This window comes from Salmo trutta, chromosome 17, assembly GCF_901001165.1.
Source record: "Salmo trutta chromosome 17, fSalTru1.1, whole genome shotgun sequence".
In the NCBI taxonomy this organism is placed as follows: Eukaryota; Metazoa; Chordata; class Actinopteri; order Salmoniformes; family Salmonidae; genus Salmo; species Salmo trutta.
This window is the reverse complement of record NC_042973.1, coordinates 7069819-7141080: the sequence shown is the minus strand read 5'-3', so window position 1 is coordinate 7141080 and position 71262 is coordinate 7069819. Positions and strand designations below refer to the sequence as shown.

General features: G+C 44.1%; 5 protein-coding genes across 12 annotated transcripts in view; all 5 read right to left on the bottom strand.

The window, feature by feature from the left end:
• The window catches only part of LOC115151501 (5-hydroxytryptamine receptor 3A), a 31669-nt gene extending 10230 nt beyond the window's left edge, over positions 1–21439 (bottom strand). For 2 of the 3 annotated variants that reach the window (XM_029695487.1, XM_029695489.1), the window contains exons 1-3: positions 1104–2129; positions 764–827; positions 77–246 (exon numbers count right to left, since the gene is read on the bottom strand). In XM_029695487.1, coding sequence (XP_029551347.1) covers positions 77–246; positions 764–827; positions 1104–1133 — 264 coding nt within the window. In that variant the 5' untranslated portion in view covers positions 1134–2129. Of the gene's footprint in view, positions 1–76; positions 247–763; positions 828–1103; positions 2130–21254 lie in introns of those variants that run through there. The other variant, XM_029695488.1, reaches the window with a different exon arrangement.
• Positions 11145–20533, bottom strand: LOC115152513 (5-hydroxytryptamine receptor 3A-like). The gene is made up of 10 exons (XM_029697374.1): positions 20491–20533; positions 19859–20028; positions 19284–19328; positions 18882–18988; positions 15798–15967; positions 15324–15496; positions 14877–15087; positions 14483–14686; positions 13965–14216; positions 11145–11329 (listed from the first exon to the last, which is right to left on the bottom strand). The coding sequence occupies exons 1-10, from the start codon at positions 20501–20503 to the stop codon at positions 11145–11147; spliced, it is 1530 nt and encodes a 509-aa protein (XP_029553234.1). The 5' UTR covers positions 20504–20533.
• A 10767-nt stretch (positions 21440–32206) lies between the features above and the next one.
• Positions 32207–37812, bottom strand: LOC115151502 (5-hydroxytryptamine receptor 3A-like). Its single transcript, XM_029695490.1, has 10 exons — positions 37710–37812; positions 37344–37407; positions 36666–36835; positions 36432–36476; positions 36024–36130; positions 34436–34605; positions 33957–34129; positions 33510–33720; positions 33109–33312; positions 32207–32854 (listed from the first exon to the last, which is right to left on the bottom strand). The coding sequence occupies exons 1-10, from the start codon at positions 37737–37739 to the stop codon at positions 32556–32558; spliced, it is 1473 nt and encodes a 490-aa protein (XP_029551350.1). The 5' UTR covers positions 37740–37812; the 3' UTR covers positions 32207–32555.
• Positions 37813–39112: 1300 nt separating this feature from the next.
• Positions 39113–42229, bottom strand: LOC115151500 (receptor-transporting protein 2). Of its 6 annotated transcripts, none has more exons than XR_003867305.1 (3): positions 41970–42229; positions 39660–40807; positions 39113–39623 (listed from the first exon to the last, which is right to left on the bottom strand). XR_003867305.1 is itself a non-coding variant. In XM_029695485.1 (2 exons), the coding sequence occupies exons 1-2, from the start codon at positions 42122–42124 to the stop codon at positions 40459–40461; spliced, it is 504 nt and encodes a 167-aa protein (XP_029551345.1). In that variant the 5' UTR covers positions 42125–42229; the 3' UTR covers positions 39113–40458. The 6 variants fall into 6 exon arrangements, 1 of the variants encoding a protein (XP_029551345.1); XR_003867307.1 differs by having other exon boundaries at positions 39732–40807; XR_003867309.1 differs by having other exon boundaries at positions 39876–40807.
• Positions 42230–62850: 20621 nt separating this feature from the next.
• LOC115151499 (receptor-transporting protein 3) lies at positions 62851–67956 on the bottom strand. Its single transcript, XM_029695484.1, has 2 exons — positions 67619–67956; positions 62851–63874 (listed from the first exon to the last, which is right to left on the bottom strand). Exons 1-2 carry the CDS (start codon positions 67765–67767, stop codon positions 63526–63528), a joined length of 498 nt encoding a protein of 165 aa, XP_029551344.1. The 5' UTR covers positions 67768–67956; the 3' UTR covers positions 62851–63525.
• Positions 67957–71262: the final 3306 nt, after the last annotated feature.

The window sequence follows — 71262 nt, the reverse complement described above, 5'->3', positions numbered from 1 at the left end:
CATTGATGGATTTAATGGTATGTCTCTTCAGGTGAACTAGTTGAAAGAGATACCATGCTGTCCTACTACTCCTTACCACACCCAGGATGCCGTAGAGAGTGAAGTACATGCTGATGTTGGTGGGGGTTGAGAGGTTCATGACAGGTCGTATGGAGTACAACTTCATGACGTTCTCCAGGGCGGCCAGAAGGGATATGGTGTTGGGGTTGGTGCAGTTCACCACTATCTTACATCTCAGGCATGGTGCTGGGGAAACAATGGTAACCATGGTACTTTATATTGTGGTTTTGATATGGTCCTGTGTTCCTCAGTTAGTAGAACATGGTGGATGCAACATCAGGGTTGGTGGTTCAATTTCCACTGGGGATCAGGATGGAAATGTATTCAATCACTACTGTATTTTGCTCTGGATACGAGAATCTGATAAATGAGGTCAAATATCTGAACATCTTCAGTGAAAAGGCTTTACTTTTGCCAACTAATGGGGATCTAGCATATTGTAGATATAATTATTAGAGTCTTGTTTGAATTATGAAGACCTTGCTACTTTTTCATATGATAGTGAAATGAATTGACTGCAAACTACAAATAAATTATGTTATGAACTTGATTGTTAAGGTATCAGCTACCCCAAGTAATATCAAAAAGTAAACATAAAACTAAAGAATAAATGAAATAAAACGATTACTCAAATATAATATTTTAAGTTGACTTAAATTAGTTGACTTTACTCCTTTTTTCCCCGTGTACAAGCTGTACCTACCCTGTACCATCATGCAGCAGATGATGAACAGAACCTGGTGGGAACTGACCGACCATCGTTGAGACTGAAATAGTAATTTAAAAAAATCACTGTTAGGGTCAAAGGTCAAATGGTATATTAGATGTACAGTCCATTGTTAACTTTATGTTTGATAATTAACACAATGTGTATAACACCATGAATTACTTTATGAATTCACAACTTAATTTACCTCAAATGACACTTAACAAACGTTTTGAGAAATTACAGTAATGCAATGAAGCACATCAGACAGGCACAAAGCATGTGTTAGGTACATCCCCCAAATGTAACAAAAGGCATTAGAATGAACGATATTTACCTCCATTTTGGAAAAATCCTTGGCTGCCATCAAACAGCAAGCTGCAAGTTTTTGCAAACTACTGTTGACCGTTTCAATCCTACAGTATGGCTGAAGAACTGTCTAAAGCAAAGCTTTGTTACCTCACTCCCATAACGATGGCATCTCTTCACCAGCTGGAACAAATTTTATATATACAGACAAATTTGCATAGTTAACCACTTATGTTGATGTTTTGTCATGTCATATCATAAGTTGCTGTTGGAGAATCCCCCGAAAATCTTACAGCTCCAGACAATTTTCAACTTTGAACACAATTCTCCTGACACAAAGATTTAGTGATTTCTTGATTCTACAATAAACTAAACATAGGACTTGTAAAAACCAAAAAAAACAATATTCCTACCAATATTCCTAGCAACAGAGAAGACCATGAGTGAGATTCATAAACCTTGGGGCAAATGAGGTGGTCAGTAGAGCAGGTGAACTCTTGTGGTGCAGAGCTACTTTACCTGCAGGTGGTTGGATACAAAACAGGCGTGAGCCACAGTAAATGGCTGTGGTGAAGGGTGAAGTTGCCCATTGATGCTGATCCTGAGTCAGTCTATAATTTTCCACTAATGATTAGGTTTAGGATTGGGGGAGGAGAAGCTGATCCTAGATCTTTACCTAGGGGACATTTCACCCCAGAGCTGTGGTGTACCAACCTATGCAACAAGTGCAACCAGTGGGCATCGGACGATAGTGTACCACAGCTCTGCAGACTACACACGTACTGGGCTATGGAAATGAGCTGGGGGTTCACCTCAGCACACAAAGGAACAGGTGTCCCAATGTCCCCCCATTCAGCTCTCCCACCCAAATCATTTGTTACATAACTTGTGTTATGAAATGTTTGAAAATGTTTATTCTTTCTCTCGTGTCTGATACAACATAGAGGGTGATAATTTAATTCTAGACGGGCGATAATATGAGCCCTGGAATTAGTTCATGACCTAAGGAAAGATTGATGAGAGAGAGAGAAAGAGAGAGACAGACAGAGAGAGAGAGAGAGAGAGAGAGAGAGTATGGAGAGCAAAGGAAGAGTGGAGATAAAGAAATAATGAGAGATAAAGAGAGAAAGAAAGAGAGATGGTAGGAAAGACAAGGGTAAGAAGAGCACACACACAGGATTACATGGTTTAGTATCAATGGAATCTAATCAATAAGCAGTGTTGGAAAAAGTACTCCATTTTCATACGGAGTAAAAGTAAAGATTCCGACTCAAGTAAAATGGGGTCACCCAGTAAAATTCTACTTGAGTAAAAGTTTAAAAGTATTTGTTTTTTTAAATATGTTTCAGAATCAAAGTACATGGAATTGCTAAAATCTAAAACTATAAATCATTTCAAATTCCTCATAATAAGCAAACCAGATGGCACAATTTTCTTGTTTTTATTTATTTACGGATAGCCAGGGGCACAATCCAACACGCAGACCTAATTTACACATTTTGTATATGTGTTTATTGAGTCCGCCAGATCAAAGGCAGTAGGGATGACCAAGGATGTTGTCTTGACAAGTGTGTGAGTTGGACCATTTTCCTGTCAAAATTTACTTTTGGGTGTCAGGGAAAATATATGAAGAAAAAGTACATGATTTTCTTTAGTAATGTAGTTAAGTAAATGTAAAAGTTGGCAAAAATATAAATAGCAAAATGTAGAATATATAACCAAAAACCTCTTAAGTAGTACTTTAAAGTATTTTTACACAAGTACTTTACACCACTGTCAATAAGGCTAAGGTTATTCATTAGGGACATTGGCAACATCCAAAAATGACAAAACTCGTATCATGCAACATGGTATACTATATTGTGTCAAGTTGATCAAACCTCACTACTCAGCTAAGGCTATAGGCTACGCACCCATTTCTCAAAATGGATCATTCTCAGTAATATAATAACATTAAAGTTCTCTAAATGTCGCCATTCACGCTTGTAATAAGGTATTTTTAGAGGGACATTTAAAAAAAACATTGGCAGATTAACACCTTTCTGTTTACACTGAACAAAACTTTATACCATGTTCTTACTGCAGTACGACTGCAGACATGGAGGAGATCTCCTTGTTCTTACTGCAGTACCACTGTAGACATCAAATCAAATTTTATTTGTCACATGCGCCGAATACAACAGCCGACATTTGGAAGATTAGTCCAAATGAGGACTAAAAGACTTCCGAACAAAATCAAATCCACATCGAAGGGACAGCAGTGGAGAAAGTGGAAAGTTTTAAGTTCCTCTGCGTACACATCATCGACAAATTGAAATGGTCCACCCACACAGACAATGTGGTGAAGAAGGCGCAACAGTGCCTCTTCAACATAAGGAGGCTGAAGAAATTTGGCTTGTCACCCAAAACCCTGACTAACTTCTATAGATCCACAATCGATAACATCCTGTCGGGCTGTTTCACAGCCAGGTACGGCAACTGCTCCACCCTCAACCGCAAGGCTCTCCAGAGGGTGGTGCGGTCTGCACAACTCATCACTCGGGGCAAACTACCTGCCCTCCATGACACCTACACCAATCGATATCACAGGAAGGCCAAAAAGATCCTCAAGGACAACAACCACCCGAGCCACTGCCTGTTCACCTCGCTACCATCCAGAAGGCGAGGTCAGTCCAGGTGCATCAAAGCTGGGACCGAGAGACTGAAGAACAGCTTCTATCTCAAGGCCATCAGACTGCTAAACAGCAGTCACTAACTCAAAGAGGCTGCTGCCTACATGGAGACCCAATCGCTGGCCACTTAAACAAATGGATCACTAGTCACTTTAAACAATGCCACTTTAAATAATGCCACTTTAATAATGTTTACATTTCTTACATTACTCATGTCATATGTACAGTCGTGGCCAAAAGTTTTGAGAATGACACAAATATACATTTTCACAAAGTCTGCTGCCTCAGTTTGTATGATGGCAATTTGCACATACTCCAGAATGTTATGAAGAGTGATCAGATGAATTGCAATTAATTGCAAAGTCCCTTTTGCCATGCAAATTAACTGAATCCCCCAAAAACATTTCCACTGCATTTCAGCCCTGCCACAAAAGGACCAGCTGACATCATGTCAGTGATTATCTCGTTAACACAGGTGTGAGTGTTGACGAGGACAAGGCTGGAGATCACTCTGTCATGCTGACTGAGTTCGAGTAACAGACTTGAAGCTTCAAAAGGAGGATGGTGCTTGGAATCATTGTTCTTCCTCTGTCATCCATGGTTACCTGCAAGGATACACGTGCCGTCATCATTGCTTTGCACAAAAAGGGCTTCACAGTCAAGGATATTGCTGCCATTAAGATTGTACCTCAATCAATTTATCAGATCATCAAAAACTTCAAGGAGAGCGGTTCAATTGATTTGAAGAAGGCTTCAGGGCGCCCAAGAAAGTCCAGCAAGCGCCAGGACCATCTCTTAAAGTTGATTCAGCTGCGGGATTGGGGCACCACCAGTACAGAGCTTACTCAGGAATGGCAGCAGGCAGGTGTGAGTGCATCTGCACGCACAGTGAGGCGAAGACTTTTGGAGGATGGCCTGTTGTCAAGAAGGGCAGCAAAGAAGCCACTTCCCTCCAGGAAAAACATCCCTGATATTCTGCAAAAGGTACAGGGATTGGACTGCTGAGGACTAGGGTAAAGTCATTTTCTCTGATGAATCCCCTTTCCGATTATTTGGGGCATCCGGAAAAAAACTTGTCTGGAGAAGACAAGGTGAGCGCTACCATCAGTCCTGTGTCATGCCAATAGTAAAGCATCCTGAGACCTTTCATGTGTGGGGTTGCTTCTCAGCCAAGGGAGTGGGCTCACTCACAATTTTGCCTAAGAACACAGCCATGAATAAAGAATGGTACCAACACATCCTCCGAGCGCAACTTCTCCCAACCATTCAGGAACAGTTAGGTGACGAACAATGCCTTTTCCAGCATGATGGAGCACCCCAGACCTTAATCCCATTGAGAACTTGTGGTCAATCCTCAAGAGGCGGGTGGACAAACAAAAACCTACAAATTCTGACAAACTCCAAGCATTGATTATGCAAGAATGGGCTGCCATCAGTCAGGATGTGGCCCAGAAGTTAATTGACAGCATGCCAGGGCGGATTGCAGAGGTCTTGAAAAAGAAGGGTCAACACTGCAAATATTGACTCTTTGCATCAACTTCATGTAATTGTCAATAAAAGCCTTTGACACTCATGAAATGCTTGTAACTATACTTCAGTATTCCATAGTAACATCTGACAAAAATATCTAAAGACACTGAAGCAGCAAACTTTGTGAAAATTAATTTTTGTGTCATTCTCAAACCTTTTGGCCACGACTGTATAAATCGTAATTTTATACCATCTAGTGCACCTTGCCTATGCTGCTCGGCCATCGCGCATCCATATATTTATATGTACATATTCTCATTCACCCCTTTTAGATTTGTGTGTATTAGGTAGTTGTTGTGGAATTGTTAGATTACTTTTTAGATATTATTGCACTGTTGGAACTAGATGCACAAGCATTTTGCTTCACTTTCATTAACATCTGCTAACCATGTGTATGTGACCAAAACAATTTGATTTGATTTGATTTGTGTAGACCTTATTGTGAAATGCTTTCTTACAAGCCCTGAACCAGCAATGCTTTAAGAAGTGAATCATTTTTTAAAAAATTATTAAAATAAGTGTTAAGTAAAAAATAGAAAATAGAAAATAAAAGTAACAAATAATTAAACAGCAGCAGAAAAACAACAAGCAAGACTATATACAGGGGGTACCGGTACAGAGTCAATGTGCGGGGGCATCGGTTAGTTGAGGTAATATGTACATGTAGGTAGAGTTAAAGTGACTATACATAGATTATAAACAGAGAGTAGCAGCAGCGTAAAAGAGGGGTCTGGGTAGCCCTTTGATTAGCTGTTCAGGAGACTTATAGCTTGGGGGTAGAAGCTGTTAAGATTCCTTTTCGTCCTCTACTTGGTGATCCGGTACTGCTTGCCATGTGGTAGCAGAGAGAACAGTCTATGACTAGGGTGGCTGGAGTCTTTGACAATTTTTAGGGCCTTCCTCTGACACCGTCTGGTATAGAGGTCCTGGATGGCAGGAAGCTTGGTCCCAGTAATGTACTGGGCCGTACGCACTACTCTCTGTAGTGCCTTGCGATCGGAGGCCAAGCAGCTGCCATACCAGGCAGTGATGCAACCAGTCAGGATGCTCTCGATGGTGCAGCAGTAGAACCTTTTGAGGATCTGAGGACCCATGCCAAATCTTTTTAGTCTCTTGAAAGGGATTAGGCTTTGTCGTGCCTCTTCATGACTGTCTCAGTGTGTTTGGACCATGTTAGTTTGTTGGTGATGTGGACACCAAAAAACTTGAAGCTCTCAAACTCTTCTACTACAGCCCTTTCGATGAGAAGGGGAGTACTCGGTCCTCCTCTTCCTGTAGTCCACAATCATCTCCTTTGTCTTGATCACATTGAGGGAGAGGTTCTTGTCCTGGCACCACAAGACCAGGTCTCTGACCTCCTCCTTATAGTCTGTCTCATTATTGTCGGTGATCAGGCCTACAATTGTTGTGTCATTGGCAAACTTGATGATGGTGTTGGAGTCGTGCCTGGCCATGCAGTCATGAGTGAACAGGGAGTACAGGAGGGGATAGAGCACGCACCCCTGAGGGGCCACGTGTTGAGGATCAGAGTGGCGGATATGTTGTTCCCGTCAGGAAGTCTAGGATCCAGTTGCACAGGGAGGTGTTTATTCCCAGGGTCCTTAGCTTAGTGATGAGCTTTGAGGGCAACATGGTGTTGATTGCTCAGCTGTAGTCAGTGATTAGCATTCTCACATAGATGTTCCTTTTATCCAGGTGGGAAAGTGCAGTCTTGAGTGCAATAGAGATTGATAGAGACCTGTGGATCTGTTGGGGCAGTATGCAAATTGGAGTGGGTCTAGAAACATGTTGGTATTACAGATATCAGTCAGGGAGAGGTTGAAAATGTCAGTGAAGACACTTGCCAGTTGGTCAGCGCATGCCCGGAGTACACGTCCTGGTAGTGCTTCTGGAGCAGCTGGTGAACTCATGCATGTTTTAGTGTTACTTGCCTCGAAGTGAGCATAGATGTAATTTAGCTCATCTGATAGGTTCATGTCACTGGACAACTTGTGAATGTGCTTCTCTTTGTAGTCTGTAATAGTTTGCAAGCTCTGCCACATCCGACGAGCGTTGGAGCCGGTGTAAGTATGATTCAATCTTAATGCTGTATTGACAGTTTGCCTGTTTGATGGTTTGTCGGAGGGCTTAGCGGGATATCTTATAAGCTTCCAGGTTAGAGTCCCGCTCCTTGAAAGTGGCAGCTCTATCCTTTAGCTCAGTGTGGATGTTGCCTGTAATCCATGGATTCTGGTTGGGGTATGTAGATACTGTCATTGTGGAAACGACATCATCTATGCATTTATTGATGAAGCCAGTGACTGATGAGGTGTACTCCTCAATGCCATCGGAAGAATCCCGGAACATATTCCAGTCTGTGCTAATAAAACAGTCCTGTAGCCTAATAGGACCGATGGTAAAGGTAGATTACCCTCTCGGTGACAGATCCTTACAAGGCTCCTGGACCGTTGTCCACAATATCTCAGTCTTTTCCTCCTGTGAATGACGGGGTGAGGGCCTTGTCGGGTGTCTGGAGTAAATCCTTCCCGTCCTACTTGTTGAAAAAGAATTCCTCCAGTATGGGGTGAGAAATTGCTGCCCTAATATCAAGAAGCTCTTTTCGGTCATAAGACCCGGTCGCAGAAATATTATGTACGATAAAACATACACAATTGCACTGTAGACATAGAGGAGAAGATCTCCTTGTTCTTACTGCAGTACCACTGTAGACATTGAGGGAACTGTACTGTTAGATTTCAGTGCAGCCATTGATATTATTGACCATAACCTGTTTTTATGAAAACGTACAGAACCAGTCAAAAGTTTGGACATACCTACTCTTTCAAGGGTTTGTCTTTATTTTCACTATTTTCTACATTGTAGCAATATGTCAGAGGTTGACTCACATTAAGCATCTCCAATCCACAATGAAATCTAGAATCGGCTTCCTATTTCGCAACAAAGCCTCGTTCACTCATGCTGCCAAACATACCCTTGTAAAACTGATTATCCTGCCGATCTTTGACTTCAGCGATGTCATTTACAAAATAGCCTCCAACACTCTACTCAGCAAATTGGATGCAGTATATCACAGTGCCACCCGTTTTGTAACTAAAGCCCCATATTCTACCCACCACTGCAACCTGTATGCTCTCGTTGGCTGGCCCTCGCTACATATTCGTCGCCAAACCCACTGGCTCCAGGTCATCTATAAGTCTTTGCTAGTTAACGCCCCACTTTATCTCAGCGCACTGGTCACCATAGCAACACCCACCCATAGCATGCGCTCCAGCAGGTATATTTCACTGGTCATCCCCAAAGCGAACAACTCATTTGGCCACCTTTCCTTCCAGTGCTCTGTTGCCAATGACTGGAACGAATTTCACTGAAGCTGGAGACTTCTATCTCCCTCTCTAACTTTAAGCATCAGCTGTCAGAGCAGCTTACTGATTACTGCACCTGTTCACAGCCCATCTGTAAATAGCCCACCCAACTAAGCATTTATTTGGGCTGCAATTTCTGAGGCTGGTAACTCTAATGAATGTATCCTCTACTGCAGAAGTAACTCTGCGTTCTCCTTTCCTGTGGCGGTCTCCATGAGAGCCAATTTCATCATAGCGCTTGATGGTTTTTGCGACTGCACTTGAAGAAACTTTCAAAGTTCTTGACATTTTCCATATTGCCTAAGCTTCATGTCTTAAAGTAACGATGGACTGTCATTTCTCTTTGCTTGTTTGAGCTGTTCTTGCCATAATATGAACTTGGTCTTTTACCAAATATACCAACCCTACCTGTATACCAACCCTACCTTCTCACAACACAACTGATTGGATTAAACACATTAAGAAGGAAATAAATACCACAAATGAACTTTTAACAAGGCACACCTGTTAATTGAAATGCATTCCAGGTGACTACCTCATGAAGCTTGTTGAGAGAATGCCAAGAGTGTGCAAAGCTGTCATCAAGGAAAAGGGTGGCTATTTCAAATAACCTCAAATATAACATATATTTCGATTTGTTTAACACTTTTTTGCTTACTACATGATTCTTTATGTGTTATTTCATAGTTTTGATGTCTTCACTATTATTCTACAATGTAGAAAATACTAAAAATAAAGAAAACCCCTTGAATGAGTAGGTGTGTCCAAACTTTTGACTGGTACTGTATGTTTTATGGATTTTCAACCTCTGACATATTGTGGATTCAGAGCTATCAATCTAATATAACTGAGAGGGTTTTTCTTTAATGGAAGCCTCTCTAATGTCAAACATGTAGGGTGTGGTGTACCACAGGGCAGCTCTCTACTCTTCTATTTTTACCAATGACCTGCCACTGGCATTAAACAAAGTGTCACGTCCTGACCATAGAGAGCTCTTATTTTCTATGGTAGAGAAGGTCAGGGCGTGACTGTTTTTTTTTCTAGTTATTATTTTCTATGTGGAGTTCTAGTTTAGTTTTTCTATGTTTGGGTGTTTGGTATGATTCCCAATTAGAGGCAGCTGGCTTTCGTTGTCTCTAATTGGGGATCATACTTAAGTAGCATTTGTTTCACCTGTGTGTGATGGGATATTGTTTTGAGTTAGTGCACATAGCATTCTCTGTAGTCACGGTTCGTTATTAGTGTCACGCTTGTGTGTAGTGGGTGAGGAATCAAATGCAGGAAGCTGCGATGCAGGGTAGTGGCTTTAATAAGCACAACGGAAAAAATACAAGCCTTCCCAAACACAGCGATCAAAGCGCACAACAAAACAAGGTGCCCCAAACACAGGGGACAAAACACTGTTGGTGCAAACACACGCACTACTGAAAATTACAAAATCAGAGTGTCACCAAGCAAGCAAACAGAGAAACACAATCACGTACAAAAAACCATACATCCTACGCTAACCTAAATAACCCCCCCACTAATGACTAACCCAAAACAGGTGCGTGCCTACCTAGACCTAACCAAACGAAAGTGAAACAAAACAAGGATCGATGGCAGCTAGTAGTTCGGCGACGACGACCGCCGAGCCCCGCCCGGCCGAGGAGGGGCGCCACCATCCGTCACAGTCGTGACAATTAGTTTATTGTGTGTTTGTCTTTGCTAAGTTTCACTTTCTTTAATAAATTATGTGGAACTCAACGTACGCTGCGCCTTGGTTCTATCATTACGATGAACGTGACAGAATATCCCATCACCCTAGGACCAAGCAGCGGGTTCACCAGGTGAAGGATTTATGGACATGGGAAGGAGATAATGGAGGACAGCGACGACGACAGGGTTCACGGCTACAGAAAGCCCAAGGGCAACCCCAAGTTTTTTGGGGGCGGGGGCACATGGAGCTGGCGACTGAGCAGAGGAAGGAGCCAGAGACTGTTAGGGAGGCAATGGCGAAGTTGGGAGAGAGTGAGATGAGAGAGATGTTGTGCAAGTGTGTTCTGCTCAACATCCGACCAGAGGATCCGGTTAGCAGTCTGGTGCAACCTGTGCCGGTTCCACGTTTCTGGCCTCAAGGGCGCCTCTCCAGTCCGGTATGTCATGTGCCTGCTCCTCGCACTCTCCCTCAATTGCGCCTTCCCAGTCCGGTGCATCCTGTGCCTGCTCCTCGCACTCTCCCTCAAGTGCACCTCCACAGCCCAGTACGTCCTGTGCCTGCTCCTCGCACTCTCCCTCAAGTGCGCCTTCCTAATCCGGTACGTCCTGAGACGGTCAATGGTTCGGGACCTCCAGCTTCAAGGCCAGAGTCTTCTTCTGCATTGGTGCCCAGTCCAGGCATAGCGTCCAGTCCCGCTCCATGGCCGGAGCCTTCCCCTGGGCCGATGCCGAGTCTAAGCACGGCGTCCAATCCAGCTCCAAGGCCAGAGTCTTCTTCTGTGCTGGTGCCCAGTCCAGGCACAGTGTTCAGCCTGGGTACATGGCTGGACCCGCAGGATGAGTGGGTTCTTCGGCCCGCACCAGAGCCGCCACCAAAGCTCGTGGATCCGTGGGATGAGAGGGTTCTTCGTCCCGCACCAGAGCCGCCCCCGATGCTGATGGATCTGCGGGATGAGCGGGTTTTTTATCCCGCACCAGAGCCGCCACCGATGCTGGCGGATGAGCGGGTATTTCGCCCCACACCAGAGCTGCCACTGACACTAGACACCCCCCCCCCAACCCTCCCTTTTTGTTCCAGGTTTTGCGGTCGGAGTCCGCACCTTTGGGGGGGGGGGGGGGTACTGTCACTGTCTGACCATAGAGAGCTCTTATTTTCTATGGTAGAGTAGGTCAGGGTGTGACTGGGGGTTTTTCTAGTTATTATTTTCTATGTGGGGTTCCAGTTTAGTTTTTCTATGTTTGGGTGTTTGGTATGATTCCCAATTACAGGCAGCTGGCTATCGTTGTCTCTAATTGGAGATCATACTTAAGTAGCATTTGTTTCACCTGTGTGAAGGGATATTATTTTGAGTTAGTGCACGTAGCATTCTCTGTAGTCACAGTTCGTTATTAGTTTATTGTTTATTTGTTTTTGTCTTTGCTAAGTTACACTTTCTTTAATAAATGATGTGGAACTCAACATACGCTGCGCCTTGGTCCAATCATTACAACGAACGTGACGCAAAGCCTGTGTGTCGATGTATGCTGATGATTCAACCATGTGCGTTTCAGCAAACACAGCTAATGAAGTGACTGAAATCCTTAACAAGGAGTTGTAGTCAGATTTGGAATGGGCTGCCAGTAACAAACGAACTGAACATCTTTAAAACTAAGAGCATTGTATTTGGTACAAATCCTTACCTAAGTGCTAGACCTCAGCTGAATCTGGTAATGAATGGTGTGGCTGTTGAACAAGTTGAGGAGACTAAATAACTTGGTGTTACCTTAGATTGTAAACTGGTATGGTCAAAACACAAAGATTCAATGGTTATAAAGATTTTTTACTATTTTTATTTCACCTTTATTTAACCAGGTAGGTAAGCTAGTTGAGAACAAGTTCTCATTTACAACTGCGACCTGGCCAAGATAAAGCAAAGCAGTGCGACACAAACAACACAGAGTTACACATGGAATAAACAAGCGTACAGTCAATAACACAATAGAAACAAAGAAAGTCTATATACAGTGTGTGCAAATGGCGTGAGCAGGTAAGGCAATAAATACGCCATGGTAGCGAAGTAATTACAATTTAGAAAATTAACACTGGAGAGATAAATGTGCAGATGATGATGTGCAAGTAGAAATACTGGTGTGCAAAAGAGCAGAAAAGTAAATAAAAACAATTTGGGGATGAGGTAGGTAGATTGGATGGGCTATATACAGATGGGCTATGTACAGCTGCAGCGATCACTAAGCTGCTCAGAGAGCTGATGTGTAAAGTTAGTGAGGGAAATATAAGATGGGGAGAGGTATGTCCATAATAAAGAGATGCTCTGCTTTTCGACACCACACTCCAAACAGTCCTGCAGACTCTAGTTTTGTCTTGATTATTGTCCAATCATGTGGTCAAGTGCTGCAAAGAAAGACCTAGTTAAGCTGCAGCTGGCCCAGAACAGAGCGGCACGTCTTGCTCTTCATTGTAATCAGAGGGCTAATATAAATGCTATGCATGCCAGTCTCTCTTGGCTAAGAGTTGAGGAGAGTCTGACTGCATCACTTCTTCATTTTAGAAGAAACATTCATATGTTGCAAATTCTAAGTGGTTTCCATAGTCAACTTACACAGCTTTGACGCACACACTTACCCTACCAGACATGCCACCAGGGGTCTTTTCACAGTCCCCAAATCCAAAACAAAATCAAGAAAGCGTACAGTATTATATAGTGCCATTATTGCATGAAACTCACTTCCATCTCATTTTGCTCAAATGAACAGCAAACCTGTTTTCAAAAACAAGTAAAGCAACGCCTCGCCCCTATCTTGACCTAGATTTTTTTGTGCAACATGTAGGCTATGTGTGACGTTTTTAAATTAATTAGTTCTGTCCTTGAGCTGTTCTTGTCTATTAATGTTCTGTATTATGTAATGTTACATGTTTTGTGTGGACCACAGGAAGAGTAGCTGCTGCTTTTGTTAACAGCAAATGGGGATCCTAATAAAATACAAAAAAGACACTCTAATCAAAAAAAGGATGTGGTTTTTGGATGATCCCCTACTTTTCATGTCATTGATCCATGTCTTGCGTGACAGATCTTCATCATCATCATCAATCCACCATCAACACTACAATTCAGAAAACATCTCAGATAACCCCTAGGGATTGTTGTTAGTACTGAAACAGTGGTTTTTGTGAAAGTATGTTTATTTGACAAATAAAAAGATATTTCCTCTAATATAGTAATATTTAAGTAAACATTTTTTACATTTTAGTCATTTAGCAGACGCTCTTATCCAGAGCGACTTACAGTAGTGATTGCATACATTTCATACATTTCATGCATTTTTTTTTTTTTTTTGTACTAGTCAACACACCTACTCAGTGCAGCCAGAAGATCAAACAAACGATCGTTGAAGTTATGGTAATTTTAAGGTAATTGTTTTTAAATCTAAACAGCAGTCAACAACATGGTAGATTCCTAAGTCTTGTGGAGGGTAAGCACTATTTCCTCACATTTTGTATTTTTCACAAAAATTTAGCCACCTATCATGGGAAAATTGCTAAGAAAATATAGGGAGCGTTACTTTTTTCACAACGAAGGGCGTTTAACCACCTATTTTTTTTATTACATCACTGGTTGTACGAATTACTCCAGATAATGAGGATGACGATGAAGCTGAAGGTGATGAAGATGCAGTAGACGCAAAAAAGCAGCCGGTCGAGGATGTAGCCCACTTGCATCCAGTCCTGGGAGATCTGGTTCCCGTCCACATGCTGGGCCACATGGAGGCGGATGGACTGCAGGTCATTGCCCAGATTCCTCAGCTCCGCCAGGGCTGGATCGCCTGCCTCTGCCCACATCTTACCTGGTTCTCCTGTTTGAACCTGTCTCTCCACCGACACTAGAGGGCAGAAAGGGAGAAAGGAGAAATTTTTAATCTACCTACCAAAGACGGAAATTATTAATCTACCTGGATAGTACAATACTGTCTTATCAAATGGCTGCAAACATTTCTCAAGGTGATACCTGCATTTATGTTACTGTTCAGGCCTGTGATTGAATGCTTTCCCTATATTGCTTTGGGTTGGACAAGACAAGACAAGGTTCTGCTAATTGCATGAAAGTCTGTGTAATTGTAACTCCCTGGAGGGATCAGATCAGGGGTACCTCCTGCAACTGGATTGCGGATGATCTTGTCCTCTCTGGATTTCTGAGGCAGCCCAACGAGGTTGCCCATGAAGCGCAGGACGAGCACTCGGACCCAGCCAGGCACTGGGTGGAAGTTACTGGAGCCAACCAGAAGGTTGGTGATGAGAATAGTCTCCAGCAGGCTGGCCACCATCAGAGCCAAGCAGATGGCGAAGAACACATCTGCATGGGTGGGAGGAGGAGGAGGGAGGTGAAGAGAGGAACATATTCAGCCACTCTTAGGAGGACAAAGGAAGTGGACTTCAAAAAAGACACTTCCCCCTAACCAGCTAATCCAATAACACAAGTAAACATCTACCTCTACATTTATGACTTACGACAAAAATGGTGCTTCCAGGACACGTTTTCATACTTATCAATGGTATGGTTCTTCCTGTAACGGGCAGCAGGTCATTCACGATGAGCAGGAAGACGGAGTAGCCAAAAATAAGACTCATCTTGAAGGAGGAGCGGTCCACGTTCTGGGGAGGCAGCAGGAAGCTGAAGAGATCCACAGTGATGAGGAAGAAGCTGGGGATCAGGAGGTTCACCACGTAGAGGGTTGCTCTGCGCCTCAGGACAATCTACAGTTCAGAGACACAACAGTCAATGACAATCTTCAAGGGTGATCTGGAGTTTTGCAATATATTCCCATTTCAGACAAGACAAAGCCATAATTAGCTGGGTTAGCATCCTATGTGTGAAACATGAAGTACTCTCTGAAACAATAGTTATGCTAGAAATATGGAGAACTCAACGTTCGGTGGTAGTAGAGCCAAATTAATGGCATCTGACAAATTGCGGTGCTTTGGGTTCATACGTAGAAGTAGAGCTCATCAAAGGGGTTGCTTTCTCCCTGATCGAGTGCTGATAAATTGAACTTGCTGGATTTGATGTCCATCAGCTCCCACTCCCCTTCAGTGGACAACACACTAATGGAGCGTTTCAGGATGTCCTCCACCTTCTTCCCTAAGATAATCCTTATGTCCGACACTGCAGGGGAGATAAAGGAATGGGACATCCTGGGATGAATGGGCTGAACCTATATGGAAGCAGAACATGATCTGTACTGAGGGATTGGTAAACTTGGGCCTAATAGCAAACAGGTACTTGGTTGACACTGAGTAATATATCAAAAACTTCAATGGACTCGGTGGGCAACCCTGTTTCATACCTATCATTAAGATTTCAAGAGAGAGTCAGGATGTTTTTTTGGGAGAGAAGGAGCGATGGGTTTGGCATAGGATCATTATGTTCAAGTAAGTCCTAAAGCGTGGTGGCATTGACGTCTTACTCTGATGGATGTAGGAGTTGAAGGTGAAGGTGCAGTTCTGGACGTCAAAGGGGAAGGTGTAGATATCCAAGTTACAGGAGCTAACCACTCTGACAGGTTCGGCGTCTCGCACTTTACCAGTGTGCTTAATGTACACATAAGGGACGATGGGAGCTCTGTTTTCATCCATACTGTAAGACAGGGTGAAATAGGGGGACAATTTCAAACCATGGGCCTGATATAAATCATATGTTTTATATTTTTTAATAGTGACTGAATCAGTTACAAGTGCAATAAAAAGGGACAGAATTAATGTTTGTAAGGATATCCTTCCCCCCCACAATTATAATAAGCATAATACAAACATCCCTATCAAAACTTGTCTGTTTTAGATATAGAGATATATATATATATGATTTTTTGCAAGGGCTATTTTATATCCTATGCGTAAAACATGAAGTACTCTCTGAAACAATAGTAATGCTAGAAATATAGAGATCTCAACGTTCGGTAGTAGTAGAGCCAAATGAATGGCGTCTGAGTAATTGCAGTGCTTTGTTTCATGCATGTTAACATTAGAAGCCTCCTCCCTAAGTTTGTTTTATTCGCTGCCTTAGCACACTCTGCCAACCCGGATGTCCAAGCCGTGTCTGAATCCTGGCTTAGGAAGACCACCAAAAACCCTGAAATTTCCATCCCTAACTATAACATTTTCTGACAAGATAGAACTGCCAAAGGGGACGGAGTTGCAATCTACTGCAGAGCTAGCCTGCAGAGTTCTGTCTTACTATCCAGGTCTGTGCCCAAACAATTTGAGCTTCTACTTTTAAAAATCCACCTTTCCAGAAATAAGTCTCTCAACGTTGCCACTTGCTATAGACCACCTTCTGCTCCCAGCTGTGCCATGGACACCATATGTGAATTTATTGCCCCGCAACTATCTTCAGAGCTTGTGCTGTTAGGTGACCTAAACTGGGACATGCTTAAAACCCCGGCCATCCTACAATCTATGCTCGATGCCCTAAATCTCACACAAATTATCAATGAACCTACTAGGTACAACCCCAAATCCGTAAACACGGGCACCCTCATAGATATCATCCTAACCAACCTGCCCTCCAAATACACCTCTGCTGTCTTCAACCAGGATCTCAGCGATTGCTTGCGTCTGTAATGGGTCTGCGGTCAAATGACCTGTCAAACGCTCCCTAAAACACTTCAGCAAGCTTCCTATTTCGCAACAAAGCCTCATTCACTCATGCTGCCAAACATACCCTCGTAAAACTGATTTGGCGATTTCATTTACAAAATAGCCTCCAACACTCTACTCAGCAAATTGGATGCAGTCTATCACAGTGCCATCCGTTTTGTCACCAAAGCCCCATACACTACCCACCACTGCGACCTATATGCTCTCGTTGGCTGGCCCTCGCTTCATATTCGTCGCCAAACCCACTGGCTCCAGGTCATCTATAAGTCTTTGCTAGGTAAAGCCCCGCCTTATCTCAGCTCACTGGTCGCCATAGCAGCACCCACCCGTAGCACACTCTCCAGCAGGTATATTTCACTGGTCATCCCCAAAGCCAATTCCTACTTTGGCCGCCTTTCCTTCCAGTTCTCTGCTGCCAATGACTGGAACAAACTGCAAAAATCAAATCTCCCTCACTAGCTTTCAGCACCAGCTGTCAGAGCAGCTCACAGATCACTGCACATAGCTCATCTGTAAATAGCCCATCCAACTACCTCATCCCCATATTGCTATTTTTTTTGTTGCTCTTTTGCACCCCAGTATCTCTACTTGCACATCATCATCTGCACATCTATCACTCCTGTGTTTAATTGCTATATTATAATTATTTTGCCACTACGGCCTATTTATTGCCTTACCTCCCATATCCTACCTAATTTGCACACATTGAATATATACTTTTTCTGTTGTATTATTGACTGCATGTTTGTTTATTCCATGTGTAACTGTGTTGTTGTTTGTGTCGCACTGCTTTGCTTAATCTTGGCCAGGTCGAAGTTGTAGATGAGAACTTGTTCTCAACTAGCCTACCTGGTTAAATAAATAAATATATATAAAAAAATACATATATATTTGAGATTCATCAATGTAGCCACCCTTTGCCTTGACAGCTTTGCAGAAAGTTGTTAAAACATCCCTGTTAGTGAGCATTTATCCTTTGACTAGGTAATCCATCCACCTGACACATGTGGCATATCAAGAAGCTGATTATACAACATGATTATTACACAGGTGCACCTTGTGCTGGGGACAATAAAGGGCCACTATAAAATGTGCAGTTTTGTCGCAAGAGACGTCTCAATTTTTGAGGGAGCGTGCAATTGGCATGCTCACTGCAGGAATGTCCACCAGAGCTGTTGGCAGAGAATTGAATGTTCATTTCTCTACCATAAGCTGCCTCCAACGTCATTTTAGGGAATTTGGCAGTACGTCCAACCGGCCACACAAGCGCAGACCATGTGCATGGCGTTGTGAGGGCTAGGGGTTTCCTGATGTCAACATTGTGAACAGAGTGCCCTATGGTGACGGTGCGGTTATGGTATGCGCAGGCATAACCTACAGACAACGAACACAATTGCATTTTATCATTTATCAATTTGAATGCACAAAAGTACCGCAACGACATCCTGAGACCCATTTTGTATGTTTTTTTTAATATATACATATCTGTATTCCCAATCTTGTGAAATCCATAGATTAGGGCCTAATGAAATTATTTAAATTGACTGATTTCCTCATATGAACTGTAACTCAGTAAAATCGTTGAAATTGTTGCATGTTGCGATTATATTTCTGTTCAGTGTATATTGAATCAGTTTTTGTGCCAAAAAAAATAAAAAAATAAATGTGGGTGAAAAAAAAATGATACATTGCCTGATCTTTCTTTTGTCTCTCAGATATAGGAAAGAGACTAAAACTAACTTCCTTTTCATACATTTTTTGCTATGTGTTTTTTCATGTATTAATCTCTTACTCACTGTGTTTCTATGGGCTAATAGCAGTAAGACCAAATCCAATGTTTCATCAAAAAAATAAGTACATGGCATCTATATAGACTATAGAGATGTTTAACTCACAATTCATTGATTACCACATCTGGTGACCAGAACCTTTCCCTGGGGAGAGAAATATTGGCAGAGCCGCATTGGACTGGGTCCCAGCTGAAAAATTCATTCTCCCATTCCTGAAACAACACATTAGCAACAATACAATATGTTTGGAAGTCTGGAAGCAGCACTCAAAATGATATGATGTTTAGGATTGTTCTACAGTCAAAGATAAAATATATTTTTTAGTTTTAACCAAATATATATCACTATTGCTATCCAGTACATGTTGGTGCCCTAACAAATATGAAGTAATGTGAAGTAACATCCTTAACACAGCTGCTGTAGGAGAATGAGAAACCAAAGTGCACATTGAAAATGACTCCCATACACTGTGTACGTATACTTCCAAAAAAAATAAAATACGCTCACCTTCACCAGCCAAATGTAGGTGTTCAACAGTTGTGCTTTTTCTTCCTGAAAAGAGAATTACTTTTTGTTGTAGGATATAAAGTAAACGAAATAAAGCCACATTTTACATAGATCTACAAAACATGGAGGAACATTCAGAACAATATAGCTGTAACAACTGTCTTCAAAAATGGACCAAGGCGCAGCAGGTATGTGGATACTCATATTTTAATTCCAAAAAGGAGTAAAGCATCCACCAGACAAAAACAATACACAAGACAGGACCAGTCTTGCAGGCACACAAAACACAATGCAAGAACAACTACCCACAACCCCAAAGAAAAACACACACTCCTATATAGGACTCCCAATCAAAGGCAACTCAACTCACCTGCCTTCAATTGGGAGTCCCAATCACCAACACAACACTTAACACACAAAAAACCTGCCACGTCCTGACCAAAACGAATACAATACCTCCCTCTGCTGGTCAGGACGTGACAATAGCACATGTCAAATACATTGATGGATTTAATGGTATGTCTCTTCAGGTGAACTAGTTGAAAGGGATACCATGCTGTCCTACTACTCCTTACCACACCCAGGATGCCGTAGAGAGTGAAGTGCATGCTGATGTTGGTGGGGGTTGAGAGGTTCATGACAGGTCGTATGGAGTACAACTTCATGACGTTCTCCAGGGCGGCCAGAAGGGATATGGTGTTGGGGTTGGTGCAGTTCACCACTATCTTACATCTCAGGCATGGTGCTGGGGAAACAATGGTAACCATGGTACTTTATATTGTGGTTTTGGTGGTTCAATTTCCACTGGGGACCCGTATGGAAATGTATTCAATCACTACTGTATGTTACTCTGGATACGAGAATCTGATAAATGAGGTCAAATATCTGAACATCTTCAGTGAAAAGGCTTTACTTTTGCCAACTAATGGGTATCTAGCATATTGTAGATATAATTATTAGAGTCTTGTTTGAATTATGAAGACCTTGCTACTTTTTCATATGATAGTGAAATGAATTGACTGCAAACTACAAATAAATTATGTTATGAACTTGATTGTTAAGGTATCAGCTACCACAAGTAATATCAAAAGTAAACAAAAAAACTAAAGAATAAATGAAATCAAACTATTACTCAAATATAATATTTTAAGTTTACTTAAATTAGTTGACTTTACTCCTTTTTTCCCCGTGTACAAGCTGTACCTACCCTGTACCATCATGCAGCAGATGATGAACAGAACCTGGTGGGAACTGACTGACCATCGTTGAGACTGAAATAGTAATTCCAAAAAAAATCACTGTTAGGTTCAAAGGTCAAATTGTATTTTAGATGTACAGTCCATTGTTAACTGTATGTTTGATAATTAACACAATGTGTATAACACCATGAATTACTTTATGAATTCACAACTTAATTTACCTCAAATGACACCGAACAATTGTTTTGACCAATTACAGTAATGCATTGAAGCACAACACACAGACACACAACTTAAGTAATGTAAAACCCCCAATTGTAACAAAAGGCATTAGAATGAAAGATATTTACCTTAATTTCTGAAAAGTCCTTGGCTGCCATCAAACAGCAAGCTGAAAGTTCTTGACCGTTTCGATCCTATGGCTGAAGAACTGTTTAGAGCAACGCTTTGTTTCCTAACACCCATCGATGGCACCTCTTCACCAGCTGGAACAAGTTTTATATATACAGACTAATTTGCATAGTTCAACACTTATGTTGATGTATTGTCATGTCATATCATAAGTTGCTATTGGAGAATCCACCGAAAATCTTACAGCTCCAGACAATTTTCAACTTTGAACACAATTCTCCTGACACAAAGATCTCTGATACCTTAGAAGTGACACAAGGATTCAATGATATTCTTGATTGTGCAATCAAACTAAAGTGTTGTAGAAATGTGGTAGAAATATGCCTAGCAACAGAGAAGACCATGAGTGAGATCCATAAACCTTGGGGCAAATGAGGTGGTCAGTAGAGCAGGTGAACTCTTGTGGTGCAGAGCTACTTTACCTGCAGGTGGTTGGATACAAAACAGGCGTGAGCCACAGTAAATGGCTGTGGTGGAGGGTGAAATTGCCCATAGATGCTGATCCTGAGTCAGTCTATCATTTTCCACTAATGATTACGTTTAGGATTGGGGGAGGAGAAGCTCATCCTAGATCTGTACCTAGGGGACATTTCACCCCAGAGCTGTGGTGTACCAACCTATGCAACAAGTGCAACCAGTGGGCATCGGACGATAGTGTACCACAGCTCTGCAGACTACACGTACTGGGCTATGGAAATGAGCTGGGGGTTCACCTCAGCACACAAAGGAACAGGTGTCCCAATGTCCCCCCATTCAGCTCTCCCACCCAAATCATTTGCTGTATAAATTGAGTTATTTTTTTTATTTAATTTTTATTTCACCTTTATTTAACCAGGTAGGCTAGTTGAGAACAAGTTCTCATTTACAACTGGGACCTGGCCAAGATAAAGCAAAGCAGTTCGACACATACAACAACACAGAGTTACACATGGAATAAAACAAACATACAGTCAATAATACAGTAGAAAAAGTATATATACGGTGTGTGCAAATGAGGTAGGATAAGGGAGGTAAGGCAATAAATAGGCCATGGTGGTGAAGTAATTACAATATAGCAATTAAACACTGGAATGGTAGATGTGCAGAAGATGAATGTGCAAGTAGAGATACTGGGGTGCAAAGGAGCAAATTTACAGATGATCTACAGTCCTTAGGTCGCTGGTTCAGATCGGGCTCGAAGGACCAATTGGTGTAAGAATTTTATATCTTGATGATAATAATCAATAATCAATTCGCCTTGACTAATGCCCAAGGTTTGTAAGACAATGGGTTAAAATAATTAGGCAAGGACTCAGCTTTCTGCAAAAGGTTTCTGTAGCTTTATTCAGAGAACGTTCTGGCGTCAGGATAACAAAACAGTCATTATATAGTTCTTGCTTACTTACGCACATGCATTTACACACAATCCGTTGGTGACCTGCAACCCCCATAAACTTCTCACACTGTTTATCACCTTCTGGCTCAGCCTGTTCCTTTCCTTCAAGGTTAGGAACTCTCTGAAGCTTTACTCCCTTGACCATCTGTCTCTCTATCTCTCTATACTAATTGCATACACACATTTCTTTCCCTCTCCAGTGGTTCCTGGACTTTCCGGAACTAATCAGACTAATCGATCCCTACATTGATCATTACATTGACTATTCATTAAACCTGCTGTATGACTAATAATTCATCATGGCTTATTGATTCATTTACCTTTATTAGATAATTTTCTTATCAGCTATGTACAGGTGCAGTGATCTGTGAGCTGCTCCGACAGCTGGTGCATAAAGCTAGTGAGGGAGATATGAGTCTCCAGCTTCAGTGATTTTTGAAGTTCGTTCCAGTCATTGGCAGCAGATAATTGAAAGGAAAGGCAGCCAAAGAAAGATTTGGCTTTGGGGGTGACCAGTGAGATATACCTGCTAGAGGGCGTGCTACAGGTGGGTGCTGCTATGGTGAACAGTGAGCTGAGATAAGGCGGGGCTTTACCTAGCAGAGATGTAGATGACCTGGAGCCGGTGGGAGTGTCATGGTCTGGGGCTGCATGAGTGCGGCACATGGGGGGCTACAGTTCATTGAGGGAACCATGAATGCCAACATGTACTGTGACATACTGAAGCAGAGCATGATCCCCTCACTTCGGAGACTGGGCTGCAGGGCAGTATTCCAACATGATAACGACCCCAAACACACCTCCAAGACGACCACTGCCTTGCTAAAGAAGCTGAGGGTAAAGGTGATGGACTGGCCAAGCATGTCTCCAGACCTAAACCCTATTGAGCATCTGTGGGACATCCTCAAACGGAAGGTGGAGGAGCACAAGGTCTCTAACATCCACCAGCTCTGTGATGTCGTCATGGAGGAGTGGAAGAGGACTCCAGTGGCAACCTGTGAAGCTCTGGTGAACTCCATGCCCAAGAGGGTTAAGGCAGTGCTGGAAAATGATGGTGGCCACACAAAATATTGACACTTTGGGCCCAATTTGGATATTTTCACTTAGGGGTGTATTCACTTTTGTTGCCAGCGGTTTAGACATTAATGGCTGTGTGTTGTGTTATTTTGAGGGGACAGCAAATTTACACTGTTATACAAGCTGTACACTCACTACTTTACATTGTAGGAAAGTGTCATTTCTTCAGTGTTGTCACATGAAAAGATATACTCAAATATTTACAAAAATGTGAGGGGTGTACTCACTTTTGTGAGATACTGTATTTGTCAAAATGGATCATTCTCAGTAATATAATAACATTCAAGTTCTCTAAAAGTCATAATTCACGCTTGTAATAAGGTATTTTTAGAGGGACATTTTTATTTTAAAAAACATTGACAGATTAACACCTTTCTGTTTACACTGAACAAAACTACGTACCATAAAACAAACCAGAAAGAACAAATGATAAATACATTATTCACAGTGAAAGAGGAAACCAATTTTAAGTAGGTTACTTTTATGCAAATAAGTCATGCAGAACATCTAAACTGCATGGAGGAGGAGATCTGCAGTAACACTGTAGAAATCGTGGAGAAAATATCTTTGTTCTTAATACAGTACCACTGTAGACATGGAGGAGAATATATCCTTGTTCTTAATACAGTACCACTGTGGAGATGGAGGAAATGATATCCTTGTTCTTACGGCAGTACCACTGTGGAGATGGAGGAGGAGATATCCTTGTTCTTACTGCAGTAGCACTGTAGAAATGGAGGAGAAAATATCTTTGTTCTTACTGCAGTACCACTGTAGACATGGAGGAGAATATATCCTTGTTCTTACTGCAGTACCACTGTGGACATGGAGGAGGAGATATCTTTGTTCTTACTGCAGTACCACTGTAGACATGGAGGAGAATATATCCTTGTTCTTACTACAGTACCACTGTGGAGATGGAGGAGGAGATATCCTTGTTCTTACTGCAGTACCACTGTGGACATGGAGGAGAAAAATCATTGTGGTTACTGCAGTTCCACTGTAGACATGGAGGAGGAGATATCCTTGTTCTTACTGCAGTACAACTGTAGACATGGAGGATAATATATCCTTGTTCTTACTGCAGTACCACTGTGGACATGGAGGAGGAGAAATCCTTGTTCTTACTGCAGTACCACTGTAGACATGGAAGATAATATATCCTTGTTCTTACTGCAGTACCACTGTGGACATGGAGGAGGATATATCCTTGTTCTTACTGCAGTACCACTGTGGACATGGAGGAGAAAATATCCTTGTAGTTACTGCAGTTCCACTGTAGACATGGAGGAGGTGTCACAGTATCTAACGAAGGTGGCGCCCCTCCTCGGTCGGGCGGCGCTCGCCGGTCGTCGTCGCCGGCCTATTAGCTGCCACCGATCGTTGTTTCTGTGTCTTTTGGTTTTGTCTGTCTATCCCGCACCTGTTTTGTGTTTGTCATTAGTGGGGGGTTATTTAGTGTGCATTTTCAGTTGGGGTTCTCGTGCGGGATTGTTTATTGTTCACTCAGGACAGTTGTGATTGTATCCTGTTAGTATACATTATATTGTCGGGCTGCGCCCCGTGCGCTGTTGTTTTTCAGTGCGCTTATTTTTGGGAAAAGTGTTTTCCCCAGGCGAACTTCGCCACGCGCCCTGTGCCCTACGGCTATTGCATTTTTTCTATTATTATTAAAACACAGTTGCTCCGGCCCTCTGTCTCCTGCTCCTGATTCCACATCTCCACTGGTCCTAGACAACCGTGACAGAATCCCGCACCACAATGGAGTCAGCAGGAGCAGAAGCGCCGTCCATGGCTGAGCAGGTCTCTCAACACGCCAGCCTCCTCCACCGCCTAGGCTCGGCCATGGACCAGGTGTTGGCCCGGTTGGAGAACTGGGAAAGAGGTGCTTCCCCAGCTGGACCAGCTCCGGTCCCTCACCCTGCGCCCCTACACACACCCCCTGAAGCGGGCGCCGGTGGTATCCGGATTACTCCTCCCTGGGAGTTCGATGGGACGGCCGCTGGGTGCAAGGGGTTCTTGCTCCAATTGGAACTATACCTGGCGACCATCCGCCCCCCCCCCTCCTACGAAGAGAGGGTGAGCGTCCTCGTCTCCTGTCTCACAGGTCGAGCCCTAGAATGGGCCAATGCGGTCTGGGATGGCCCAGACTCGGCTCGGGGCGACTACCCTGAGTTCACCCGCCGCTTCCGGGCAGTTTTCGATCATCCCCCGGAGGGCAGGGCGGCGGGTGAGCGGTTATTCCATTTGAGACAGGAGACGAGGAGCGCTCAGGATTTCGCCCTGGAATTCCGGACTCTCGCCGCTGGATCGGGGTGGAACGAGCGGGCCTTGATAGAACACTATAGGTGTAGCCTTCGCGAGGACGTCCGCCGGGAGCTGGCCTGTAGGGACAACGCCTCCACCCTAGACCAACTGGTGGACTTGTCCATTAGACTGGACAACCTGCTGGCTTCCCGGGGACGTTCCAGTCGGGGCCTGTTCGTTCCACCTCCCAGTCCCCCCGCTCCACAGCCCATGGAGATAGGGGGGGCTGCGTCGAGGAGGACCGGAGGGGGGGGTCTCTCCTGCACCCGATGTGGACGCAGAGGACACACTGTGGACCGGTGCTGGAGTGGTCCCCCCGGGAGTTCGGAGGGCAGGCAGAGCACTACTTCGACCCCCCAGGTGAGTCCGCAACAGCCACACCCAGAGCCCCCTGTCGACCACATGTACACCTCGGTTTGTTTTCCTGATTTTTCCCCTCACTTCCAGTATAAGGCACTAGTCGATTCAGGTGCAGCTGGGAGTTTTATGGACCGTGGGTTAGCGAAGAGGTTAGGGATTCCCCTGGTTCAGCTGGACCACCCCTTCCCCGTGCATGCCCTAGATAGTCGACCACTAGGGTCAGGCCAAGTAGGGGAGGTCACAGTGCCACTGGTTATGCAGACGTGGGGGGGTCATGAGGAGCGTATCAGCCTGTTCCTCATTGACTCCCCAGCGTTTCCGGTGGTACTGGGAATCCCCTGGCTAGTGAGGGCTCTCACGGGGTGGTCAAGGGAGTGCTCAGGTAGGTGCACAGGAGTTTCCATCGGTGCGACTACGGTGGAGAGTCCAGACCAAGTCTCCACCGTGCACATTCCCTCAGAGTATGCCGATTTGGCTATTGCCTTCAGTAAGACCAAGGTGACTCTATTACCACCCCATCGACGAGGGGATTGTGGGATAAACCTCCAGGCCGACGCGGTTCTTCCTAGGAGTCACGTGTATCCTCTGTCCCAGGAGGAGACAGTGGCTATGGATACATACGTCACTGAGTCCTTGAGACAGGGATACATTCGGCCCTCTAAATCCCCCGTCTCCTCGAGCTTCTTTTTCGTGAAGAAGAAGGAGGGAGGTCTGCGCCCGTGCATTGACTATAGAGGTCTAAATGCTATCACAGTGGGTTTCAGTTACCCGCTACCTCTCATTGCTACGGCAGTGGAGTCATTTCACGGGGCGCGCTTCTTCACGAAATTAGATCTCAGGAGCGCATATAACCTGGTGCGTATCCGAGATGGAGACGAGTGGAAAACCGCATTTAGTACCACATCGGGCCATTATGAGTACCTCGTCATGCCGTAAGGGTTAAAGAACGCTCCCGCTGTCTTCCAATCTTTTGTGGACGAGGTCCTTCGGGACATGCTCGGGCAGGGTGTGGTGGTGTACATCGATGACATCCTGATCTGCTCCGCCACACGCGCCGAGCATGTGTCCCTGGTGCGTAAAGTGCTTGGGCGGCTGCTGGAGCATAACCTATACGTCAAGGCTGAGAAATGTGAGTTCTCCAAACGAGCCGTCTCATTTCTAGGATATCGCATTTCCACCTCGGGGGTGGAGGTGGAGTGTGACTGCGTGACGGCTGTGCGTAATTGGCCAACCCCAACCACTGTGAAGGAGGTGCAGCGGTTCTTGGGGTTCGCTAATTATTATCGGAGGTTTATCCGGGGTTTTGGCCAGGTGGCGGCTCCCATTACCTCACTGATGAAGGGGGGGCCGGTGCGGCTACGATGGTCAGCAGAGGCGAACAGAGCCTTCCTTCGTCTGAAGGTTCTGTTTACCAACGCACCTGTCCTGGCGCATCCGGACCCCTCTTTGCCATTCATAGTGGAGGTGGACGCGTCCGAGGCTGGGGTAGGAGCTGTGCTATTGCAGCGCTCGGGCGTTCCTCCGAAGCTCCGCCCATGTGCCTTCTTTTCTAAGAAGCTGAGCCCGGCGGAGCGCAACTATGATGTGGGGGACCGGGAGCTGTTAGCCGTGGTCAGGGCTTTGACGGTGTGGAGACATTGGCTTGAGGGGGCACGTCACCCTTTTCTCATCTGGACCGACCACCGTAACCTGGAGTATATCCGGGCAGCGAGGAGGCTTAATCCCCGTCAGGCAAGGTGGGCCATGTTTTTTACGAGGTTTAACTTCACTCTCTTGTACATTCCAGGTTCCCGGAACCGGAAGGCTGACGCACTGTCGCGTCTCTACGACACCGAGGAGCGGACCATCGATCCTACTCCCATATTTCCCGCCTCCTGTCTGGTGGCACCGGTGGTATGGGAGGTGGATGCGGACATCGAGCGGGCGGGTCGGTCAGAACCCACTCCACCGCAGTGTCCCGTGGGCCTGAAATACGTTCCGCTTGGTGTTCGCGATCGCCTGATCCGATGGTCCCACACTCTACCCTCCTCGGGTCATCCTGGGGTGGAACGAACAGTGCGGAGCCTGAAGGGAAGGTGCTGGTGGCCCACCTTGGATGAGGATGTTCGGCGTTATGTCTCTTCCTGTTCGGTATGCGCTCAGTGCAAGGCTCCTAGGCACCTGCCTCGAGGGAAATTACAGCCCCTCCCTGTTCCGCAGCGGCCTTGGTCTCACCTCTCGGTGGATTTCCTCACGGATCTCCCGCCGTCCCAGGGGAATACGGCGATCCTGGTCGTTGTGGACAGGTTCTCTAAGTCCTGCCGTCTGCTCCCTTTGCCCGGTCTTCCTGGAGGCCCTGTTCACCCATGTCTTCCGGCACTATGGGGTGCCCGAGGACATCGTATCTGATCGGGGTCCCCAGTTCACGTCCAGGGTGTGGAGATCGTTTATGGAGAGGCTGGGGGTCTCGGTCAGCCTGACCTCGGGTTTCCACCCCGAGAGTAATGGGCAGGTAGAACGCATCAACCAGGATGTGGGCAGGTTTCTGCGGTCATATTGCCAGGACCGGCCAGGGGAGTGGGCGCAGTTCGTGCCGTGGGCCGAGATGGCCCAGAACTCTCAGCGCCACTCCTCTACCAACCTGTCACCCTTCCAGGTGGTATTGGGGTATCAGCCGGTCCTGGTGCCATGGCAACAGAGCCAGACGGAGGCTCCTGCGGTGGAGGCATGGGTGAAGCGCTCTCAGGAGACCTGGAATGGTGTCCAGGAGTGCCTAAGGAGGGCTGGTGAACGACACAAGGAGAGCGCTGACCGCCACCGCAGTGACGCCCCCGTGTATAATCCGGGGGACAGAGTCTGGCTCTCGACGCGGAACCTGCCTCTCCGCCTGCCCTGCCGGAAGCTGGGTCCGCGGTTTGTGGGGCCGTTCAAAGTCCCGAGGAGGATAAACGAGGTGTGTTACAGGTTACAACTCCCTTCATATTACCGCATTAACCCCTCGTTTCATGTGTCTCCTCAGGCCGGTGGTAGCTGGTCCACTGCAGGACGGTGAGGTGCTGGAGGTCCCCCCGCCCCCCCTGGACATCGGGGGGGGCCCCGGCGTACACAGTCCGAACCATCCTGGACTCCCAACGTCGGGTAGGGGGCCTGCAGTACCTCGTGGACTGGGAGGGGTACGGTCCGGAGGAGAGGTGCTGGGTTCCGGCGGCGGACATTCTAGATCCACCTATGCTACAAGAATTCCACCGTCGCCGTCCGGATCGGCCGGCGCCTCGCCCTCCGGGCCGTCCCCGAGGCCGGCGTCGGTGCACGGCTGGAGCCGCGCGTCAGGGGAGGGGTACTGTCACAGTATCTAACGAAGGTGGCGCCCCTCCTCGGTCGGGCGGCGCTCGCCGGTCGTCGTCGTCGGCCTATTAGCTGCCACCGATCGTTGTTTCTGTGTCTTTTGGTTTTGTCTGTCTATCCCGCACCTGTTTTGTGTTTGTCATTAGTGGGGGGTTATTTAGTGTGTATTTTCAGTTGGGGTTCTCGTGCGGGATTGTTTATTGTTCACTCAGGACAGTTGTGATTATATCCTGTTAGTATACATTATATTGTCGGGCTGCGCCCCCTGCGCTGTTGTTTTTCAGTGCGCTTATTTTTGGGAAAAGTGTTTTCCCCAGGTGGACTTCGCCACGCGCCCTGTGCCCTACGGCCATTGCATTTTTTCTATTATTATTAAAACACAGTTGCTCCGGCCCTCTGTCTCCTGCTCCTGATTCCACATCTCCACTGGTCCTAGACAACCGTGACAGGAGGAGATATCCTTGTTCTTACTGCAGTACAACTGTAGACATGGAGGATAATATATCCTTGTTCTTACTGCAGTACCACTGTGGACATGGAGGAGGAGAAATCCTTGTTCTTACTGCAGTACCACTGTAGACATGGAGGATAATATTTCCTTGTTCTTACTGCAGTACCACTGTGGACATGGAGGAGGAGATATCCTTGTTCTTACTGCAGTACAACTGTAGACATTGAGGGAACTGTACTGTTAGATTTCAGTGCAGCCATTGATATTATTGACCATAACCTGTTGTTAAGAAAACGTACAGAACCAGTCAAAAGTTTTAGAACACCTACTCTTTCAAGGGTTTTCTTTATTTTTTACTATTTTCTACATTGTAGAATAATAGAGAAGACATCAAAACTATTAAATAACACATTGAATCATGTGGGAATTAGAAAAGTTTTAAACAAATCAAAATATATTTTATATTTTGAATTATTCAAAGTAGCCACCCTTTGTCTTGTTGACAGCTTTGCACACTCTTGACATTCTTCCAAACAGGTTCATGAGGAATGCTTTTCCAACAGTCTTGAAGGAGTTCCCACATATGCTGAGCACTTGTTGGCTTCTTTTTGTTCCCGCTGTGATCCATCTAAGCCCAAAACATCTACATTGTGTTGATGTCAGGTGATTGTGGAGGCCAGGTCATCTGATGCAGCACTCCATCACTCTCCTTCTAGGTCAAATAGCCCTTACACAACCTGGAGGTGTGTTGGGTCATTGTCCTGTTGAAAAACAAATGATAGTCCCACTAAGAGCAAACCAGATTGTATGGCGTATTGCTGCAGAATGCTGTGGTAGCCATGCTGGTTACGTTTGCATTGAATTATAAATAAATCACTGACAGTGTCACCAACAAAGCACCCCCCATACCACCATGCTTCACGGTGGGAACCACACATGCGGAGATCAGCCGTTCACCTACTCTGCATCTCACAAAGATACCTCAATTGGAACTAATAATCTCAAATTTGGACTCATCAGACCAAGGACAGATTTCCACCGGTCTAATGTCCACTGTTCATCTTTCTTCTCCCAAGCTAGTCTCTTCTTCTAAAAGGTGTCCTTTAGTAATGGTTTCCTTGCTGCAATTCGACCATGAAGTCCTGATTCATGCAGTCTCCTCTGAACAGTCGATGTTGAGATGTGTCTGTTACTTGAACTCTGTGACGCATTTACTTGGGCTGCAATTTCTGAGGCTGGTAACTCTAATGAATGTATCCTCTACTGCAGAGGTAACTCTGGGTCCTCCTTCCTGTGAGGGTCTTCATGAGAGCCAATTTCATCATAGCGCTTGATGGTTTTTGCGACTGCACTTGAAGAAACTTTCAAAGTTCTTGACATTTTCCAGATTGACTGAGCTTCATGTCTTAAAGTAATGATTCACTGTCGTTTCTCTTTGCTTGCTTGAGCTGTTCTTGCCATAATATGAACTTGTTCTTTTACCAAATATACCAACCCTACCTGTATACCAACTCGACCTTGTCACAACATAACTGATTGGCTTAAACACATTAAGAATGAAAGAAATTCCACAAATGAACTTTTAACAAGGCACACCTGTTAATTGAAATGCATTCCAGGTGACTTCCTCATGAAGCTAGTTGAGAGAATGTCAAGAGTGTGCAAAGCTGTCATCGAGGCAAAGGGTGGCTACTTTGAATAATCTGTTTTCCAGTTTTTTGGTAACTACATGATTCCATATGTGTTATTTCATAGTTTTGATGTCTTCACTATTTTTCTACAATGTAGAAAATACTAAAAATAAAGAAAAAACCTTGAATGAGTAGGTGTGTCCAAACTTTTGACTGGTACTGTATGTTTTATGGCTTTTCAACCTCTGACATATTGTGGATTCAGAGCTATCAATCTAATATAACTTAGAGGGTTTTTCTTTAATGGAAGCCTCTCTAATGTCAAACATGTAGGGTGTGGTGTACCGCAGGGCAGCTCTCTACGCTTTTCTATTTTTACCAATGACCTGCCACTGGCATTAAACAAAGCGTTTCAGCAAACACAGCTAATGAAGTGACTGAAACCCTTAACACGGAGTTGTAGTCAGTTTTGGAATGGGTGGTCAGTAGTAAACTAGAAATGAACATCTCCAAAACTAAGAGCATTGTATGGACCCCAGGAAGAGTAGCTGCTGCTTTTGTAACAGCTAATGGTGATCCTAATAACATACCCCAAAATAACTTCCTGTATGTCGACACTCTAATCAAACAAGGATGTGGTTTTTGGATGATCCCCTACTTTGCATGTCATTGATCCATGTCTTGCGTGACAGATCTTCATCATCATCGTCATTGATCCACCATCAACATTACAATTCAGAAAACATCTCAGATAACCCCAAGGGATTGTTGTTAGTAATGAAACAGTAGTTTTCGTGAAAGTATGTTTATTTGACAAAGTAAAACACCTTTCCTCTTATATAGTAATATGTAAGTCAACACACCTACTCAGTGCAGCCAGAAGATCAAAGAAACAATTGTTAAAGTTCTGGTAATTTTAAGGTAATTGTTTTTAAATCTAAACAGCAGTCAACAACATGGTAGACTCCTAAGTCTTGTACGCAGTGGTGTAGTGGAGGGTAAGCACTATTTCCTCACATTTTGTATTTCAGACAAAAATTTAGCCACCAATCATGGGAAAATAATAAGGAAATATAGGGAGCGTTACTTTATTCCCAACGAATGGCGTTTAACCACCTATTTTTTTTAACCAGTACATCACTGGTTGTACGAATTACTCCAGATGCTGAGGATGACGATGAAGCTGAAGGTGAAGAAAATGCAGTAGACACCAAAAAGCAGCCGGTCGAGGATGTAGCCCACCTGCATCCAGTCCTGGGAGATCTGGTTCCCGTCCACATGCTGCGCCACCTGGAGGCGGATGGACTGCAGCTCATTGCCCAGATTCCTCAGCTCCGCCAGGGCTGGATTGCCTGCCTCTGCCCACATCTCACCTGGTTCTCCTTTTTGAACCTGTCTCTCCACCGTCAATGGAGGGCAGTCTTTCACGTCTGTTTCTTAGAGACAAGAGGGAAGGAAAGGAGAAATGATAAATATACCTCCTAAAGACAAAAAGTATTGATTGTCTAACATCGGACCTAGTCAAGTGGCTGGAAAAATGAATCAGAGTGATTCCTGCATTTATGTTACTGTTCAGGCCTGTGATTGAATGCTTTCACTATATTGCTTTGGGTTGGACAAAATCAGGTTCTGCTAATTGCCTGAAAGTCTGTGTAATTGTAAATCCCTGAAGGGATCAGATCAGGGGTACCTCCTGCAACTGGATTGAGGATGATCTTGTCCTCTCTGGATTTCTGAGGCAGCCAGACGAGGTTGCCCATGAAGCGCAGGACGAGCACTCGGACCCAGCCAGGCACTGGGTGGAAGTTACTGGATCCAACCAGAAGGTTGGTGATGAGAATAGTCTCCAGCAGGCTGGCCACCATCAGAGCCAAGCAGATGGCGAAGAACACATCTGCATGGGCGGGAGGAGGAGGAGGGAGGTGAAGAGAGGAAAATATTCAGCTACTCTTAGGAGGACAAAGGAAGTGGACTTCAAAAAAGACACTTCCCCTTAACCAGCTAATCCAACAACACAAAGTAAACATCTACCTCTACATTTATGACTTACGACAAATATGGCATTCCCAGTACACATGTTTTCATACTCACTTATAAGTGGAATGGTGCTTCCTGTGACGGGCAGCAGATTATTTATGATGAGCAGAAAGACCGAGTAGCCCAAAATAAGGGTCATCTTGAAGGAGGAGCGGTCCACGTTCTGGGGAGGCAGCAGAAAGCTGAAGAGATCCACAGTGATGAGGAAGCAGCTGGGGATCAGGAGGTTCACCACGTAGAGGGTTGCTCTGCGCCTCAGGATAATCTACAGTTTAGAAACACAATGTTGAATGACAACCTTCAAGGGTTATCTGGCTTGGTGCAGTAGATTCCCATATCAGACAAGACAAAGTCATAAATAGCTGGGTTTGCATCCTATGCGTGAAACAGGAAGTAGTCTCTGAAACAAAAGTAATGCTAGAAATATGGAGAACTCAACGTTCTGTAGTAGTTGAGCCAAATTTCTTGCATCTGAGAAATTGCGGTGCTTTGGGTTCTTACATAGAAGCAGAGCTCATCATAGGGGTTGCTTTCTCCCTGATCAAATGATGATAACTTGAACTTGCTGGATTTGATGTCCATCAGCTCCCACTCCCCTTCAGTGGACAACACACTAATGGAGCGTTTCAGGATGTCCTCCACCTCCTTCCCTAAGATAATCCTTATGTCCGACACTGCAGGGGAGATAAAGGAATGGGTCATCCTGGGATGAATGTGCTGAACCTATATGGAAGCAGAACGCGATTTGTACTGAGGGGATGGTAAACTTGGGCCTAATACCAAACGGATCCCTTGGTTGACACTTTGGTTGAGACAGAGTAATATATCAAAAACTTCAATGGACCACCCTTTCTCATACCTATCATTTAAGATCACAAGGGAGAGTCAGGATGTTTTTTGGGGAGAGAAGGAGCGATGGGTTTGGCATCAGACCCTTAACTTCAAAGACTTCCTAAAGCGTGGTGGCATTGACGTCTTACCGTGGTGGATGTAGGATCTGAAGGTGAAGGTGCAGTTCTGGACGTCAAAGGGGAAGGTGTAGATCTCCAGGTTACAGGAGCTAACCACTCTGACAGGGTTGGCGTCTAGCACTTTACCAGTGTGCTTAATGACCACATAAGGGACGATGGGAGCTCTGTTTTCATCCATACTGTAAGACAGGATGAAAATGGGGGTACAATTTCAAACCATGGGCCTGATATAAATCATATGTTTTATATTTCTAAATCTTGACTGAATCAGTCACTAGTGCAATAAAAAGGGACAGAATTAAAATGTTTGTTAAGATGTCTTCACCCTCGCGGAACTCTAATTAGCATAATAAAAACATCCCTATAAAAATCTGTCTGTTTAAGCTATGGATTTATATGGCCTGTGTCTCAATCCACCACATCCGCCAATGACGGCCTTCCGCATCTGCGGTGGAAGGTGGCTGAGCTACAGTTGTGTTTGTCAGACCTTTAGACATCCCAAAAATCGGTCTTCTCTCGAAAATGTCTGTATAAAAACAAACTAATATGACTCTCACAAATACGATGGTGTTCTCCATTTTGCTCTACGATAACATAAACCTCACGAGACTCGTTTGAAGAAGTTACCGCCAATCTCCCAACTTCATTCCTAACTACACCTCAGGAATTTGTTTACATCACTGTAAGTGAGTCTTTATCCTTTGACAAGGTAATCCATCCACCTGACAGGTGTGGCATATCAAGAAGCTGTTTATTAAGGAGCATGATTATTACACAGTTGCACCTTGTGCTGGGGACAATAAAAGGCCACTCTAAAATGTGCAGTTTTGTCACACAAAACAATGCTACAGATGTCTCAAGTTTTGAGGGAGCATGCAATTGGCATGCTGACTGCAGGAATGTCCTGTGTTCATTTCTCTACCATAAGCTGCCTCCAATGTCGTTTTAGAGAATTTGGTAGTACAACCGGCCACACAAGCGCAGGCCATGTGTATGGCGTCGTGTGGGCTAGTGGTTTCCTGATGTCAACCTTGTGAACATTGTGAACAGAGTTCCCCATGGTGACGGTGGGGTTATGGTATGCGCAGGCATAAGCTAATGAACACAATAGCATTTTATTAATTGTCAATCTGAATGCACAAAAGTACCGCAACGACATCCTGAGGCCCATTTTTTGTATTTTTTTGTATGTATCTGTAATCAACAGCCAATCATGTGAAATCCATAGATTAGGGACTAATGAATTTATTTGATTTACTGATTTCCTCATATGAACTGTAACTCAGTAAAATCGTTGAAATTGTTGCATGTTGTGTTTATATATAGATATATAAGGAGTTTTATTGCCCAAAAAAATAGTTTAAATGTGGGGGGAAAATAATTACACTTTTCCTGATCTTTCTTTTGTCTCTCATATATACGACAGACACTTTAAAGCAAACTTCATTTTCATCATTTTTTAACTATGTGTTTTTCCATGTATTAATCTGTTATTCAATGTGTTTCTATGGGCTAATAGCAGTAAGACCAAATTCAATGTTTCATCAAAAAAATAAGTATATGCTATCTATATAGACTGTAGAGATGTTTAACTCACAATTCATTGATTACCACATCTGGTGACCAGAACCTTTCCCTGGGGAGAGAAATATTGGCAGAGCCGCATTGGACTGGGTCCCAGCTGAAAAATTCATTCTCCCATTCCTGAAACAACACATTAGCAACAATACAATATGTTTGGAAGTCTGGAAGCAGCACTCAAAATGATAATATGATGTTTAGGATTGTTCTACAGTCAAAGATAAAATATGTTTTTTAGTTTTAACCAAATATATATCACTATTGCTATCCAGTACACGTTGGTGCCCTTACAAATATGAAGTAATGTGAAGTAACATCCTTAACACAGCTGCTGTAGGAGAATGAGAAACCAAAGTGCACATTGAAAATGACTCCCATACACTGTGTACGTATACTTCCAAAAATAATAAAATAATACGCTCACCTTCACCAGCCAAATGTAGGTGTTCAACAGTTGTGCTTTTTCTTCCTGAAAAGAGAATTACTTTTCGTACAAAGTAAAGGAAATAAAGCCACATTTTACATAGATCTACGAAACATGATGTGGAGGAACATTCAGAACAATATAGCACATGTCAAACACATTGATGGATTTAATGGTATGTCTCCTCAGGGGAACTAGTTGAAAGGGATACCATGCTGTCCTACTACTCCTTACCACACCCAGGATGCCGTAGAGAGTGAAGTACATGCTGATGTTGGTGGGGGTTGAGAGGTTCATGACAGGTCGTATGGAGTACAATGTCATCGCGTTCTCCAGGGCGGCCAGAAGGGATATGGTGTTGGGGTTGGTGCAGTTCACCACTATCTTACATCTCAGGCATGGTGCTGGGGAAACAATGGTAACCATGGTGCTTTATATTGTGGTTTTGATATGGTCCTGTGTTCCTCAGTTAGTAGAACATGGTGGATGCAACACCAGGGTTGTGGGTTCAATTTCCACGGGGGATCAGGATGAAAATGTATTCACTCACTACTGTATGTTGCTCTGGATACGGGAATCTTGTAAATTATGTCAAATATCTGAACATCTTCAGTGAAAAGTCTTTAATTTTGAGGTTCTTGCATTTTGTAGATATCATTATTAGAATCTTGTTTGAATTATGAAGACCTTGCTACTTTTTCATATGATAGTGAAATGAATTGACTGCAAACCCACAAATAAATTATGTTATGAACTTGATCGTTAAGGTATCAGATACCCCAAGTAACCTCAAAAAGTAAACATAAAACTAAAGAATAAATGAAATCAAACTATTACTCAAATATAATATTTTAAGTTTACTTAAATTAGTTGACTTTACTCCTTTTTTCCCCGTGTACAAGCTGTACCTACCCTGTACCATCATGCAGCAGATGATGAACAGAACCTGGTGGGAACTGACCGACCATCGTTGAGACTGAAATGTCATTAAAAAAAATCCCTTTTAGGGTCAAATGACAAATTGTATTTTAGATGTACAGTCCATTGTTTACTGTATGTTTGATAATTAACACAATGTGTATAACACCATTAATTACTTTATGAATTCACAACTTAATTTACCTTAAATTAAATTTACCTCTCTCATTACTTGAAAGACACCGAACAATTGTTTTGACCAATTACAGTAATGCATTGAAGCACAACACACAGACACACAACTTAAGTAATGTAAAACCCCCAATTGTCACAAAAGGCATTAGAATGAAAGATATTTACCTCCATTTCTGAAAAATCCTTGGCTGCCATCAAACAGCAAGCTGCAAGTTCTTGACCGTTTCGATCCTATGGCTGAAGTACTGTTTCGAGCAAAGCTTTGTTTCCTAACACCCATCGATGACACCTCTTCACCAGCTGGAACACATTTTATATATACAGACTAATTTGCATAGTTAAACACTTATGTTGATGTTTTGTCATGTCATATCATAAGTTGCTGTTGGAGAATCCACAGAAAATCTTACAGCTCCAGATAATTTTCAACTTTGAACACAATTCTCCTGACACAAAGATCTCTGATACCTTAGAAGTGACACAAGGATTCAATTATATTCTTGATTGTGCAATCAAACTAAAGTGTTGTAGAAATGTGGTAGAAACATGCCTAGCAACAGAGAAGACCATGAGTGAGATCCATAAACCTTGGGGCAAATGAGGTGGTCAGTAGAGCAGGTGAACTCTTGTGGTACAGAGCTACTTTACCTGCAGGTGGTTGGATACAAAACAGACGTGAGCCACAGTAAATGGCTGTGATGGAGGGTGAAGTTGCCCATAGATGCTGATCCTGAGTCAGTCTATCATTTTCCACTAATGATTACATTTAGGATTGGGGGAGGAGAAGCTGATCCTAGATCTGTACCTAGGGGACATTTCACCCCAGAGCTGTGGTGTACCAACCTATGCAACAAGTGCAACCAGTGGGCATCGGACGATAGTGTACCACAGCTCTGCAGACTACACGTACTGGGCTATGGAAATGAGCTGGGGGTTCACCTCAGCACACAAAGGAACAGGTGTCCCAATGTCCCCCCATTCAGCTCTCCCACCCAAATCATTTGTTACATAACTTGTGTTATGAAATGTTTGGTCATGTTTATTCTTTATCTCGTGTCTGATACAACATAGAGGTTGATAATTTAATTCTAGACGGGCGATAATATGAGCCCTGGAATTAGTTCATGACTTAAGGAGACCTCTTTATTTGTAGATATCTGCAATCAAGTAGTAATGTCTCTAAACATCAGCATCTCGTTAAGATTAACATTCCAATAATTATGGGCCAAAATTCACCCAACTTATTGTGGGAAGGTTGTGGAAGGCTACCAGAAACGTTTGACCCAAGTTAAACAATTTAAAGGCAATGCTAACAAATACTAATTGAGTGTATGTAAACTTCTGACCCACTAGGAATGTGATGAAGGAAAATAAAAGCTGAAATAAATCATTCTCTCTACTATTATTCTGACATTTCATATTCTTAAAATAAAGTGGTGATCCTAACTGACCTAAGACTTAGAATTTTTACTAGGAACTGGACTAAAATACAGTTCAACCTTTTTAACTTTATCATCACGCTGCCAATAATACATTCGATTCACACAATGATTTGGAAGAAATGCAAATGAGTTCATAAAGGCATTTTATTTGTATTGTGTGTATTTGCATTGTCTTTGACAAAGGGGGGGTGTTGTGGCCAGTGCAGGCCTGTCACTGTTACCATAAAAGTCATGTCATCATCATGAAAGTGGAAAAGGATATGTGGTGTGTTTATTTTGGTTATAATAAACATCCATGTAAGAATACAAAAGAGTGACATGCTGTGTCTTGCACATTGAGAGAACATTATTCTTGTAGTAGTTCACGCCTAGTATCACACCCCATCATCAACAAATGTCTTGTGCAATAAAACTTGTTTCGCCTTCATTAGATTGGATTACAATTACAAATAGACACACTGTGGTGTAAGACAGGAAATACACAGACCCAGCAGTATTGTTGGTGTACCAGCAGAATAATTCAATGACAGTAATAAAGCTTTGTTTGTACACACACTGGAAAAGCTGCAAAATACAGGCAATCCATTTCTTCTTCAAAGGAATCACATAGCTGAGGAACCTTCTCTACCTCACGAACCTCACATAGCTGAGGAACCTTCTCTACCTCTCTAACCTCACATAGCTGAGGAACCTTCTCTACCTCTCTAACCTCACATAGCTGAGGAACCTTCTCTACCTCTCTAACCTCACATAGCTGAGGAACCTTCTCTACCTCTCTAACCTCACATAGCGGAGGAAACTTCTCTACCTCTCTAACCTCACATTGTAGAGGAATCTTCTCTACCTCTCTAACCTCACATTGTAGAGGAACCTTCTCTATCTCTCTAACCTCACATAGCTGAGGAACCTTCTCTATCTCTCTAACCTCACATAGCGGAGGAAACTTCTCTACCTCTCTAACCTCACATTGTAGAGGAATCTTCTCTACCTCTCTAACCTCACATTGTAGAGGAACCTTCTCTACCTCTCTAACCTCACATTGTAGAGGAATCTTCTCTACCTCTCTAACCTCACATTGTAGAGGAATCTTCTCTACCTCTCTAACCTCACATTGTAGAGGAATCTTCTCTACCTCTCTAACCTCACATTGTAGAGGAACCTTATCTACCTCTCTAACCTCACATTGTAGAGGAACCTTATCTACCTCTCTAACCTCACATAGCTGAGGAACCTTCTCCACCTCTCGAGCCTCACGTTGCTGGGGCTCTTATTCCACTTTCGTTGTGCCCTGTGCAGCCCCACCTATCTTATACCAGTTCCACCAGTGTCTCACTGCATTAATTTAATCAAGAAATAGCTTTAGCAATCAGACATTAGGGTGTACCCAATGACCACTAGATATAGACAAGTAAACAAAGAGAAATATTATCAAAAGTGTATTAGGGCGTATACCAGTCTAATTCTACCATATTCTACCGGGCTTTGAAACGCTTTGTGCAAAGGCCAATACTGCAGGCTTCGCAATGGGCACTCTCATGGGGGGGACCTTCATCGTCTTCGTCATCGAAATTACGTCTGTTTCTCTTGCCCAAGTTCTCGTGGTAGCACTTGACACGAATCTTCTCCATCAGTTTCTCCAGTAGGACTTTGAGTTTCTCCTCATCGAAACTGGCCTCCTCCATAAGAGCGCCGTCACATTGCCTGCATTCTTGACGCAAGCATCGCACTTTCACCATTCCCTGCCCTGACGATAGATGCATGTGAAACACCACATTCACCCGGCCAGAGGACCAACTTCTGTTACACTTGGAGCACCTGAACCTTCATGTGGAAATTGGAGAGAAAAAGGGAAGTGGGTTTCAGACACAAGCAGTTTTTAACAGAGCAATTGTTGAAATCCACTACGGTGCTGTTGTGTTGTAATCAACTTGTGTTATACTTTGTGCAAGTATTCTTTGTAATTCAACACCAGGCACAGTCTTTACCTGGTGTTGAATTACAAATAATTCAGTCTTTACCCGGTGTTGAATTACAAAGAATTGCATTCAAACATACTTTTTGAGAGGGCTACATGAAAGCTAGAGAAATATACTGAACAAAAATATAAACGCAACATGTAAAGTGTTGGTCCCTTGTTCCATGAGCTGAAATAAAATATCCCCAAACGTTTCCATACGTACACGAAGCTTATTTCTCTCAAATTTTGTGCACAAATTTGTCTACATCCCTGTTAGTGAACATTTCTCCTTTGCCAAGATAATCCATCCACCTGACAGGTGTGGCATATCAAGAAGCTGATTAAAACAGCATGATCATTACACAGGTGCACCTTGTGCTGGGGACAATAAAATACCAATAAAAGACTGGGGACAATAAAAGACCATTAAAAGCCCTAATCTATGGATATATATATATATATACCTTCGGATACATATTTATTTTTAAAAGAGAATTTTGTTTTAATCTAATAGCAACGCTAGACATGTCTATGAATCTGGGCTGTAGCTTTCCATTATGAAACAGGGAACCTCATTTGATACATCTGTATGCCATGAAGACTACTGTCATCTGGTGGCCAAGGAGGGGAATGACACTGCATGTCCACAAGAGCAACAGCCACTGCTCTGTCTTTATTATGCTGCTATAGGGACGTGTGCTTGATCATTAGAAGTAGTAGTATCACATGACTGGGCAGAGGTGCAGAGGTAGAGAAGTTAGGGCTTAATACATTTATTTCAATTGACTGATTTCCGTAAAATCGTTGAAATTGTTTTATATTTTTGTTCAGCATACAGTTTAAATATATCTATCTACTATAGTTTAAAACATTTTACAGCATTTACCCTTTAAATTAAAACTTCAATGTCAACTATTAGTCTAATGTATTTGATTTATCAGATACACACAATTACCTGTTTTTGGTTGTCTATGTTAGCACCTAACAGGTAACACACACAGTGCAACAATATCAAAGGACTCCTACCTTCCAAATGCCCCACTGATGTACTGATGCCAGCCTGATTTCACACTGTCTGCCTTAATGGAATCATCAAACTCGATACGCCAGCGGTCGCTCTTATTCCTCTTCAGATTATTGACCTTTGACTGAAAAATCCTAATCCATTCTTGTTTAGTCATTGCTCTATTGGTGAAGTAGCCAAACACTTGTGACTTGTTGTTGTTATCCGTCTTCTTCACACCCACTTATACTGTAGCTAAGAATGACCTGGCAGTTATGCAAATAGCTTTCTTAAAACTGTTGCCTTCAACAGGAATGCTATGGGGAAAGTGAAACTTAAGTGTGCTGTTAGGTTTCTATTTCAATTGATTGTCCTGGCCCAGCAAGCACCTTTGTTTCCTCGGGCTGTTAGGTTTCTATTTCAACTGATTGTCCTGGCCCAGCTAGCACATTTGTTTCCTTGGAAGTTGTGGGAATGTACATTTTTTTGTTTCCCATAGGTTCTGGAAACAAAGCCATACATTTCCTGACTGGTAAAACTCAACCTTATTTAAAGGTTCTGACAACAAGAAGTATACATTTCTCCTGTTCTGGGAACCTTAATTTTTAGATTGCAGCGAGGTTCTGAGAATGTTTTACTATGCTTCCCTGGGGGTTTAAAGGTTCTGAGAATGTTTTACTATGCTTCCCTGGGGCTTTAAAGGTTCTGAGAATGTTTTACTATGCTTCCCTGGGGCTTTAAAGGTTCTGAGAATGGAAATGAAAGGTAATTTGAAGAACATATTTCAGTAACACGTTTAATAACACTGCTAACTAAAGTTAACTGTTTTGAACTCCAAACACAGATAGGACACATTATTTGTTTAGGCATAAATCATGCAAACACGTAATTGTTTTCCTTGTGGCACAGCGTCACTGGTATTCAAGCCTATGATATTCTGTTCTCTATCCATGGAATTAGTCCAATGCCCCATCAGGATGGAGCTAGCATGCCATGTTTTTTTTACTCATACAAAGCTGTTCATTTCAGTCTATTCAAATAAACCCCATTTCAAAGGAAACAAGCACTCATTAAGACCAGGTATGGCCAATTAGTGGGGGCGGCCAACACACCTGGACACACTTAACGAGATAGATGCTAGAGTTTTTTTAGATCCTGAGAACAGAATGTTTTTAAATACCTTTCTTACAACGTTCTTTAAATATTATTAATGTTTTCTTGTGGTTTTTATGGAGAGTTTTCTTATCGTTCTAAAAACATGACTTTAAATAGAACCATGAGGAAACCTGCAGAAAATGTTATGCTGAAGTACTGAAATTCTCATATAAGTGTAACGGCTGTCGTTGGTGGTAGGAAGAGTAGACCAAAGTGCAGCGTGGAAAGTGTTCATGATTCTTTTATTCACAAAACACTTAAACAAAAATACCAAAAGGCAAAAACGAAAGCGCACAGTTCTGTCAGGCACAGACACTAAACAGAAAACAAGATCCCACAAAACCCAAAAGGAAAATGACAACTTATATATGATCCCCAATCAGAGACATTTACATTTACATTACATTTAAGTAATTTAGCAGACGCTCTTATCCAGAGCAACTTACAAATTGGTGCATTCACCTATAATATCCAGTAGAACAACCACTTTACAATAGTGCATCTAAATCTTTTAAAGGGGGGGGGGGGGGTTAGAAGGATTACTTTATCCTATCCCAGGTATTCCTTAAAGAGGTGGGGTTTCAGGTGTCTCCGGAAGGTGGTGATTGACTCCGCTGCCCTTGCATCGTGAGGGAGCTTGTTCCACCATTGGGGTGCCAGAGCAGCGAACAGTTTTGACTGGGCTGAGCGGGAACTGTGCTTCTTCAGAGGTAGGGAGGCGAGCAGGCCAGAGGTGGATGAACGCAGTGCCCTTGTTTGGGTGTAGGGCCTGATCAGAGCCTGAAGGTATGGAGGTGCCGTTCCCCTCACAGCTCCGTAGGCAAGCACCATGGTCTTGTAGCGGATGCGAGCTTCAACTGGAAGCCAGTGGAGAGAGCGGAGGAGCGGGGTGACGTGAGAGAACTTGGGAAGGTTGAACACCAGACGGGCTGCGGCGTTCTGGATGAGTTGTAGGGGTTTGATGGCACAGGCAGGGAGCCCAGCCAACAGCGAGTTGCAGTAATCCAGACGGGAGATGACAAGTGCCTGGATTAGGACCTGCGCCGCTTCCTGTGTGAGGCAGGGTCGTACTCTGCGAATGTTGTAGAGCATGAACCTACAGGATCGGGTCACCGCCTTGATGTTAGTGGAGAACGACAGGGTGTTGTCCAGGATCACGCCAAGGTTCTTAGCACTCTGGGAGGAGGACACAAGAGAGTTGTCAACCGTGATGGCGAGATCATGGAACGGGCAGTCCTTCCCCGGGAGGAAGAGCAGCTCCGTCTTGCCGAGGTTCAGCTTGAAGTGGTGATCCGTCATCCACACTGATATGTCTGCCAGACATGCAGAGATGCGATTCGCCACCTGGTTGTCAGAAGGGGGAAAGGAGAAGATCAATTGTGTGTCGTCTGCATAGCAATGATAGGAGAGACCGTGTGAGGATATGACAGAGCCAAGTGACTTGGTGTATAGCGAGAATAGGAGAGGGCCTAGAACAGAGCCCTGGGGGACACCAGTGGTGAGAGCACGTGGTGCGGAGACAGATTCTCGCCACGCCACCTGGTAGGAGCGACCTGTCAGGTAGGACGCAATCCAAGCGTGGGCCGCGCCGGAGATGCCCAGCTCGGAGAGGGTGGAGAGGAGGATCTGATGGTTCACAGTATCAAAGGCAGCAGATAGGTCTAGAAGGATGAGAGCAGAGGAGAGAGAGTTAGCTTTAGCAGTGCGGAGAGCCTCCGTGACACAGAGAAGAGCAGTCTCAGTTGAATGCCCAGTCTTGAAACCTGACTGATTAGGATCAAGAAGGTCGTTCTGAGAGAGATAGCAGGAGAGCTGGCCAAGGACGGCACGTTCAAGAGTTTTGGAGAGAAAAGAAAGAAGGGATACTGGTCTGTAGTTGTTGACATCGGAGGGATCGAGTGTAGGTTTTTTCAGAAGGGGTGCAACTCTCGCTCTCTTGAAGACGGAAGGGACGTAGCCAGCGGTCAAGGATGAGTTGATGAGCGAGGTGAGGTAGGGGAGAAGGTCTCCGGAAATGGTCTGGAGAAGAGAGGAGGGGATAGGGTCAAGTGGGCAGGTTGTTGGGCGGCCGGCCGTCACAAGACGCAAGATTTCATCTGGAGAGAGAGGGGAGAAAGAGGTCAAAGCACAGGGTAGGGCAGTGTGAGCAGGACCAGCGGTGTCGCTTGACTTAGCAAACGAGGATTGGATGTCGTCAACCTTCTTTTCAAAATGGTAGACGAAGTCATCCGCAGTGAGGGAGGAGGGGGGGAGGGGGAGGAGGATTCAGGAGGGAGAAGAAGGTAGCAAAAAGCTTCCTAGGGTTAGAGGCAGATGCTTGGAATTTAGAGTGGTAGAAAGTGGCTTTAGCAGCAGAGACAGAAGAGGAAAATGTAGAGAGGAGAGAGTGAAAGGATGCCAGGTCCGCAGGGAGGCGAGTTTTCCTCCATTTCCGCTCGGCTGCCCGGAGCCCTGTTCTGTGAGCTCGCAGTGAGTCGTCGAGCCATGGAGCAGGAGGGGAGGACCGAGCCGGCATGGAGGATAGGGGACAGAGAAAATCAAAGGATGCAGAGAGGGAGGAGAGGAGGGTTGAGGAGGCAGAATCAGGAGATAGGTTGGAGAAGGTTTGAGCAGAGGGAAGAGATGATAGGATGGAAGAGGAGAGAGTAGCGGGAGAGAGAGAGCGAAGGTTGGGACGGCGCAATACCATCCGAGTAGGGGCAGAGTGAGAAGTTTTTGATGAGAGCGAAAGGGAAAAGGATACAAGGTAGTGGTCGGAGACTTGGAGGGGAGTTGCAATGAGATTAGTGGAAGAACAGCATCTAGTAAAGATGAGGTCAAGCGTATTGCCTGCCTTGTGAGTAGGGGGGGAAGGTGAGAGGGTGAGGTCAAAAGAGGAGAGGAGTGGAAAGAAGGAGGCAGAGAGGAATGAGTCGAAGGTAGACGTGGGGAGGTTAAAGTCACCCAGAACTGTGAGAGGTGAGCCATCCTCAGGAAAGGAACTTATCAAGGCGTCAAGCTCATTGATGAACTCTCCAAGGGAACCTGGAGGGCGATAAATGATGAGGATGTTAAGCTTGAAAGGGCTGGTAACTGTGACAGCATGGAATTCAAATGAGGAGATAGACAGATGGGTCAGGGGAGAAAGAGAGAATGTCCACTTGGGAGAGATGAGGATTCCAGTGCCACCACCCCGCTGGCTCGATGCTCTAGGGGTATGCGAGAACACGTGGGCAGACGAGGAGAGAGCAGTAGGAGTAGCAGTGTTATCTGTGGTGATCCATGTTTCCGTCAGCGCCAGGAAGTCTAGGGACTGGAGGGTAGCATAGGCTGAGATGAACTCAGCCTTGTTGGCCGCAGACCGGCAGTTCCAGAGGCTGCCGGAGACCTGGAACTCCACGTGGGTCGTGCGCGCTGGGACCACCAGGTTAGAGTGGCAGCGGCCACGCGGTGTGGAGCGTTTGTATGGCCTGTGCAGAGGGGAGAGAACAGGGATAGACAGACACATAGTTGACAAGCTACAGAAGAGGCTACGCTAATGCAAAGGAGATTGGAATGACAAGTGGACTACACGTCTCGAATGTTCAGAAAGTTAAGCTTACGTTGCAAAAAAATCTTATTGACTAAAATGACACAGTACTGCTGGCTGGTGGAGTAGGCTAGCTAGCAGTGGCTGCGTTGTTGACTTTGTTTGAACGTGTAGCTGGCTAGGTGTAGCTGGCTAGGTGACCTCGATAGTTTCAGTACTACACCTTGTCATGATACAAAAGCAACTTTGTAGCTAGCTAACATAACACTAATCAAGACGTTCCTTTGTAATGTATTTAGTTTCTACAGTGTTACTCGTCGGTAATAGTTGGCTGGGTTTGGAAAAAATGGCGTCGCGGGGGACGGCAATAGCTGGCTAGCTAACCTCGGTAATTACTAAACTACACAATTATCAAGCTATGACAAAGACAACTATGTAGCTAGCTAGCCAACACTGCACTAGTCAAATCGTTCCGTTGTAAAGTATTAGTATCTACAGCGCTGCTAGTCGGTAACGGTTGGCTAGCTGTTGGCTAGCTAGCTAGCAGTGGGTTAATGATGACTAGGTGTGTTGACTACGTCTGGCGTCGCGGCTGGCTAGTTACTAATAGAGACAACGATAGACAGCTGCCTCTGTTTGGGAACCACGCTCGGCCAAAAACAAAGAAATAGAAAACGTAGACTTTCCCACCCGAGTCACACCCTGACCTAACCAAACATAGAGAATAATAAGGATCTCTAAGGTCAGGGCGTGACAGTAAGAAACATATGGTTCTCAGAACATTATGTGCTAGCTGGGTATCCTGAGCCATTCCCAGAATGTTGATTGAAGGTTGTATGCAAAATAATAGGCCAACCATGCTCTCACCAAGCTCAAAGAAACATATGGTTGTCAGAATGTAACAGCTGTTAATAATACTTTGTGAATTTCACCAGGTTCACATATTAATATAGCATGTTGATTTGTTATTATCCATGCCTGAATCCTGGGGTATAGGGGAGCGAGTATTTATGTCGTGCTCAAATCAATTTGATGCACTAGGAGAAGTAGGAACTCTTTCTGTCGTCTTTGAAAAAGTTACATTGCTTTAAGTACAAAGTCATACACACAGTGATTTGTTCATGAACAATGTTGAATATTTAGAGTTTACTCATAAGTGGATGAGAGAGGCAACGATTGGCAGAACATATTTGTGGTCTACAAATGTATTTTTTTCTTATTTTGGATTCAGGAGAGAACTCTGATACTTTAAAACAACCTGCTATCAAAAGTCCACGTCTTTAGTCTCAATCAAACACACACAACGCAGAGCTACAGCGGTGCAGTACAGCCACGGTTACATAGGTGCCTTATGGACCCGGATTCATCGTTGATTGACGTCAGCTCAATCGCCGCGGCGCTGCTGCTCTAGAGACTCTGTTTACATCATTGAGGTACTCCTGTCAACTATTTTCTTTCCTGTTCATTTTTTTCTGAAAACTCTGTATTGAGAGCGCTGTTTATGGTTAACATAAAAACAGACATTTGAATATAACATTAGTGGTTTAGTGACATGGCATCTTATAATGGTTGATGATGAGCCCATTCACTGCTGGGATGGGGAGGTGTAACGGTTGTCGTCGGGAATGGAGGACCAAAACGCAGCAGTAATGTGGATGCTCATCTTGTATTCATTTTAAAATAAAGTGAACACCAAAATAACAAAAAACGAAGAACTCACGAACAACAACAGTCTTGTCAGGCTCACACATGCAAAACAAGAAACAATCTCCCACAACACCAAACCAAACAATTACCCATATATAGGACTCTCAATCAGAGGCAACGAGAAAGCACCTGCCTAAAATTGAGAGTCCAAAATCAAATCAAATGTATTTATATAGCCCTTCAGCTGATATCTCAAAGTGCTGTACAGAAACCCAGCCTAAAACCCAAACAGCAAGCAATGCATGTGAAAGAAGCACGGTGGCTAGGAAAAACTCCCTAGAAAGGCCAAAAACCTCGGAAGAAACCTAGAGAGGAACCAGGCTATGAGGGGTGGCCAGTCCTCTTCTGGCTGTGCAGGGTGGATATTATAACAGAACATGGTCAAGATGTTAAAATGTTCATAAATGACCAGCATGGTCAAATAATAATAATCATAGTAGTTGTCGAGGGTGCAACAAGCACGTCCGGTGAACAGGTCAGGGTTCCATAGCCGCAGGCAGAACAGTTGAAACTGGAGCAGCAGCATGGCCAGGTGGACTGGGGACAGCAAGGAGTCATCATGCCAGGTAGTCCTGAGGCATGGTCCTAGGGCTCAGGTCCTCCGAGAGAAAGAAAGAAAGAGAGAAAGAGAGAATTAGAGAGCATATTTAAATTCACACAGGACACCGGATAAGACAAGAGAAATACTCCAGATGTAACAGACTGACCCTAGCCCCCCGACACATAAACTACTGCAGCATAAATACTGGAGGCTGAGACAGGAGGGATCAGAAGACACTGTGGCCCCATCCGATGATACCCCCGGACAGGGCCAAACAGGCAGGATATAACCCCACCCACTTTGCCAACGCACAGGCCCCACACCACTAGTCCAACCCCCCCCCCCCCCCCCCATCAACCTAAACATAGAAATACCACAAACCGGAAAGAACATAGACCAAAACCCGGAAATAATAAATCAAACACCCTACTACATAAAACACCACCCCGAACTACATAAACAAAATACCCTCTGCCACATCCGACCAAACTACAATAACAAATAAACCTTTATACTGGTCAGGACGTGACAGTAGCCCCCCCTAAAGGTGCAGACCCCGGATGCACCTCATAAATAAAAAATCCCCCTAAACTAAAGGGAGGGTGGCTGCCGTCACCGACGGCACTTGTGCTACACCCCCCCTCCCCAACCCACCTATACAGGAGGTGGTTCTGGATCCGGCCTACTGTCCTCCAGAATGCAAACAGACTTGCTCAGTTTCGGGCCCTAGGCAGACTCCCCTCGTTCCGGATCGTAGGCAGACCTCTTCCGTTCCACACTGTAGGCAGACTCATTTGAAACACAGTTACTCATATTTAGTTCTGGATCGTCAATAGACTTACTCAATTCCGGGTTGCTGATAGACTCCCTTGGTTCTGGGTCACAGGCAGACCCCCTCGGTCCCGGGTCGCAGGCAGACCCCCTCGGTTCTGGACTAGACACCGTTGCCGGATACTCTGGACGGCACACTGTTGCCGGATACTCTGGACGGCACACTGTTGCCGGATACTCTGGACGGCACACTGTTGCCGAACTCTCGAGGCTGGGCTGACGCACTGGAAGCCTGATGCGTGGTACTGGTACTGGATGTGCCAGTCTGGGGACACGCACCTCGGGGCTAGTGCGGGGAGCGGGAACAGGTCGAGTCGGACTGGGTTGACGCACTGGAAGCCTGATGCGTGGTGCTGGTACTGGAGGTATCAGCCTGGGAACACGCACCTCAGGGCTAGTGCGGGGAGCGGGAACAGGACGAGTTGGACTGGGCTGACGCACTGGAAGCCTGATGTGTGGTGCTGGTACTGGAGGTATCAGCCTGGGAACACACACCTCAGGGCTAGTGCGGGAACAGGACGAGTCGGACTGGGCTGACGCACTGGAAGCCTGATGCGTGGTGCTGGTACTGGAGGTATCAGCCTGGGAACACGCACCTCAGGGCTAGTGCGGGGAGCAGGAACAGGACGAGTCGGACTGGGCTGACGCACTGGAAGCCTGATGCGTGATGCTGGTACTGGAGGTATCAGCCTGGGAACACGCACCTCAGGGCTAGTGCGGGGAGCAGGAACAGGACGAGTCGGACTGGGCTGACGCACTGGACCGTAGAGGCGTACTGGTGGTCTCGAGCGCAGAACTGGCATCACTCTTACTAGCTGGATGCCCACTTCCCCCTGGCAAATGCGGGGCGCTGGTATTGCGCGTACCGGCCTAAAAATACTTGGCCTCGCCACAGTACCCATTACCCCGAAGCACGGGACCTGTCCATTCCATGGTTGCCCAAAAAAGGTACGGAGATTTGGCCTGGGGCTCAAACATCGCCCAGCCAAACTACCCATGTGCCCCCCCAAAATAAATTCTTGGGGCTTCCTCTCGGGCTTAAACGCCAGTCGTGTTCCCCAGTAGCGTTCCCAGTCCTCACCAGACTTCTTCCATGAGCTCTCTCCGGCCAGAATCTGCTCCCACGTCCATTTCTCCCACCAGTCCATATTGAATTCCCCTTGCTCCTTACTCCGCTGCTTGGTCCATTTGTGGTGGGAGATTCTGTAACAGTTGTCATCGGGAATGGAGGACCAAAACGCAGCAGGAATGTGGATGCTCATCTTGTATTCATTTTAAAATAAAGTGAACACCAAAATAACAAAAACGAAGAACTCACAAACAACAAAACAGTCTTGTCATGCTCACACATGCAAAACAAGAAACAATCTCCCACAACACCAAACCAAACAATTACCCATATATAGGACTCTCAATCAGAGGCAACGAGAAAGCACCTGCCTCCAATTGAGAGTCCAACCCCCCATCTACCTAAACATAGACATACAACAAACCAGAAAGAACATAGAATACAAAACATAGAACATAGACCAAAACCCGGAAATAATAAATCAAACACCCTACTACATAAAACACCACCCCGAACCACATAAACAAAATACCCTCTGCCACGTCCTGACCAAACTACAATAACAAATAAACCTTTATACTGGTCAGGACGTGACAGGAGGTTTTTCTCATACCCTGATCAAACCCCTGGAAGGCATGTAGGTGCAGTAGGTTCCCCCATGTTTTGCTCCACAAACAAAATACTGAAGAAAGCCGTCACTCCCAGCCTATATTCAAGATACTACAGATGTGTTGAACAAAATTAAAGAATTGAACAATATAGGTACAGCTTCCTTTTTAGACTTCATGGATGTGGAATCTCTATACACCACCATTGAACATGAACAAGGTTTGGCAGCTATGCACCATTTCTTGAGTACCCGACCTGAAACTGAGATGCCTCCTACAGAATTCATTGTCTCACTGACTGAATGGACTCTTAATCATATCATATTTATCTTTCAGGACCGTATTTTTAAACAGGTCAAAGGATGTGCCATGGGAGCTTGCTACAGCCCTTCCTGCGCTGGTTTGTACTTGGGTAAATGGGAAAATGACTTCATTTTGGATCCTTCTAATAACCATTTATTTGACCGGATTATATGGTGGGGGACGCTATATTGATGATGTTCACTTATTTTGGTCCGGCTCAGAAGATGAAGTTATTTCCTTCCACCAATACCTTAACAGCATTAACCCTAACATCAAACTAACTATGGAGTACAGCAAGGATAACATTCTTTTTTTGGACCTCGACATTAGTAAAAATGACAAAGGTTGTTTGCACACATCAATCTTTAGGAAGCCTACAGATGGGAATACCATTCTGAGGGCAGACAGCTTTCACCCCAAAAGGCTAAAAGAGAATATTCCATATGGCCAATTCCAAAGAGTCCGCAGAATTTGCGATCAGGAAACAGACTACAGTGTCATATCTGCTGAATTGGAGAATTGCTTCTTGAATCGGGGCTACAGCGCTCAGGTCCTGAAAGATGCAGGTATAAGGGCTGGATTACTTGACAGAGAGAACTTGTTGCGAAGGGGAGTGCCCCGTGATACATCAGAGAGAGTGTATTTTGTTACAAAATACAGCACTAAAGCAGAGAACATTAAAAGAATCATTAAAAATAATTGGGGAATCATCCAAAGTGATATATACGCTACTACGCCAAGTCTTTCCTGAGCCACCAGTCATAAGCTTTAAGAGACGTCCTACCCTAAATGACAATACTTATTTCCCTCATTAAAATGTAAATCAATTTATAACATTTTTGACATGCGTTTTTCTGGATTTTTTGGTTGTTGTTCTGTCTCTCACTGTTCAAATAAACCTTCCATTAAAATTATAGACTGATCATTTCTTTGTCAGTGGGCAAATGTACAAAATCAGCAGGGGATCAAATACTTTTTTCCCTCACTGTAGCTACAGTATTTCACTTTTTAATGTGTATACTATTGCTTACTAGGTGTGTCCAATCAATTTTGTAACCACTCCCTCTTCAAATTAGGGCTAATTGGAAAAGCTGTTCAAAAGAGGACATTGTATTATTTCTTTGTACTCCCTGACGAAGGCCATGCAGCCGAAACGCATCGGATTTTTAAAACCTTGTTTCTATTGAACATGCCATACAAATAAAGGCATTTTAATTAATTATATGAACAGTGCCTTGGTCCTCCTTTCTTTTTGATGACCAATTCACCCCTTTTACCAAAGAGCATCTTCTGTCTACCAAAATGTACTAGTGTGTACGTTAGTAGCGCTTCCCTTCCTCCTCTTTCTACCCGTCATCTAGTGTTAATCAAAATTCCCCTGTAGATGGTTTAGCTGAGCTGGTCCCTCAGCTAGCCCTGGAAATAGGCAACTCCATTAGGGAAGAAATACAGAGTGGCAGGTCCAGCACTTTAATGCAGAGAAGAGAAGATCATGATGTTTGGAACCTACTGCCCTGACCCCTAAACTGGCAGCAGTATTCCAATTCCAATGTTCAACTGTCTGCCCCCAAGAAAGAATCTGATGAAATGTTGTGCTCTGCTGCAAAATAAGTAGAGACAATTGTTATGTTAGGTTGAGGCTTTTTCAGGTTTGTTTTACACCTCTCTGTCTGCACATGGGAAAGTGCAGCTTAAGGACATGCATGACATTGGGTCTATGGCCTGTACATTGACTAAGCATCCTGTGCAGACAGTTTTGGAAGCAGCTGCCCTTCCTCAGCATTATCAGCCCTCCTAAAGAGTTAGTGTTAGTGGGTTGTGGTGGGGAAGAAGGCCTCACCAAAGTGTTTCTATGACTTGGAGATGTAAATCTATGGGATTGATGTTAAAGTGCCCACCCTAGTTGTTCCTGGACAGCGGGATGATCTCATCCTGGGATCGAATGTCATTAAACATCTATTGCATGAGATGAAGGGCACTGACGAATACTGGAAGCTAGTCAACAACATGGATGGCCAGACCCACTCACCAGAGGGTGAGCAGTTTCTACAGATGATAAGTGTCACAAGATGGAAGGGACAGGAAGTTGATGGCAAGATTGGAACCGTGAAGCTCACTCAAGCTGTGACTCCTTTTCCCAAGACTGAACACTTACTTTGCGGTACATTTCCTAAACATGTGGCATTGTCTCCAGGAAGCACTGCAATATTCGAGCCTACCAGGTCAAAGGTCATGCCCAGAAACATACTTGTGGGTAGAGTTACAGTGCATTTGGAAAGTATTCAGACTCGCTCCCCTTTTCCACATTTTGTTACCTTACACCCTTATTCTAAAATGGATTTTAAAAATCCTCATCAATCTACAAACAATACCCCATAAAGACAAAGCAAAAACAGTTTTGGGGATTTTTTGGGCTAATTTATAAAAAAATCGAAAACAGAAATAACTTATTTACATAAGTATTCAGACCCTTTGCTATGAGACTCGAAATTGAGCTCAGGTGCATCCTGTTTCCATTGATCATCCTTGAGATGTTTCTACAACTTGATTGGAGTTGGCCTGTGGTAAATTACATTTACTAGATATGATTTGGAAAGAAACACACCGGTCTATATAAGGTCCAACAGTTACAATGCATGTCAGAGCAAAAACCAAGTCATGAGGTCAAAGGAATTGTCCGTAGAGCTCTGAGGCAGGATTGTGTTGAGGCACAGATCTGGGGAAGGATACCAAAACATTTCTGCAGCATTGAAGGTCCCCAAGAACACAGTGGCCTCCATCATTCATAAATGGAAGAAGTTTGGAATCACCAAGACTCTTCCTAGAGCTGGCCTCCTGAGCAATCGGAGGAGAAGGGTCTTGGTCAGGGAGGTGACCAAGAACCCGATGGTCACTCTGACAGAGCTCCAGAGATCCTCTGTGGAGATGGAGAACCTTCCAGAAGGACAACCCTCTCTGCAGCACTCCACCATTCAGGCCACTCCTCAGTTTTCCAAACGACCCTAAGCACACAACCAAGACAACGCAGGAGTGGCTTCGGGACAAGTCTCTGAATGTCCTTGAGTGGCCCAGCCAGAGCCCAGACTTGAACCCAATCGAACATCTCTGGAGAGACCTGAAAATAGCTGTGCAGTGACGCTCCCCATCCAACCTGACAGAGCTTGACAGGATCTGCAGAGAAAAATGAGAGAAACTCCCCAAATACAGGTTTGCCAAGCTTGTAGCGTCATATCTAAGAAGACTTCTGTAAATGTAACATTTCCTTTATTTATTTTTTATAAATTTGCCAACAATTCTAAAAACCTATTTTTGCTTTGTCATTGTGGGGTATTGTGTGTAGATTGATGAGGGGGGAAAACTATTAATCCATTTTAGAATAAGGCTGTAATGTAACAAAATCTGGAAAAAGTCAAGGGGTCGGAATACTTTCCGAATGCACTGTATTACTTCCACGTGGGGAGATGGCTGGGTCCCTTTAAAGGTAGTAAACTGTTCAGATAAACAGCTCACATTAAGACATAATATGAAGCTGGCTGACGTGTCTACATGCTTGGCTGTTGAGGATGCAACAATCTTTCAGGGCCTTCACGAGGTGGGAGAAAACCCAATGGAACAGAAGCAGGATGACAATTGGTGCAACAACCTGAAACAAAGACCTGCCACAACCTGAAACAAAGATTGTGTTATCTAGGACTAGCAGACATTGATGGATGCCAAGTGACTGACCAGTGGACGGAGAAGCTTGTGATGCCAAGTGACTGACCATTGGACGCTTGTGAATTCCATCACAAAATATGAAGACATCTTCTCAAAAGATAACCTGGACTGCGGAGAAGCCAGGGGTTATGTTCACAGTATCCACCTGGTTGATGACAGTCCCTTCCACCTACCATGCAGAAGGGTTCCACCTGCTCATTACCTGAAGCGGAGGAAGGTGTTAACAGATATGGAGGAAGTAGGCCTTATACAGAAGTCGGTTAGTGAGTATGCCTCCCCTTTAGTCATGGTACGGAAGAAAAATCTCCTTTGTTAACTGGCTCTGTAGCGACTTGAAGTTGTGACTAGCCGTCTAAGTGCCAACAACATCAAACTAGCACCCAAGAAATGTCACTTCCTACAAAGAACAGTGAAATTCCTCGGACATATCATTAAAGATAACGGTGTGTCAGTAGACGCTGATAAGGTGGAGTCCATTGCCAAGATGAGCCAAGCTCAGCTGATGTAGGCAGACGGAAGCACTCCCTCTGCTCAGAGGCTGAAATCTTTCTTGGGTATGGTATTATATTACCAGCAACTCAAACCTGACTGTTCCGTCATAGCCAAGCTTTTGCTTGCACTCACCGGGGGTCAAAAGAGAAGGTGAAGACATGGGAAGAAGAAGGGCAACAGTGTTCCTGAAGCAGACGCTATTGGATTTGACTGAGGAGTGTGTTGTTGCATTCCAGAAGCTGAAGTATGCTCTTCTGAACTGTGTCTTCTGAACTGAGGTCATTCATTCTCTTCACTGTAGCTTCTTTGGATGGTCTCGGGGCTGGAACTGTACAACTTTGATTCAAAGCGTAACCCAGGCAGCAAGAATACAGTATCAGATGCACTGAGCCGTGACTCAGTGCATCTGAGTCACGGCTCAGATGCCGTGACTTCACAGTGACTGTCAAGCAGAGACTGATGAGGGAGTCCTACCAAGCACTTCTGTCTGAGGCTGTTGGGATGGTGAATGATGATGTCCAAGATGCCTTCCAGGTAGGCTTCTTATCCCCAGGAGATAACCTCCTTGACCACTGCTGAAGTGAAAGCCATATGTCAGCTTCATATCGACTGGGAATGTTTAACTGAGATGCAAGCAATCCAGCTTGGTTCTGTTGGGGTTTGTTCCTTGTTCCTTGTCAATCATTGGCTCATTGGTGAAATTAGCATTCAGACAATATCTTTAATTAAATCAATCAAAAACCTTTATTAATTGTACACAGCAATTGTAGACAGAAGTTGACAACAGGAACATAGCACGCATGTTTCCGAGTAAGTTCTGCAAAATAGAAAAGGGTCCGAGTTGTTTTATTTTGCCTGGAGTCACATATCTTAGTGATGTCACTGCCTACGTCATTACCTTCTACTCATGAGACCAAACCCATGCCTACACAGCTATATAAACCGCTAGCGGAACGCCTAGCCAATATCCAATGGAACAGCGTGGCGCGAAATACAAAAACCTCAAAAATCCAATAATTTCAATTTCTCAAACATACGACTATTTTACACCATTTTAAAGCTACACTTCTCCTTAATCCAACCACATTGTCAGATTTCAAAAAGGCTTTACAGCGAAAGCAAAACATTAGATTATGTTAGGAGAGTACATAGACCAAAATAACCACACAGCCATTTTCCAAGCAAGCATATATGTTAATAAAACCCAAAACACAGCTAAATGAAGCACTAACCTTTGATGATCTTCATCAGATGACACTCCTAGGACATTATGTTACACAATACATGTATGTTTTGTTCAATCAAGTTCGTATTTATATCCAAAAACAGCTTTTTACATTGGCGCGTGATGTTCAGAAAATGTATTTCCACCAAAAACTCCCGGGGAATTTACAAAATACTCATCATAAATGTTGACAAACTGCATAACAATTATTTTAAGAATTATAGATACAGAACTCCTTTATGCAACCGCTGTGTCAGATTTTAAAATAGCTTTACGGAGAAAGCACATTTTTCAATATTCTGAGTACATAGCTCGCCATCACAGGCTAGCTATTCAGCTAGTCAGACACCCGCCAAGTTCGGGGCAACCTAAACTCTGAATTAGTATTAGAAATATGCTCTTACCTTTGCTGATCTTTGTCAGAATGCACTCCCAGGACTGCTACTTCCACAAGAAATGTTGTTTTTGTTCAAAATAATCCATAGTTATGTCCAAATACCTCCGTTTTGTTCGTGCGTTCAGGTCACTATCCAAAGGGTAACGCGTGAGCGCAATTCGAGACACAAAAAGTCAAAATGTTCCATTACCGTACTTAGAAGCATGTCAAACGCTGTTTAAAATCAATTTTTATGGTATTTTTTACGTAAAATTGCGATAATATTCCAACCGGACAATAGCGTATTCATTCAAGGAGAAAAATAAAAAACAGTGTGCTCGCGGGAACGCGCATATCCAATCCCTTTGTTGCCAGGCAGACCTCCCAGTAACTGAGCTCCTATACTCTGCCCAGAGACAGGAGAAGGCTCAAACCACTTTCTGAAGGCTTCCCTGTAGCTCAGTTGGTAGAGCATGGTGTTTGCAATGCCAGAGTTGTGGGTTTGATTCCCACGGGGGGCCAGTACAGAAAAAAAATGTATGAACTTGTATGAAATGTATGCATTCACTACTGTAAGTCGCTCTGGATAAGAGCGTCTGCTAAATGACGTAAATGTAAACAGCCAATGGAAGCCTTAGAAAGTGCAACGTAACAGCACAGATACTGTAGTTTTGAAAGGGACTAGAAAGAAGAACTACAATTCTCAGATCCTCCACTTTCTGGTTGGCTTTTTCTAAGGTTTTTGCCTGCCATATGAGTTCTGTTATACTCACAGACACCATTCAAACAGTTTTAGAAACTTCAGAGTGTTTTCTATCCAAATCGACTAATAATATGCATATTCTCATTTCTGGGAAAGAGTAGTAACCAGTTTAAATCAGGTACGTTTTTCATCCGGCCGTGAAAATACTGCCCCCTATCCATATCATGTTTTAAACTGAAGTCTAGGACCCTATAAATGTAACACTGGAGAAAGAATCACAACATGAGAAAGAATGGAGCATAGCCTGTAGTCTCGTGAATAGTGGCATTGTAGGCAAATGTTAATACAACATAAGCATAATCAATTATTTTATTACATCAAACAATTATTATAATACATCAAACATTTCGTACAGCCCCTATCATGACCCCAAGGTAAACCCGACAGTTCCAACATCCAACAGCTGCTTTCTCCTGGTATTGACACTTTGCCTGAACTATCGCATGGACATTGAGATCTCCAGCTGCAGCACTCTGTTATTTCCAAGGTTATCCCTTTCATCTTCAAAAAGAAACGGCCCACTAGACAACACCGATATGCTGTTTCTTCTAAAGTGATGTTGCTGATCAAGCTGTGGGACCGCTTGATCCTAAGAGACGGAGTTCTGTATCATGTCATTAAGGAGAGTCACACAAACCAGAGAACGTTCCAGTTCGTCTTACTAGAGGTGTTGAGACTCAAAGTAATGACCGGCATTCACGACCTTGCAGGACATCAAGGCCAAGCTAGAACTCTAGCACTGGCCAGACAGACGTTTTTCTGGCCTGCAATGGAGGGAGACATCAAGGAGTTTGTACGCTGCTGCCAGAGATGTGTTCTAGCAAAGACTCCAGAGCCAGCTGCTAGAGCCCCGTTAGAGAGCATCAAAAATTGCTCTCCCATGGAGTTGGTATGTTTGGATTTTTGGACAAAGGAAGACAGTAATAAGAACTCAATTGAAGTTCTAGTAGGTGACTGACCACGTCACTAAACTTTCCCAGGCATGGCCATGCAGAAACCAGACAGCCAAGCAAGTAGCTCGTAAACTGTGGGATCATGTCTTCTGTGTCTAAGGATTTGCTGCAAGGATCCATGCTGGTCAGGGTGAAAATTTAGAGAGCGAGCTAATAGCAGAACTGCTTAAGCTCGCCGGTGTCCAAAAGCCAAGAACCACGGCATATCACTCAATGACGAATGGAGAGACAACACTTCAACAGGACTTTAGGCAGCATGCTCAGTAGTCTACCCCTGAAAACCAAAATACATTGGCATGATCAAATCCAGTCATTTGACATTCGCCTACAACGCCACTGTTCACGAGACTACGGGCTATGCTCCATTCTTTCTCATGTTTGGTAGGGTCACTAAGCTACCAGTAGATGTGATGTTCCACAATGTCGTGGACGACTCCTGTGTTGTGGATTACAACAAGTATGTCAAGACTTTGATCACTGGGCTAAAGGAAGTTATGAGTTTTTCCCAAAGACAAGCAACAGAGACAACAAGGTTGAAAGTATGACAAAAGGGGGAATTCGTGTCCTAATTGCCAACAAGGGCAAAAGGGGCCAGTGCAAGTTGGCTGACAAGCGTAATCCCAAGGTTTTCACAGTGACTTCAGTCAATCCACAAACTCACACGTACAGAATCCAAGACCGTGACGGCAGAGAAAAGGTGGTTCACAGAAATCTATTGTTGCAGGTCAACTTCTTTCCATTTGAAATCGATGATTTTTAAATTTGTATTTATTTTTTATTTCACCTTTATTTAACCAGGTAGACTAGTTGAGAACAAGTTCTCATTTACAATTGCGACCTGGCCAAGATAAAGCAAAGCAGTTCGACACATACAACAACACAGAGTTTCACATGGAGTAAAAACAAACATACAGTCAATAATACAGTAGAAAAATAAGTCTATATACAATGTGAGCAAATGAGGTGAGATAAGGGAGGTAAAGGCAAAAAAGGCCATGGTGGCAAAGTAAATACAATATAGCAAGTAAAACACTGGAATGGTAGATTTGTAGTGGAAGAAAGTGCAAAGTAGAAATAGAAATAATGGGGTGCAAAGGAGCAAAATAAATAAATAAATACAGTAGGGAAGAGGTAGTTGTTTGGGCTAAATTATAGATGGACTATGTACAGGTGCAGTGATCTGTGAGCTGCTCTGACAGCTGGTGCTTAAAGCTAGTGAGGGAGATAAGTGTTTCCAGTTTCAGAGATTTTTGTAGTTCGTTCCAGTCATTGGCAGCAGAGAAGTGGAAGGAGAGACGGCCAAAGGCGGAATTGGCTATGGGGTTGACCAGAGAGATATACCTGCTGGACCGCGTACTACAGGTGGGTGCTGCTATGGTGATTCAGAGCACTTCAATGACAGTGATGCTGCAGGACCTTCGATCAATGTAGATGCAGGAGAGGCCACGCACTCCGGCGATGGACTGGACAGGAAAGACATGGAGGACTCTGGGGAGGAAAGTGCATCTTGGATGGCAGAGGATTCAAGCAATTGCTCTGAGCTCTGGACATCGGATGGAAAGACAGAACCAGAAGAACCTCCCTGAGGAAAATTACTTGGAAAGCACCTCTGAAATCCTGATAGACAGAACCAGAAGAACCTCCCTGAGGAAAATGACTTCGGAAGCACCTCTGAGATCCTGATAGACAGAACCAGAACAACCTCCCTGAGGGAAATGACTTCGGAAGTACCTCTGAGATCCTGAAGCTGATTCGTTCAAACCGTCCCCTGATCACTGATCTAAGGCCAGCACCACTATTAGTCACCATGGCCCCTAGCCCAGTCTAATGTAATGCACCTGATGAAAGCAGCCCAGTGGCAGATGATTGAGCAACGTCGTGGAGGGTAGATAAACCAGTGAGACTAAAACAAGAGACTAATTCAATCCCCCAGAAGGTGCAAGTTTAACATACTGCTGAAAGAATACAGAGACTTAGTAAAAAATGTTTGTTTGTTTCTTAAACTGCTAAGAAGGAAGAGATAGTGTAAGAGGCCCTATGCATCTTGGGGCAGTTGAAGGCCTGATCAACCTTCACTTGCCCTGAACCCTATGGGTAGCTTTGAGCTGAGTTCAGAATGATGCCTTGAGCCTAATAGATTATTTTTGTTTAGTTTTACAAGGTTGGTGAAATTCAGGAGGGGTAAATGTAACAGTTATTCAAATATTTTGTGAATTTCACTAGGTTCATATATTAATATAGCATGTTGATTTGTTATTATGCATGCCTGAATCTTGGGGAATAGGGGAGCGAGTATTTATGTCGTGCTCAAATCAATTTGATGCACTAGGAGAAGTAGGAACTCTTTTTCTGTCGTCTTCGGGAAAAGTTATATTACTTTAAGTACAAAAGTCATATCCACAGTGTTTTGTTCATGAATAATGTTATATATTTCGAGTTGACTCAAAAGTGGATTTGAAATGTAGATGTATATTTATTGTGTTAGTGTGTAGTGCTTGACTTGGAGTGAAATAGGTACCGGCACCAGGGACGAAGGCATCAGAGGAGGCTGGTGGGCGACATGTCTGGAACCCACTTTTGACTCCATTCCATCTATTTCATTCTAGCCATTACAATAGGCATGTCCTCATAGCTTCTCCCACCAGCCTCCTCTGGTAGGCATGGGTGGGACTGTGGGGTCTAGGGCACACTTACTGGGGAGCCAGGCCCTGCCAGGCCCACCCAATCAGATTGAGCAAAACAAAAAAAAGAATACATACTCCTCAGGAAGACAGTTGGCTGTCATTAGTATATTCTTATGAAGGCTACACTTACATGCAGGACTACAATGTTTTACAGTTTATGCATTATCGTCACATACGTTTTGAATCGAGCATCACTGACCGAAATTGAATTGTTTTTTTCCTCAACAAAAAAAAGCTTGATGCAAGGTGGGCTCAAACCCACGGTTAAAAAAATGCTATTGATTACATGTCTTTCCTCCATTGGAAAAGCCTATAAGACTGTGACATCAGAGAGGCGGGCAAAGCAAGCTTCAAACAAGAAGCTCACCCCGTGAAGCACACAATAATATCAGTGACATCGTTTTTCTTCTGTTTTGATGTTAAGATTATAAAACTGTCATAAATAACGCACAGTGCCAAACATAAAAAGTTGCCAATATTATGTTAAAATGTTGAAATTCTGTAATTTGTTGTCTCATTTCACCAACCACAGCTAGCTGGAGTAGGACAGCATGGAGTAGCTAAAGTGGGACAGTCTTATAGGCTTTTCCAATGGAGGAAAGAGATCCAGTTTACATTAGAGACCTCCTGTACTTAGGTTAGGCAGGGCTCTGCTTCTTGTCCTGTTCATGGCTTCTTCTAGTACTGTTATTAGTCCTGCTTATCAATGCACAACCACAAGCACCTTTTTTCCCACTCCCACTCATGTTGTTGACTGTGGAAAATGTAAAACGTGGATAACCATTTTTTTTTTTAATTACATCATTCAAATAGGCTAACGAAAGGTACCGGATCTCAGCTCCGCCTGGCTCTCATTTGGATCATAGGTACAGGGTCTCGGACCGGGTGGGACCTGGTCCAATTTAACCCCTGGTTGTACGTCGTCATTGTTTCTATGTGTTTTTCTGATGAAGTAACTCGACAACAGTGAAATTAGATTTTTAAAGCAGTTTTATAGCAGGTCAGGACATTTGACTCAAAGTTAAACATCATAAAAGGGTGTTTTACTCCCTGCTGACGCCATATGCAAAGAGAAGAACACACACACACACACACACACACACACACACACACACAGACACACACACAGACACACTGAATATTATTTAAAAAATGTTGTCACGTTTTGCAGACAAAGATCTGTGTAAAGTCCCACAAATATTTGTAATCGATCCAAATGGGTTTCTAAAGCAATGTTGCCTTGCATGTATGCATATGCATTGTATTAGCTGGAGTTGTAGCACCATAAAAAGGTGATGTACAAATCATATCCCATGTCAGGTGAGGACATCTGTTGAGAAGAAATTCCTTGAACTCTTTTTAAGTGTAAGAGATTTTTAATGCAGATCGGAAACTACTTTCTCAATCAAATATCAACTTTTGTATAAAAAAAGCAAATACATTTTGTCTGGATTAAATGGTGGACAATTCAGTTACTGGCTTCTTTTTTCCCCACATCTTGATTCAGAGGATATAGCTTTCAGGAAATCCAAATTCTCTCTACATTATTATATCCAGTTCCACATCCAACTCTCCTCAAAATTGTTCATTGATTATACAATACATATAGGAATTAAACATTTCCCAGATGTTTCCATATTTTCCCTTCTATGTTTCTTTTGTGGTCACCTGTCTGCAGATGCCATGTTTACAGGCTTCACAATGGGCAGCCTCATGGGGTCCATCACTCCTCCCATCCAAATGGAATGGGATATTCTTTTCGCCTGCGTCCTTATAGTAGCACTTGACGAGGATCTTCTCGACAAGCTTCTCCAGTAGCACCTCAATGTTGTCTGTCTTAAAATGAGGGTCCTCCATTGTACTCTGTACACACTTCTTGCACTCCTGTCTGTAGCGTTTCACTTTAACCATCCCCTTGTCTTCCAACAGACGCATGTGAAACACCACCAGAACTCTTTTTGAAGGCCAGGTCCTTCTACACTTTGAACACATGAACCTGCAGGGAGAGATAAGTGATACAGTTGAAGTCTGAAGTTTACATACACCTTAGCCAAATACATTTAAACTCAGTTTTTCACAATTCCTGACATTTAATCCTTGTAAAAATTCCAAGTCTTAGGTCTTTATTTTAAGGTCTTTATTTTAAGAATGTGAAATGTCAGAATAATAGTAGAGAGAATGATTTATTTCAGCTTTTATTTCTTTCATCACATTCCTAGTGGATCAGAAGTTTACATACACTCAATTAGTATTTGGTAGCATTGCCTTTAAATTGTTTCACTTGGGTCAAACGTTTCTGGTAGCCTTCCACAACCTTCCCACAATAAGTTGGGTGAATTTTGGCCCATTCCTCCTGACAGAGCTGGTGTAACTGTCAGGTTTGAAGGCCTCCTTGCTCCCACACTTTTTTAGTTCTGCCCACAAATGTTCTATAGGATTGAGGTCAGGCTTTGTGATGGCCACTCCAATACCTTGACTTTGTTGTCCTTAATATGGCTTGGGGGCAGTATTTCGATGTCTGGATGAGAAGCATGCCCAAAGTAAACTGCCTGTTACTCAGGCCCAGAAGCTAGGATATGCATATAGATTCAGATAGAAAACACTAACATTTCCAACTGTTAAAATAATGTCTGTGAGTATAACAGAACTGATACGGCAGGCAAAAACCTGAGGAAAATCCATCCAGGAAGTGGGATTTTTTTGATGTGGGTATTTTCAATTGAATGCCTATAGGGTATCTAATGGGTTACGACCCAGATTGCAGTTCCTATGGCTTCCACTAGATGTCAACAGTCTTTAGACATTGTTTCAGGCTTGTTTTCTGAAAAATAAAGACGAATGAGACCTTTCTATCAGTGGACTGTAGAATCATGCAGTGCTGGTTTTGCGCGTGACCAAGTGCGCACCCTTCGTTGTTTTTCCTTTCTATTGAATACGCTATTGTCCGGTTGAAATATTATCGATTATTTAGACAATTGACAACCTGAGGATTAATTATAAACATCGTTTGACATGTTTCGACAAACTTTACCGGTACTATTAGTGTAACGGGTGTCGTAATGATCAGACCAAAATGCAGCGGGAACGTGTATACGCATCTTCTTTTTTTTATGTGAAGAAGGAAAACAAATCACGTATACAAAACAAACGAACGACACTAAACAGTCCCGTCAGGTGCAACATACACTAAACAGGAAATAACTACCCACAAATCGCATAGAAAAAACACCCCTCTTAAATAAGACCTTCAATTAGAAGCAACGAGGAGCAGCTGCTTCCAATTGAAGGTCAACCCCATAAACTAAACATAGAAATAGAAAGACTAGACTAACATAGAAATAAACTAACAAGAACATAGCCCAACAAACCCCGAAACACTCTAAACAAACACCCCTCTTACATTGTTGGGCTATGGCCCAACAAACCCCGAACCACATAAAACAAACACGCTCTGCCACGTCCTAACCAAACTACAATAACAAATAACCCCTTTACTGGTCAGAACGTGACAATTAGGATGTATTCGTCTGCATGTTTTGACCGCCTTTGAGCCAGTGGATTACTGAAAACGCGCCAACAAAACTGAGTTTTTGGGATATAAAGAGGGACTTTATCAAACAAAATGAACATTTATTGTGTAGCTCTTGTGACTGCAACCATATGAAGATCTTCAAAGATAAGTGATTAATTTTATCGCTATTTCTGACTTCTGTAATCCCTTTACTTGGTTGTAAAATGTTTGTATGCTTTTGTAAGCGGGGCGCTATCCTCAGATAATCGCATGATATGCTTTTGCCGTAAAGCCTTTTTGAAATCTGACAAAACGGCTGGATTAACAAGAAGTTCATCTTTAAGCCGATGTATAACACTTGTATTTTTTATGAATGTTTATTATGACTATTTCTGTATTTTGAATTTGGCGCTCTGCAATTTCACAAGATGTTGTCGAGGTGGGTCGCTAGCGGAACGCCTGCGCCGGAAAGGTTAAGCCATTTTGTTGTACTTAAGCCATTTTGCCACAACTTTGGAAGTATGCTTGGGGTCATTGTCCATTTGGAAGACCCATTTGCGACCAAGCTTTAACTTCCTGACGGATGTCTTGAGATGTTGCTTCAATATATCCACATCATTTTCCTCCCTCGTGATGCCATCTATTTTGTGAAGTGCACCAGTCCCTCCTGTAGCAAAGCACTCCCACAACATGATGCTGCCACCCCCATGCTTCATGGTTGGGATGGTGTTCTTTGGCTTGCAAGCCTCCCCCTTATCCTCCAAACATAACGATGGTCATTATGGCCAAACAGTTCTATTTTTGTTTCATCAGACCAGAGGACATTTCTCCAAAAAGTACGCACTTTCATCCCCATGTGAAGTTCATCGTAGCATATTTCATCTGTGGCCTAATAAACTGGCGGTTTTGGAGCAGTGGCTTCTTCCTTGCTGAGCGGCCATTCAGGTTATGTCGATATAAAACTCGTTTTACTGTGGATATAGATACTTTTGTACCTGTTTCCTCCAGCATCTTCACAAGGTCCTTTGCTGTTGTTCTGGGATTGATTTGTACTTTTCGCACCAAAGTACGTTCATCTCTAGGAGACAGAACGCGTCTCCTTCCTGAGCGGTATGATAGCTGCGTGGTCCCATGGTGTTTATACTTGCGTACTATTGTTTGTATAGATTAATGTGGTACCTTCAGGCATTTGGAAATTGCTCCCAAGGATGAACCAGACTTGTGGAGATTTACAATTGTTTTTCTGAGGTCTTGGCTGATTTCTTTAGATTTTTCCATGATGTCAAGCAAAGAGGCATTGAGTTTGAAGGTCGGCCTTGAAATACATCCACAGGTACACCTCCAATTGACTCAAATTATGTCAATTAGCCTATCAAAGGCTTCTAAAGCAATGACATTTTCTGGAATTTTCCAAACTGTTTAAAGGCACAGTCAACTTAGTGTATGTAAACTTCTGACCCACTGGAATTGTGATACAGTGAGTTATAAGTGAAATGATCTGTCTGTAAACAAATGTTGGAAAAATGACTTGTGTCATGCACAAAGTAGATGTCCTAACCGATTTGCCAAAACTATAGTTTGTTAACTAGAAATTTGTGGAGTGGTTGAAAAACGAGTGAATGGCTCTAACCTAAGTGTATGTAAACTTCCAACTTCAACTGTATGTAAATATCTAATTTCAGTAATAAGTATATTTCATGTCTTAATTCTGAATGTAATCTATTAAGTCCTTATCCGTTTAAATACAGTAATTTAACTTTAATCAGGTTTAATTGTCACGTCCTGAACAGTAAAAGGGGTTATTTGTTATTGTAGTTTGGTCAGGGCGTGGCAGGGGGTGTTTGGTTTGTGTGTTTCTGGGTTTTTGGTTTATGTTCTATATTTTCTATTTCTATGTGTTTATATAGTTTTTCTATTTCTATGTTGGGGTTTTGGAACGACCTCCAATTAGAGACAGCTGGTTGTCGTTGCCTCTAATTGGAGGCCATATTTAAGTGGGTTAGTTTTCACTTGTGTTTGTAGGTGGTTGTTTCCTGTATAGTCTGTGCACCTTACGGGACTGTTTTCGCCGTTTGTTTTGTTTAAGTGTTTTTTCTTCAATAAATTAAGAAGATGATAAATATACCCGCTGCATTTTGGTCCACCTACAACGATTAATGTACATTTGTAAACACATTTCTATGTTCTGAATTGATATACGCCTATTTACACTTTATTCAAAGAGCCTACCTTGCAAATGCCCCGCTGATGTACTGCTGCCAACCTCTCGCTGGGCAATCAGGAATGATGGTGTTATCAAATTCAATGCTCCAGGTGTCCTCTATGTCATGCTCCTCAATCGTGTTCTGGAGAATGCTGGCCCATTCCTGAAGATCCATTGCTTCTGAGCAGAGGAAGTAGTAGCTTTCCAAAACGGACAGTTTAGCTGTAGCTTTTCGAAACGTATGTCTGTCTGTTGAGATTGTGTCTACTCACTGGGCTTTATATATGCTATCTACAATGACTGGGCTGTCAGTCATCACAGCTGATTGTTGATTGGCTCTGCATTTGGACAACTGACATCAATACCTCTGTTGCTAGAGATACAAAAAGAAGAGAGAAATGAAACTGAAAGCTTGCTCTCTGTTTTCGTTAAGTTTCGATTTGCTGCTGAAATTACTTTCATTATGACATGTCTCTACAAAGTCCAGCGCAATAATCCGGCATGTACAATGTGATAACGGCACTGCTCAACTACCAAATATGAATACTGTATGTGCTATGGCGTAAACTTTCAATTTCCTTTCCCCAGCATCTTACATGGACGATGGCAAGCTATCTGTATTGAGTATGATGGGAGACAGTGCTGGTTTCAAGCGCAGGGCGCAGTAGGTGTTTATTTAGAAAAGGACCACATGAGGAGGCAGGTAGCTGGGTCCAGGGGCAGGCAGAAGGTCATACACAGGAGGAGGCAGGTAGCTGGATCCAGGGGCAGGCAGAAGGTCATACACAGGAGGAGGCAGGTAGCTGGGTCCAGGCAGAAGGTCATACACAGGAGGAGGCAGGTAGCTGGGTCCAGGGGCAGGCAGAAGGTCATACACAGGAGGAGGCAGGTAGCTGGATCCAGGGGCAGGCAGAAGGTCATACACAGGAGGAGGCAGGTAGCTGGATCCAGGGGCAGGCAGAAGGTCATACACAGGAGGAGGCAGGTAGCTGGGTCCAGGGGCAGGCAGAAGGTCATACACAGGAGGAGGCAGGTAGCTGGATCCAGGGGCAGGCAGAAGGTCATACACAGGAGGAGGCAGGTAGCTGGATCCATGGGCAGGCAGAAGGTCATACACAGGGAATCCAAAAAGGCAACAGTTCAGCCAGGGAAAAGGCTAACAACGTAGTCCGGGAGATCAGGCAAGAGGTTGATGACAGGAAAACTGATAGGCAAAAGTACAGGCAGGGAATAGGCAAAAAAAACTACGATACACGGGAGGACTAATATGGAAATGAACAGTACTCCTAATAGAATGTGTACAAAAATAAACAATACCACACAATGATGGGGTGCAATGAACTGAATTAAATAGTGTGTGTAAATGACATACAGGTGTGTGAACAGGTGATCAGAATTCAGGTGATTGGGATCTGGAGAGTGAGCTGCGTTCAGGGGATCAAATCAAATCAAAGTGTATTTGTCACGTACGCCGAATACAACAGGTGTAGACCTTACAGTGAAATGCTGAATACTTACAGGCTCTAACCAATAGTGTAAAAAAGGAATTAGGTGAACAATAGGTAAGTAAAGAAATAAAACAACAGTAAAAAGACAGTGAAAAATAACAGTAGCGAGGCTATATACAGTAGCGAGGCTATAACAGTAGCAAGGCTATATACAGTAGCGAGGCTATAACAGTAGCGAGGCTATATACAGTAGAGAGGCTATATACAGTAGAGAGGCTATATACAGTAGCGAGGCTATATACAGTAGCGAGGCTATATACAGTAGAGAGGCTATATACAGTAGCGAGGCTATAACAGTAGCGAGGTTAAATACAGTAGCGAGGCTATATACAGTAGCGAGGCTACATACACCGGTTAGTCAGGCCGATTGAGGTAGTATGTACATGTAGATATGGTTAAAGTGACTATGCATAAATGATGAACAGAGAGTAGCAGTAGCGTAAAAGAGGGTTTGGCGGGTGGTGGGTGGCGGGTTGCGGGACACAATGCAGATAGCCCGGTTAGCCAATGTGCGGCAGCACTGGTTGGTCGGGCCAATTGAGGTAGTATGTACATGAATGTATAGTTAAAGGGACTATGCATATATGATAAACAGAGAGTAGCAGCAGCGTAAAAGAGGGGTTGGGGGGGCATACAATGCAAATAGTCCAGGTAGCCATTCCTGTTCAGGAGTCTTATGGCTCGGGGTAAAAACTGTTGAGAAGCCTTTTTGTCCTAGACTTGGCACTCCGGTACCGCTTGCGAGAACAGTCTATGACTGGGGTGGCTGGGGTCTGGGGTCTTTGACAACTTTTAGGGCTCTGCTCTGACACCGCTTGGTGAAGAGGTCCTGGATGGCAGGCAGCTTAGCCCCAGTGATGTACTGGGCCGTACGCACTATCCTCTGTAGTGCCTTGCGGTCGGAGGCCGAGCAATGGCCATACCAGGCAGTGATGCAGCTGTAAAACCTTTTGAGGATCTCAGGACCCATGCCAAATCTTTTTAGTTTCCTGAGGGGGAATAGGCTTTGTCGTGCCTTCTTCATGACTGTTTTGGTGTGTTTGGACCATTCTAGTTTGTTGTTGATGTGGACACCAAGGAACTTGAAGCTCTCAACCTGCTCCACTACAGCCCCATCGATGAGAATGGGGGTGTGCTTGGTCCTCCTTTTCCTGTAGTCCACAATCATCTCCTTAGTATTGGTTACGTTGAGGGAGAGGTTGTTATTCTGGCACCACCCGGCCAGGTCTCTGACGTCCTCCCTATAGGCTGTCTCGTCTATGTGTTTGAGAGTGTGAGCTGGAAAGTGGGTGTAACGGCTGTCGTCTGAAGAAGTGGACCAAGGTGCAGCGGAGTTAGTGTTCATTATTAGACTTTAATATAAACAACGTGAACACTATACAAAACAAGAAAAGAGCAAACCGACAGCAAACAGTCCTGTCTGGTACAAAACACTGACAGAAACAATTACCCACAAACCCAAAGGAAAAACATGCTCCTTATGTGTGACTCCCAATCAGCAGCAACGAGCTTCAGCTGTGCGTGTCCCCAGCTGGGGACACGCACCTTGGGCTTGGTGCGGGGCGCAGGGACGGGCCGGACAGGACTGTGGACACGCACCTTGGGCTTGGTGCGGGGAGCAGGGACGGACCGGACAGGACTGGGGACATGCACTGTGGACTTGGTGCGGGGAGCAGGGACGGGCCAGACAGGACTGTGAACACGCACTAGTGAACTGAAGCGTGGAGCCGGTTTTGCCACTCGTCCTGGCTGGATGCCCTTCCTAGCACGGCATGTGCTGGGCATGTCCACCGGACGCACCGGGCTGTGCGGACGCACTGGCGACACAGCGCGCAACTCCGCCTCCCATGGCTCCTCCTCCAGATCTTCCTTCAGCAGGTCCTCAATAAACCACCTCATCTGCGTCTCCTCCTCTGCCGTCATCCCCCACGAGAGCAGTGGTCTGGGCTCCTCCTCTGCCCTTCCGGACCACCCCATTAGCCCCCCCCCAAAATTTTCTTGGGGGTGTCTTCCGGGTTTCCTCGACCGACGCCAGCGACCCCGTCTGCTGGCCGGCGTCTCCTCCATCGCCCGGACCTCCCTCTTCCGCTGCTTGGTCCCTTGGTGGTGGGTAATTCTGTAACGGCTGTCGTCTGAAGAAGTGGACCAAGGTGCAGCGGAGT

Bases quoted from the DNA above. Each gene is read 5' to 3' on its own strand.
- LOC115152513 (XM_029697374.1), bottom strand. The intron at 14,217-14,482 runs GTACCCCTGATC...TCTGCCCTCTAG, and splicing joins CCGCAATCCAGTTGCAGGAG to TGTCGGTGGAGAGACAGGTT. The intron at 11,330-13,964 runs GTAATTCGTACA...CTCATCCGCCAG, and splicing joins CGTCATCCTCATTATCTGGA to CATCGGTGGCGGCTCTGGTG.
- LOC115151502 (XM_029695490.1), bottom strand. From the start codon at position 37,739: ATGGCAGCCAAGGATTTTTCAGAAATGGAG. The intron at 37,408-37,709 runs GTAAATATCTTT...ATGACATTTCAG, and splicing joins AGGATTTTTCAGAAATGGAG to TCTCAACGATGGTCGGTCAG. The intron at 32,855-33,108 runs GTACCCCTGATC...CTTGTCTCTAAG, and splicing joins CCTCAATCCAGTTGCAGGAG to AAACAGACGTGAAAGACTGC.
- LOC115151500 (XM_029695485.1), bottom strand. From the start codon at position 42,124: ATGACTAAACAAGAATGGATTAGGATTTTTCAGTCAAAGGTCAATAAT. The intron at 40,808-41,969 runs GTAGGAGTCCTT...TTCCACATGAAG, and splicing joins ATCAGTGGGGCATTTGGAAG to GTTCAGGTGCTCCAAGTGTA.
- LOC115151499 (XM_029695484.1), bottom strand. From the start codon at position 67,767: ATGGATCTTCAGGAATGGGCCAGCATTCTCCAGAACACGATTGAGGAG. The intron at 63,875-67,618 runs GTAGGCTCTTTG...CTCTCCCTGCAG, and splicing joins ATCAGCGGGGCATTTGCAAG to GTTCATGTGTTCAAAGTGTA.